At 36.1% G+C, this 72,089-nt stretch overlaps 1 protein-coding gene across 1 annotated transcript; it reads left to right on the top strand.

The window, feature by feature from the left end:
* Nucleotides 1-40,201: 40,201 nt before the first annotated feature.
* Nucleotides 40,202-44,679, top strand: LOC126979336 (uncharacterized). The gene is made up of 3 exons (XM_050828578.1): nt 40,202-40,737; nt 43,155-43,262; nt 43,711-44,679. The coding sequence occupies exons 1-3, from the start codon at nt 40,693-40,695 to the stop codon at nt 44,677-44,679; spliced, it is 1,122 nt and encodes a 373-aa protein (XP_050684535.1). The 5' UTR covers nt 40,202-40,692.
* Nucleotides 44,680-72,089: the final 27,410 nt, after the last annotated feature.

Here is a 72,089-nt window from a genome sequence, read left to right as displayed (position 1 = left end):
TGGTATGTTACGATGGTATAATTTTACAGTTTCACATGCTTCGCCATGTATAACGAGGCATGCTAATTAATTAAATACAGTAAATGGTATAAGTTAAATTGCTTAAGTAAAAAAATTGAGGTGAAATAGTTTTCGGTACTCATGCGCCAATTCCTCCTGAACTAGCAAGACACAATATTATGATAGGGAGGCGCAATTATTTAGAAATCCAAATTCCAAGAAAAAAAATATTTGAATTTAGAATGTTGAGATTGATATTATGAAACCCTTAGCATACAGTCCTCATAAACAGATTTTATTCAAAAGTCGATCATTTTTCATCGCATGGCGTCAAATTTCAAACTGGCCACACAGAGCACAGAGAAAGAATAGAGGCGACATTTCAAATAATTTGGTTAATTAAACACTTTCAAACGTCGTTAATTTTATGCGAAAGTGTCGTCAAGCGTTTGTAATATCACTCCAAAGATTTTTAATTAGACGCTTAAGGAGTTATTTAGTAGATTACTACTACAGTAAGATCAAAAGATATGTAAGGCTTAAAGTTTATGACGATTTTGATCAATGGAAACAACAAAAAAGGTGGAAAACCTTTTCAGAGTCTCGTTTTTTTTGTTTTTTTGAATACTTAGTATAAATTCGATAGCCAAATAACCTATGAAGCATTTAATCAATAAGTATCAAACACAAAATCCAAGAAAATATATTTTTTTTATGGAAAAGTGGTGAAAACAACGAAAATTTGTTAGTTAAACTGTTGTTAGATAGTATAGTAGTAATCCGAGTGCATGCACAGTTACAGTATACGAGTAGCGTCCGAAAAGTCATTATAGTGCACTCGGTTTGAGTGTACTCGGATAGTGAAAAGTCCACTTAACAATTTGTTATTTTTATGTGATATCCCTTACTTCCGTGATAAAATATTATAAATTTAATTTGAAATTTAAATGGACGATGGGGACTATCAGGCTATCGGATTACGCCCCAGTGCTCTTACCAAATAAGCTAAACGTCTGAGTGCCCCATGATCCGTAAATTTTGTTATGTTGGTTCAACTCTTAACCATATTATGCTACCACAGTAATGCATGACAGCAGAAAATATGAATGTTAGATTAAATCTTTTCATTTTGTTATTGAAATATTCAGGATATTGTATTAATTTGCACCTTCGTTTTCACGTTTTCGAAGAATTATTTTACAATAAAAATTCCGACTACAGCTAAAATATATTTTATATTAAATCGAATCTGAAAGATAATTGTAACTATAATTAAGTTTTACTGAAACCCAACCCACGCAAATAAAACCTCCGAGACAATAATTGGCGTAGCTTTACATAGAATAGATAGAAGTACCTTTGAAGGAGGTTGTGAAATAAATTTTTCACTAAAAAATTATTGATAAAAATTAATACACTACATAATAGAAAAAAAAAAACGTTCATTTATAAGTTTTATTTGAACATTTGACAGATCGTTGGTTGTTTGAATCTGAAAGTAAGTTAAAAAATATCTTTTTTTGTGTCTGGTATCCGGGTATAACTATTGAACTCAGAGTACGTCACTGGGAAAGTGAGTAGACCATGGATCAAAACAAAACGTCAGCTATAACTCGAGCACAGCTGGAAGTGGCAGCCATTACCGTGACGTAGGAACCGTGACAGTTGACAGATGACAAACGATCACGATGCGGCTTTAGTAATCTGTGGTACATATTATGCATAGTCTAGTGTTAAAATTTGTACCTTCACGGTAAATCAAATCAAATTTATTCCATTAAGTTATATAACTACATTGAAGCATCTAAATAGAAAGTTTCACATTTTACTACTTACCAGCGCTTTGGTAAAGTTGAGCTTGAAAGAGGAGTAGTGGAAAGAAACATATTGGCACTCTTTTAACCCTTAAACGGAATGGTGGGTCTATTTGGATCCAGCGACAACATTCCCATGTAGTCTCATTACGTCCTAAGTTGCGGCGTAGGCCGGACTCTTGGCGCTTGGAATTTACTCGAAGAAGTGGTGTGTGCCTTCGCTGGGTCCAATAGCACACAAGATGGCTGTTACGTAACTTTCTTTCTGATCACAGAATTTTGTGTTGTTTTAAACATTTTGATTGACATGAAATTTTTAAAAGAAAATTTTATCAATGAATTATAATTAGATGAAATTGATGCCGTATCAGAATAAATGTACAAATAAAAATGCGTATATTTACATTTTTAGTGCATTTCCAATATTGCGTCTAATTAATAAGTACACTATTTCGCGACTTATCGCAAGTTAGTATTGATTTGATGATGGATTTTTCATGTTGAGAGAATGGTTGGAAATAATCAACTATATAAAATTTATGATGGATGGATGGATGTGTGTTGAGAAAGGCTGGCCTGGGTGTACATACCGCGGTCTGGTCAGAAAGCTTGCGTGACAGAGTTGTCTCTTTGGCTGGACACAGTTGGCTAAGGCTTACGTCTATAAACTTATGTCCTTATTTCAAAGTTGACGTTCTATATTCTGACATTAATTTGAAATATCACTCAAAACAAGCCGAGTTAGTGGAGTAGGCATAATCAAAGAGGATGTAAATACTACGTAATAAGAGGTGGAACCGCCTGTGTAAAAATTTAAATTTAGTTTACTATTAAACGTGCAGTGAGATTTGCCATAAGTTTGAAATAGTACCTACAATTGGGCGACGAAGTATAAATCCGGCTAAGTGTGAAAGCCAATAGTTGCTTAAAACGTAGTGGATTTCGGCTTTCTCCGTTTTGTACAAGATTATTGCCGTCATCTGTCAATCTGTCAATGACTGCACGTTTCATACAATCGAGTGAATCGCTTTTTTCTTAGAGGGTTTCGCTAGGCTGGGTCTAATTAATGCCGCTCAGCAATAGCGTGTCTAGACTTATTCCACCAACGGTTCATTTTTATAAAAATACGGGACGAGACGAGCAGGACATTCAGCTGATGGTTATTTAAAGGCCCTTCCCATTATAATGCAGTGCCGCTCAGAATTCTAGATGAACCCCAAAAATTCAGAGCGGCACTACAACTGCGCTCGTCACCTTGAGACATAAGATGTTAAGTCTCATTTGCCCAGTAATTTCACTATCTACGGCGCCCTTCAGACCGAAACACAGTAATTACTAACACATTACTGCTTCACGGCAGAAAAAGGCGCCGTTGTGGTACCCATAATCTAGCCGGCATCCTGTGCAAAGGAGCTTCCCACCAACATTATATTATATAAAATTATATCCATCGACTCAATTTCAAATCATTAATCATACTGAAGTGATCGAATTCACTGAATTTGAAAATCTATCGAGGAGATATAATACGATGCTTAAACCTTTCGACCGATCAATCCGTTTTATTATCAAAGTAGACGACAATTAACTTTCATGTTGAGTTAAAACTTCGCTCAATTATAATGAGCTTGTATGTATGTTTGTTAACCTTTAATAACTTTTGCACAGCTAAACCACCGATTTCATCGCGCCATTCAAAACGGCTTGATTTTAAGAAATCTCAAAAAACTACGAAATTTTTATCTTCATATTTGTTTTTTTTTAATAACTTTTAAACTACTTTACTGTTCGATTCCAAACTAATCAGCTCTTAACATCAAAAAACCACGTCGATTGCCACCAAGCCGGTCAAAATCGGTTGATTCATTCGTGAGTTATCGTTGACAAAGTGTTTTCTCGGACATACACGTACAGATATAACGCATTTATTTCTATTTAAACAAAACAAATCTCATAACTATATAAACAATACTATGACTACATAAAATTAAAACTATCATTACGTGGAAGCGTACCAAGAATACTGGCAGCATTACCGCGTTGGATAACTAGGCTGATCCGTTGACCAAAATAGCTGCCAGCGCTTGGGTTTCCAGTAGCCTTATTGAGGCGCGAAGAAAGAATTTTGAACATTCACCACACCTCTGGGCCCCACGGGCCAAGTGTCTCGACACCAAACGGCACAAAGATGTATGACTCACTGAGACCAACATATTTGCTTGCAACGCTTGCTGTCTTCGGCAGTCGAAGCAGCAGCCCCAGCACCAACTGACGTAACTTGGACATAAGAAGGAGCCAGAGTGTCGACGCAAGTGGCGTCCCACACCGAGTATAGATATTGTTTTATAAAAAAACGGAATATGTTATCGTTAAACGATTTAAATATTACACTCTCTATTACTACGATCATATATCTCGTTTATGATAATTAAAGAAATTCTCCGCGACATAAATTATTTTCTCTGCATGTTACGTTAAAATTATTATATAATTACGTCAGCTTTATGTGATAGTTCTCTTTCTGAAAAGGCATAAAAGGCATTTATTTTCTCAAAATTGATTCCTTTAGAATTATTTTTTAAGTCATTAAAAAATTTCCATTACAAAAGAGAAACCATGTGTATATGGCATGGCGTATATTAAATATAGTTTTTAAGAGATTACTGCTTACAGTAATAAAAGTAAAATCATAACATATAACGAGTATGTAATCCCGCAGTGCTTAGCATTTTTGTTCTACTCAAATAGTTTCATTTTAAGTATAGTTTCCTTAAGTTCTTAACTATCGAAGCGAAAATGTTAAATTTAAAGCAGACAGATTAGGGGGCGAAGGTTGTGGGAGTATCAGGGCAAAAGTCTCTCAAAGGTAATTAGATTTGCATTCAAGTTGTGAGTTCGTTTAGTTCTCAAATAATTTATTCAATTACTTTAGTGTATTTAAAGTGAAAAGGTCGAGTTTGACTGTTTAACGAGTTCGCTGAATATAGAATGTAAATACCCAGATACACGATACTGGAATTAGGACTTTAAAATATATTTTAGAGGACTTGTGGTTTAACGTTATATTCTTTTAAAGTTAGGTTATAAAATAGATAAGCTTAAAAAAATACATTAAATCGTAAATTTTGTATGTAACGTTTTTGTAGTGTGTCATATATTTCTATTCATCAACGTTATTGATTAAAGACGTGGAATACATTATCTCTATTGCTTACCTTATTTTTCGTGCGTGAAAGTGTATCTATGCGTATTATTTTATGTGTAGCAAAAGAATGCATAATTAGGGTAATTTCAGTGAGTATATCTGAAAGCCATCGAAACAAGCTATAAGACAATGCATAAATCAATCATATTGTGTTTTATATTATTTTACGTACACGTCACAAAGTTGAAAAACAGTTATATTTTAGAATGAATGAGTATTTTCAACGTGAACAATTGGTTTTATTTAATAGTGTTTATAGTTTTACTATGAACTTTATCGACCTTACAAATAAATGTTTCATAAAGTTATAACTAAGCATAAACCAAGAATATGTAAAATGTTTACAAATAGAGATTATTGCTTACGAATGGTTTGTTCGGACTTATAACTTTTCCCGCGTTTATTTACAAGGCAGCTTGTCATTCGGAAAACTACAAAATTATCATTGTATTGACAGTGTTGTCAACGATATTGTAAACATTTTGCATTTTTTTTGTTTATCACCAGTTATAACTTTATACCAAGTTTATTTGTAAGGCCGTATATGTTCTTTCTAAAACATAACTAAAACATACATACTTTCATAGTAATAATTTGAGATATTCACTCAGAATGACTAAGAAGAATCCCTTGACCTTGATAGACCTTGAAGTGCGAGATCGCTTGTGTATGATATAAAATTAATATGTAAAAATGGTATATTTGGACAAAATAACTACAGAAATATATTTGACAATACTTTTTCAAGTGAAGTAAACACATTACGACATATTCCAAAATAAATAAATAGTAAAAAACAGACACAGGAAAGGACGCTTCAAAGTCCTTATTAAATTTGAATGGACGCAATTTCAAGTCGAATTTATATCAATTAAAACTATATATCATACTATTATAATTATCCTCATGTCTTGGAAATATAGTCTAGATGTATTATAATAGCAATTTACCAAATATTGGGTAAAACTTCGAAAAAAAAAACAAAAATGATGCCCGCTTCACGATTATGTCGGCGGCCATCCCCGTTTTCAGTTAACCTTTGTTTGCCCACATCCCATTTCTTCCGTCTTTATTCTTATTTGTACAGAATATAACGGACTATTATTCTATTATGATTTCAAAGGAAAATATAACTTTCTAGCAACAAAATAAAGCGAAAACAAAAAAAAATACGAATGACATTGTGTAGATTTCATCGTTGGACCATATGTACCGTTGGTGCCATGTTACGTTCCTCGAATTGGTACATATGGACCTGTGGAACGAATTTTGGAATAGTTGGTAAATTAATACACAAATAAAATTTGAAAAACAAAATTTTATGATCGATGCGGGATTCGAACCCACGACCTCCAGCGTTCCGTGCCGGTGCTCTAATCAACTGAGCTAACCGTTCGAGTACCGCCTCGTTATAAAATTCTGTTTGCTTTGTTCAACTCTCAGGTTGTGGTTTCATCTATAGGGTCTACTTTGCAGTTGATAACCTGCTCAACCCCAATATTTGCATATTAGTATATTAATACATTCAATTAATGATTTAAAATCTTATTTTTAATAAAAATATATGAATTTGAATATGAATATCAACAGAATATGTATATGTCTTAAATATTATGAATATAGAAATTCCAATTTATTTATTTATATATAACTTTATAATAAAATACGTATAACATCATCCAAAAATTACAGCGTATTGTAATAAATACCTATTTCATTTGTTTCAGATCTTTAAAATGCTTCGCCTAGTATATTGAAGACAAGAAATACTACTTTCAATGATATCAAATGCCTGTCACTAAAACAAAATGACGAATGTGAAATTAAAACTACTCTACTTCCTCTTAAATGTAATCCTATCAGCCGATATAGCACATTCTAGACCTTTCTCTGGTACGAACGAATCTGATATTATACTGAATTTTAACAACAACGACACCTTTACAATACCTGTTAATCCAAATTCCGACACATTAACAGTAGCTAGTGATGACGAAAAGGGTGATGGTAAAGAAGAGACAGCAGAAGAAACCAATAAAAGTTCCAACATTGATATGGAAGACATAGTGAACGCTGAACAGGACAGGGACGAAGCGCTATCTGAAAAAATAATAAAAGATCAAGTTAGTATTCTGGAAATGTCTAAAAATGAAGCCGAGGCTTTTGAAAAACAGCTAAATACATCCAGCGCATTGCTCGATGAAATGATAGACTCGGAATCAGATCGTGAAGAAACTTTAACGGATATTCAATTTAGGCCTGAAGCAGAGTTTGTAGATGGTCCAAGGTTTGAATTTTTAATTGCTCATGCCAACAGTAGTGATACGAATAGAACTTTAAGTGAAAATTTAGATAAAATTGATAGAAATGGAAGTGATTTGCTCAAGAAAGTCGACTATGTGGAATTGGTGGAAGTTGCCAAACCAATGAGTGAGAATAAGAGTGCTTATGTTGGCAACATAACTGGGCACGAACTAGACAATGACGTTGCACCAGACACAAGTGAGTATAAATATAAACCTAGGTGAGTAAAACTAATGTGCAAATACCACTGATGTTGCTTTAATTCGGATTTGCATCTCCCAAAATTCTCGACCAGTGAGACCCTATTTTTGACACCTGCGGATGCGATGGCACTGCCATTCAACATCTATCCTACACGTAATCTCACTATTATCTGTCAGTGATGAGCTGTTAACATCTGACTTATAATGAGTCACGAGTCCATACAACTTAATACAATTATTGTATTTCTAATTCAAAGATAATGAAAAAAAGAAGAATAAAATTTTGGATAAGACTCAATAATTTGGTAGTTGAACATAATATCATTTGCTGGCATAAATATGATATGCTTGCTATAGTAAAATCTTGTTTCTTAAAACAAAGATTTCAAATAAAACATTTGTCGTATCACCGCTCTTCGAGAACACTTCTCTAAAAGCCGCGCCTAGTATCGGAATACTGGGTCTCGAAATCTCGAGCGATTGCCAATTCCGTGGCCATCTGGAGGGCAAAGCCAAATTGGCTTCGAAGAAGCTGGGCGTCATCAATAGAGCACGGCAATACTTCAAGCCGGCCCACATTCTAGCGCTCTACAAAGCGCAGGTCCGGCCACACATGGAGTATTGCTGTCATCTCTGGTCTGGTGCACCCCAGTATCTGCTCGATCCATTTGACCGCGTGCAACGTAGAGCAGCTCGAATTGTCGGGGACTCAGTGCTCTGTGAACGGCTGGATCACTTGGCGTTGCGTAGAGACGTCGCTTCATTGTGTGTCTTCTACCGCATTTATCACGGGGAGTGTTCCGAAGAGCTGTTTAACCTGATTCCTGCCGCCGAATTTCACCATCGCACGACACGCCACAAGTTAGGATATCATCCCCACCATCTGGATGTGTGGCGGTCCTCCACAGTGCGGTTTTCAAGAAGCTTTCTCCCTCGTACTACAAAGCTGTGGAATGAGCTTCCTTGTGCGGTGTTTCGGGGACGATACGACATGGGTACCTTCAAAAAAAGCGCGTACACCTTCCTTAAAGGCCGGCAACGCTCTTGTGATTCCTCTGGTGTTGCAAGAGAATGTGGGCGGCGGTGATCACTTAACACCAGGTGACCCGTACGCTCGTTTGTCCTCCTATTCCATAAAAAAAAAAAAAAAAAAAAAAAAAAACAGACTTTAACAAATATTCATTTTGATAACATAATACTAAATAATATCATTCTCGTAATTGGAATATCTTGATTAAAATAACATCAATGTCCCGTTTCCATTTAATTGGAATGTCAGTGAACGGAATAAAAACATTCCACCCTTAATACTCTGCTCACTCCGGTTCAGAAATACGCGACCCACAAACGTGCTGCACTTAATTGTCCAATTATCTGGAAATATTTTGTCAATCGTGTAATATCGGTTTGATGGCTTTCATCTATATTTCTTTTTCATTTTGATGTGCTATAACATCAACACAAAAAAGATTTGTTAAATATATAGTAATCTCCTAGTAATATAGTCCTCTCCTATGCCTAGCTTCTTCCAATCGCATCACAGCATTTTCATTACATCTGCGCCCCGAATTTGACCATTAAAAAGAGTTTATTAACTTCATCTTATTTTTGTGGTACTTCCCTTATTGCTATTTGATGTTAATATTATACTATTTAATTTGGAGTGGTAAATTATCGATTTTATTATTCAAATTCAAAATTAAATTCACTCAAAATTTTATGCCTCACTTATGTTATTGTAAGTAGTAATAGTAACCTTTACCACACTTTGGTAACGTTTTTTAACAATTCCTTTTAATTTCGTAATCCATTTTGCTTTGAACATTTTCTGGGGTCATGTTGTAAAACATTAATGATAGTGAAGTTATTAGTGGTACAGAGATGTTGTTAATTAATCAATTTTTAACCTAATCATAAATGTCACTGGAGAATTCTTAGAAAACGAGTCTCATCTCCGGTGAAGGTCCAAATGGATAGTCTGAGTTTCTGGATCATACACTAGATTTACTATTTAGTTAGTCTACTCTCCCAGTAACATTGGCCATATGACCTGTCGCAGTTCTGTCAATGTTCTCAGGCTATAGCTATTTGCACACTCTGGTCGCGGCCTGCTTCGCGACCCTGATGCCGCTGCTGGGACTGCTGTTTGCAACTCTGCTTGTCAGGTCAGTACACTAAATTATAATATTCATACTAGCAATGCTTCGCGGTATCTCTCGCTTAGATACCAATGTCGTGGTAGTGGAAAGTCTACTCACGGTCGTTCCCAATATACTATCTACAGATAGAGATAAAGAACTACCTTCTACTGTCAGTAATTAGCTGTCAATAATCTGAAGCTATCCCAATATTCCCGAATGTCCGAATTTAATAATTTAAAAAGTATTTTATAGTTATTGAAACTAACTTTAATAAAATTTTATACGGATTAATACTGAGGTGTGTCAAAATGTTATTATAATGGCATTACCACAGAACTTGGACATATGGTATCGCAGACTTTTTTGTCGATATTGATATGTTCTATAATAATGAAGACATTTTTGGTCTATCGTAAATAATTTCCGTAGCGCACGCGATGAGAGATTTTATAGATAGATTTTATGTCAATTTTTTTTTCACACCTTGGGTTATATTATTGAATATTTACTAGGGATCCTATTCTTTTTGAAAATGTAATATAGCTTATGTTACTCAGTGAAGATGCAACTTTCTAATGGTGAAAGAATTTTTGAAATTGTTCAAGTAGTTTTTGCGTGAAAACATTACAAATATACATACAAAAACACATGTTTCGTCTTTATTATATTAGTTTCGATTCTGGGCCTACAAATATTCTCTTGCATCATTTATTTCAATTCGATATAAGAAGTTTGGATTCATAATTCATACTTATTAATTATTGAGTGATTTCCTTAATATGACAAGTCAAATAAATATTTTCAAATACGTATTATTAATACTGCTATCCTCTTTCAAAACTGTTAACCGCTTTCCTGGAGGGATAAAATTTATAAAAACGCTTAAATACGTGTTCATTTAAATCCAACCAGAAGCGGATATTAAAATGATAGATAATTACATATATACGTACATATTTACATATATAGATATTTACAACCGTTGAATTAATATAATAAATAATAGTCATTATATTACTGCAAAGATTATGCACTAAGTGCCTTTTCACTTTCTCCTTTTTACAATAAAAATGTATGAGCTACAATGTCTGTTTTCACATGGCACGGTGACCGTGTGTTGAAAAATGTATAATTAAATAGCCTGAGGGCGGTCTCTCCATTATCAATCTGTGATATTATTTATTTATAGTAACTGTTACACAATTTTTTAAAACAATACGGGAAGTGACGATCAGGACGTTCAGCTGATAGTGATTGATACGCGCTGCCCATTACGATGCAGTGCGGCTCAGGTTTCTTGAAAAAACCAAAAATTCTGAGTGGCACTACAATTGCGCTCTTTATCTTGAGACATAAGATGTCTCATTTGCCCAATAATTTCACTAGCTTCGGCACCCTTCAGACTGAAACACATTATTGCTTCACGGCAGAAATAGGCGCCGTTGTGGTACCCATAATCTAGCCGGTATCCTCTGCAAAGGAGCCACCCACTGGTCTTAAAATTTCTTTTGAATTTTGTGTTACATTTGTTTTGTACACTTCTGGGATTATATTGTAAAAGCATCCACACACATCGCCCAACAACAGATTTATTGGTCGATGTATGTGGATGCTTATTTATGATCCCGCTGACTTAGCGTGTGGCTCTCCGTAGAGCTCATCATCAATCATTATGAGTTAAGACACCAATAAATTGTCCACTTAAAAACATCGGGGTTTTTCGTACAAGACTAAGTTAAAAATAGTAAGTGTAGCTCAGGGACGAGTAAAAAAAGAAGGACTCCTCGCCGCGATATTAGCAAGTGAAGCACCTTTATGCTAGTGTGTGTGCGGTTACGGGAGATACCAGTTACAAAATTTTTTCTCCCGTAAATAATTTCATATGGCAAATTCTTTTATAGTATGGTCTTTACACTTTTTCACAACGCACGACGGCATTTTTAAATATTTTATTACGACGCAAACTGATCTGTTACAGACGATGGCAAATCTCATAATGGCGGCCGATCGGCTTGTATTAGTGTAAGTGTGTGCGTGGGGCTATGTATTTACACGTTTACCCGACTTGTTTTGGTGCTACACTGTTATGTCAGGTGACACGGAGTCACAGGGAGTCCTTCTGTTTTTACTTGTCCGTGGTGTAGCTATGTTTTATCAACCTTTACAAACATTTTCTCTTCTCAGTCGTTTCCCTTACTGCTGAGGATCGTGACTCCTTCTGATCTTGTCCACTATCTGTCGCCACTGGTTGCGTTCCATTGCCTGATGTATTGCAAAATTCATTGGCACCTCCAGCTCTTTGGAAATTTGGTTAAACCACCGAGTCCGCTCCGGACTCTCAGTCTCTTTCCATCTACCTTGTCACCATAAGACGCTCCAAATTATTGGCATTTCTGCGAGCAATGCGGCCAAAGTATCGCACTATTTATTCTTTGCAGGCAGATTGTATACAAGCGCTGAATTTTCCCTATTTTCAGCTACAAGTATTATAAACAGACTAAAAGTATTAATAATGTTCAATAAATCCACATTTACCGGTCCAAGCGGGAAAAGGAAGATCTTAGTCGCGGATTGCGGGCGGAATAACTGGGGCGGAATAATTTAAATGTATAAACACGTTGAGTTACCGCAATAGTGGAGGGTTGATGTTTATTTTTGTGTATTTTCAAGTTTGAAGCACTTGTGCTCAGCTTACGAAGTGGATATAAATTTAAACGCTTTAACCCTACAGTTAGGTATTTACTTCTTGTGCTAAATATTGCCGTGAAAGTGGAATCGTTTTTGTTTACTCATTGATGTTCATTTTTCAAAAAAGCCAGATTCGTAATAATTCAAAATACTTATTATTTACTGAATTTATTACAAAGGTTACCTACCAAAAAGCTTACCAGTGGGAGGCTCGTTTGTACAGGATGCCGGCTAGATTATGGGTACCACAACGGCACCTATTTCTGCCGTGAAGCAGTAACGTGTAAACATTACTGTTTCAGTCTGAAGGGCGCCGTAGCTAGGGAAATTACTGAGCAAATGAGACTTAACATCATATGTCTCAAGGTGACGAGCGCAATTGTAGTGCCACTCAGAATTTTTTGAGTTTTTCAAGAATCCTGAGTGGCACTGCATTGTATGACTTACCATCAGCTGAACGTCCTGCTTGTCTCTTCCCTCATTTTCATAAAAAAAAGGAACGCTTTAACCATAGAGTTAGGTATTTACTTCTTGTTCTAAATGTTGCCGTGAAAGTGAAATCGTTTTTGTTTACTCATTGATGTTCATTTTTCATTTAAAAAGTGGCCAAGCGCGAGTCGGACTCGCCCATGACCCTTCATTCCGTAGCAGCAAGTAACATAATTTAAAAGTTGTTGTAGGTCGTTGTAATTTTGATTTATGTTTTAATAATAGTGTATTTTTTTTAAATTAAGTTATTGATAAGTAAACATTATGACGTATTAAAAAAAACTACTAACTAGATCTCGTTCGAACCAATTTTCGGAGGAAGTTTGCATGGTAATGTAGATATATTTTATATATATATTATTTATATATATTTTATCATTTTCTTATTTAGAGTTTATAGGGGGTTGGACACATTTTACCACTTTGGAAGTATCACTCACGCAAACCATTCAGTTTAGAAAAAAAAACGATATTAAAAACCTCGATATTATTTTGAAGATATTGATAGGGTATGGGTTTGATGAAAAACATTTTTAAGTTTCAGTTCTAAGTATAGGGAATCCCCAAAATTTATTGGCTTAATCTTAATGATTAAGACACAAAAATAGAATAAGCGGGTCACAGAATACTATATAATATGTAATAATAGTATATTTCTTATTGTTTCGGTAAAATGTGGCTGTGACATACGGACGGACAGACAGACAGACATGATGAACCCTAAACAATCAGAATCAGAATTCATAACCTTATTCACTGAATTTATTTTAAAACTTACCATAAACACAGTAGCCCTGTGCAGTATGTCTGTACAGAGAAAAGATCTTCTTCGGATGACCCCAAATAGGGTTCGCCTCGTAGTCAGATATCACAAAGACCCGGACCTGGACATCTTCGATTCTGAGAAGGTTTAAAACTAAGTCCAAATAGGTCAATTAACATAAATGAAAGCTAATGCACCAAAGAGAATGCGCACGTGTAGCGAGGCGAGAGAAATAGAAGGATGATATCAGAGGCGAGTGATAGTGAAAATCTTTTAGCACATTTAGTATTATATGACAATAGCGTAAAGTATCCATTCCATGTACCTATCCTTTTTTACGATAAAAGTTAGGTTACCATCTCTGATATATCTTGTTTTTTTTTTTTTTTTAATTAAGAATTTTATAGTTTTCAACCGTTTCATTATGAAATCTGACACGATGCAGGTTTGGTTTCTATTCAGAGTGGCCAGTACGTTACTACCACCAGCCTTGCGAAACTCGAAGAAAAAACCGATTCACTCGATTGTAAAAAACGTGCAGTCATGCACAGAGATTGCCAGATGACGGCTATAATCTTGTAAAAAGCGGAGATAGCCGAAATCCACTACGTTTAACGGCCGTTTTGAATAACATGTCTCTAGTTACGGATATATTGATATCACCATTTAATGACAAGATCTTATCTATCCATAGTTTTATCCAATATATTTATAGTCCAATGCTATCTGTCGATAGGTTATTGAAATGTTAGTAAGCGTAAAAGGATAGATTTGTGTACCTCTTGTAAGTTAAACTAAGGCCGTTAAGCGACTGTTCGCTTTTAAGCTTAGCCGGATTACCTTGTCACAAATCGCCCTACTGTAATTACTACTATTTCAAACTTATGTCAAATCACTGCACGTTTCATACTAAACTAAATTTCAATTTTTTTCTAAGGCAGTCCCTTATTACGTAGTATTAAGATCCTTGATAACCTGATTTCAGGAAACAAAAAGTAAAAACAGATCAAACTATTGCAAAATTATTTCAATCTAAAAATTTGATTCAATTGTTAAAAAAAACTTAATCTACTGTAATGAAACATTATTTATAAAAGGAGCTGAATATGCTTTTTATCTATATATTAATGAAAGATTGTTTGTCCAGCCAACAAATTGGGAAAATGTGATCAAATAACTTATAAATACTGAGTTGTGACATCAAACGAAATACTCATCATTCGGGTTAAGTTGCTCTCAATAACAGAGTTATTGCTTTTTTGTTTGGTTCTGGAGTATTTTTGGGGTTTTAAGTTCCAAATACTGTTATAATTTTTATTTGAAAAGATTTTTTTTAATATTGAATACCATACAATGCTTTGGAAATGTAGCCGTCGTCAATAGAGCCTTTCATGAAAACAATTTTTATTGTAATAATATATTGTTGCTTTAAGAATAGCTTGACGTCTTGCGTCTTTTTGAGAAGAGGATAAAGACCCGAGGTTCTTAGGCACTTGAATCGCAATAAGTCATCCTGAATTTGTATTTCACTGCAATTAAAAAAAAGTTTTAAACAACTTGTTATTATCTCAATTGATAACCCACACTTCTGGGATTAATTAGACAAATTAAATTTAAAAACAATATTTAAGAACAATGCTGGACTCGAACCCGTGACCTCTCGCGTTCCGTGCCAACGCTCTTCCACTGAGCCAACCGTTCGAGTTACATAAAGTTCATAAATCTTGATAAGTCCTGTACTTTTCCCGTGCCGTAAAAAGAATAGGGGAGTCCCAGGCCCATGGGTGTCGTAAGAGGCGACTAAGGGCTTTTTAGAAGTGGGAGAGTCACGCTGCCGTCTTTTGACGTCAGCACAATCGGGCCAGACTCGTCCGGGTTAATTACCACACTCGCACAGAATACCAGCGTGAAGTAGCGGCCTAGTGCCGCTATGTTTCGCATAGGTTAGTGTCGAGGACCGGTGGCCATTCCCCCCCCCCCCCTCCACCCGAATATGACAGCGGTACTAAAAAAGATTTTACCCCAGGAGGGTACCGGCTCTACCAGAGTTGGAGAATCCCTCCCCGAGCACTCTAGCTCGGGCTGCCCTTCGTATTCTGGTGAGGGCACAGAACCGCGCATGACCAAGGACAAACGAGGCAGTATCACCACGGCACCCCGCTCCACACTCAACGTGGACTTTTGCAATATCAGGGGAATTCACTCCAATTTAAACGCCGTCCACCACCACCTTGAGACGGCGCAGCCGGCCTTGTGTTTCTTACTGAGACGCAGATATCTCGACCTAGCGATACGTCATATTTAACGTACCCCGGGTACAAAATTGAGCACAATTTTTTGCCTCATGCCGGGGTATGTGTTTACGTTAGGGAGGATATCTGCTGTCGCCGTCTCGGCAATTTTGAGGGTAGGGACCTGTCCACTCTCTGGCTCCGCGTAGATTTAGAGGACCGCGTCCGCATCTATGCGTGTGTCTACAGGTCCCATAGTGGTAACGCAGAAACTGATCATCTCATGGGCTGCGTTCAAGCGGCAATTGACGACGTACGTGCACAGATCCTCCGCTGAAATCTTAGTCTTGGGTGATTTCAACGGGCACAATGCCGAATGGCTTGGATCACGTACCACAGACTACGCAGGGCGATCTGTGCATAATTTTGCATTGGCGTATGGTCTGTCCCAATTGGTTGAGTCACCAACGCGGCTCCTGGATGTGGGTAGCCACATGCCGTCCTTATTGGATCTTCTGCTGACTACACATCCCGATGGTTACCAGGTCTTTGTCGACGCCCCTCTCGGAACGTCCGACCATTGCCTGGTCAGGAGTGTAGTGCCTATCCGACGCCAACGTCGCAGACCACCAGCGACTGCAAAAAACATGCGTATCGAGCATGGGTTGCGGCACTGGGCTCAAAGGATCCGAACTGCACAGTTCTTAAGAGGAAATACAACCGTGCCTCCAGATTTTTTAAGCGGCAAATCGCCCGTGCAAAGTCAAAACACGTCGTCAAAATCGGCGAGCAGCTTTCCAGCTACCCGACCGGAACACGCAAGTTCTGGTCGTTGTCGAAAGCTGCTCTTGGTAACTTCAGCCAGCCGTCCATGCCGCCGTTGCACATGAGGAATGAGACCCTGGCCCATACGGCAAAAGAGAAAGCCGATCTCTTGTGCACTCTTTTCGCCTCCAACTCGACTCTTGACGACAACGGAAAAACACCGCCGACCATCCCGCGGTGTCAGAGCTCTATGCCTGAAGTACAGTTCAGACCAAAAACTGTTAGGCGAGCTCTGTTTTCGTTGGACGTCAGGAAATCGAGTGGGCCGGATGGCATTTCTCCAATCGTGCTTAGAACGTGTGCCCCTGAGTTGACGCCGGTGCTAACGCGTTTATTCTGGCACTCTTATTCTAAAGGCATAGTCCCTGACTCATGGAAGTCTGCCCTTGTCCATCCGATCAAAAAAAAAGGAGACAGTTCGGATCCGGCAAACTACACGCCTGTTGCTATTACCTCCCTGCTCTCCAAAATCATGGAGAGCATAATTAGCCGTTAGCTCTTGGTATACCTAGAGGGTCACCAGTTGATCAACGACCGACAATACGGGTTTCGCCATGGTCGGTCGGCAGGTGATCTTCTGGTATACCTGACACATAGATGGGCTGCGGCTATTGAAAGCAAGGGGGAAGGCCTGGCAGTTAGCCTGGATATAGCGAAGGCCTTTGATCGTGTATGGCACAAGGCGCTCCTCTCCAAACTTCCATCATTTGGGCTTCCCGAGAGCTTGTGCAAGAGGACCTCCAGCTTCCTCACTGGGCGCAGCATACAAGTCGTTGTCGACGGTTTTTGCTCGAATCCCAAGCCCGTGAACGCTGGAGTGCCCCAAGGCTGTGTGCTATCTCCCACGCTGTTTCTTCTGCATATCAAAGATATGTTGGACACCTCCAACATACATTGCTATGCAGACGACAGCACTGGTGATGCCATATACACGGGCCATGCAGGTCTCTCTCGGGAAATCGTCGACCAGTGCCGGGAGAAACTTGTGTCTTCTATCGAGTCCTCTCTTGAGAAGGTCGCGGAATGGGGAAAATTGAACCTTGTCCAATTCAACCCCCAGAAGACTCAAGTTTGCGCGTTTACCACTCAAAAAACCCCATTTGTCGGATCACCGCTCTTCGACAACACTTCCCTCAAAGCCTCGCCTAGTATCGGAATACTGGGTCTGGAAATCTCGAGCGATTGCCAATTTCGTGGTCATCTGGAAGGCAAAGCCAAATTGGCTTCAAAGAAACTGGGCGTCATTAATAGAGCACGGCAATACTTCAAGCCGGCCCACATACTAGCGCTCTACAAAGCGCAGGTGCGGCCACACATGGAGTATGGCTGTCATCTCTGGTCTGGCGCACCCCAGTATCAGCTCGATCCATTGGACCACGTGCAACGCAGAGCAGCTCGAATTGTCGGGGACCCAGTGCTCTGTGAACGGCTGGATCACTTGGCGTTGCGTAGAGACGTCGCTTCATTGTGTGTCTTCTACCGCATTTATCACGGGGAGTGTTCCGAAGAGCTGTTTAACCTAACTCCTGCTGCCGAATTCCACCTTCGCACGACACGCCACAAGTTAGGATATCATCCTCACCATCTGGATGTGTGGCGGTCCTCCACAGTGCGGTTTTCAAGGACCTTTCTACCACGTACTACAAAGCTGTGGAACGAGCTTGCTTGAGCGGTGTTTCAGAGACGATACGACATGGGTACCTTCAAAAAAAGCGCGTACACGTTCCTTAAAGGCCGGCAACGCTCCTGTGATTCCTCTGGTGTTGCAAGAGATTGTGGGCGGCGGTGATCACTTAACAACAGGTGACCCGTACGCTCGTTTGTCCTCCTATTCCATAAAAAAAAAAAAGTCTTTGTTCAACTTTTGAAGCATCGTTGTGACTTGAACTTCGATGAAATAAAAAGCGACAAAACATTGAAATGTTGACGATAAATAAAATACTTTCAAATAATGATAATCTCTTCATCTACTGAAACGATTTTAAAACTTTTCTTACCAATACAAATCCACATTTTTTGTGAGTGTCTTATGCTACATTACATCAACCCGAAAAATGAAAAGACTTTTTCGTGGTCGTGAATGTCGGCTTTAAAAAGTGAGTCTGAGAAAAAACGGTCGAACACTAAAAATAATGTATAAAGCAAAACAACGATTGCCGGGTCAGCTCGTAAATAATATGTTTGTGAATTCAACATAATATACAAGTTTAGGCATGAAAAACCAAATACCATTTTAACTATACCTTAGAATAAAATAACGTATTCATATATTTCCAAGCTTGTAATATTTGAACCATGTACTACCCTAACCTTTAGATGTGCCCACATCACTTCATGATGAAATCGACATGAAAGGTTGAAGCCAATCGAATCAGGAACCACATACATAATTCAATATTCTGAGCCTCAGGGGTTCTATTGACGAAATTTAACGGTTATAAATTCAATTTATGTGACATCTGAGGGTGTGGTTATCACAGAAATGACGGGGCTATTCTTGTTATTTAGAGCAATTCTGTGTAACATAGATACGAATGCATGTAACAATGAGGCTTTAAATTAATCGAAGGCCCACTCATAGTTCAGTGGCTTTATTCATTATTTATTACTAGCTGACCTTGCAAACGTTGTTTTGTCATATAAATTATATATATGTAAACCTTCCTTGAGCGTCAACAAATCTACTACAAAAGATATCATTGAGATCGGTTGAATAGTTTAGGAGTAATTAGGGAACATACAAACATATATTCTCTTTTATATATATAGATTGACTAGCTGGCCCGGCAAACGTAGTTTTGCCATTTAAATTGTATTTAGAGTTAGACTGTTTCTTGGACATTGCAACATTACTTTCTTTTTCTAAAACAAAAGATTTTTTCTGAAATAAACGTAGACTAAGCTACTCCTTATTATATAACCTGCCAATAAAAGTACAACAAAAATTAAAAAAAATGTTATTTTGGTGATAATATATAAATATATATATATGTACATATATAAATATACATGTAGTAAAAAACGGTTATTTCAATATTATTATTCAGACACTTCAATTCTATTTATATGTATAGATATGTAATGTTAAGTAATTTTATTAATTAGTTACCACCAACAATCCAGCCGTTATATTAAAAGGCATAAAGGGCATAAAAGGCATTTTTTTTCTCAAAATCCCTTTAGAATTATTTTTGATGTCATTTCTAATATACTAGATACTACTACCGCTTCGGAAACAAATGGCGCTCAGAGAGAGAAGAAGCGACGCAAGAAACTCTCCTATTATTGGAAAAATAATGAGTGAAATTCGCATGCATATATTATACTGATGCGAAGAAAGCGAGTATAAGAGATTTCCGCCTATGTATTAAACAAACAAACAAAAATATTTTATTTGGTAGGTAAATTGCCTTACACTTATATTAAATATGTCATTTTTTCATACAGCTCGTTCGAAAGACAGATTTCCTAAGAGAAGACCGTGTAAAAAACTCTGAGGTTGCTCTTTTCAAAAAAGAATGGTATTACAGGTTCTTATTGGAGTTTACTACTTAAGAATCGATTTTTATATAAGCCGCCCGGTATGAGAAAAATATGGAGAGTAAAACCTACTCATCAAATGGGATAGTAACGTTTTTGGTGCGCATTATTTCTTTTTGTTGTGTGTGTGTGTGTGTGTGTGTACGTTCATGTTCATACATCGTGTCGTCTATCGTTTATAATATTTTTTTAATCGACTTCAAAAAAGGAGGAGGTTCTCAATTCGTCGGTATATTTTTTTTGCGTTTTGGTGTAAAACAACACAGATAAAACTCATTCAAAGCCAGTCTTAATCATATTGAGGGTACGTCCTACAATAATAGTATAATGTCAACAATTTCAGATGTATCTGCCGGCGTTGGTGCGGGAGGAAGACAGCAGAGTCTTCTGTCTCCATCAGTAGTGACAAACACGATTATAACCAACAGGTAAGCTAGATATAAGCACATTCATTAATTATACAGTGACAATGGAGACATGAAATGAATACACGGGTAATTACTGCTATCTAACCTTAATCGTAAAAAAATATTTCTATTATCCAATGGCGTTCTATACATATAGACAATGCACCTCATACAAAATTAAAGCTAAAATATGGCCCACGCCACAAATAACACCATAATAACCTTCGACTGCTATGTCTATACATTTCTGTGTTTACTCAGTTGTTTAAAATATTATCGGTCAATAGGCAGCAATGTAAACACTATTTCAGTTTCAGCTGCGTAATTTGAATTTCGAACCCGATTGTCCCATTCTGACAAGCGGGTCTTGTCTGGGGACTTGTCAATAATATTGTACCATATTTATTGAAAAAAATATTCGTTTTATTCCGCATCTTGCACATCAATCTTATATAAATAAAATAACCTTACCGATGATAAATCACAAAATCTTTTTTTTGAGTCGTTAATGTATTATTTAATCACTTTTTATAGCACACTTAGGCATGTTGATTGACACACAGCTGACACACAATTAAGGAGAAAATTGTGCTTACATTGTCTTTAAGCACACTTTTGCCGTTCCGTTATCAGAATGCGAATGATATGTCCATATTTATAGAACGTCATTGCTATTATCAGATGAAATAATTATAGCAGTTAACTCTTCCTCTCTTCCCTTCCTTCTTCTCTTCTTATTACCTGTCATGGTCACCCTACGATGGATAGAAGAAAACAGCTGAGAAAACATACTGTGGGAACAGTCTACTCCGGGGGTAGACTGTTCCCACATGCTTAATCAAAGACTATTGTAGTTTCATCCCTTTAGACATTTATTTGGTCTTAATCATACTAAATTAATGAAATCAATTGCAAAATACAACTTATCTTGTAATTATTTGGTACAAGCAACAAGTTCTGCAAGTGTAAATAAACAGCATTTTCTGAAATATAAAAATCGTGATATGTCATCAACTTTTTCTCGTACTTAGTTTTAAAAGACCTACTTTAAATTATTATTAGTCATGCTGTGCATTTCATTTATAGGTGTGCATATTAGAATTGTAAAAAATTAATTAAATTGTTTATATTTGCAAATGTATGAATATGTATTCTGTTGAAGTGCCTAATAAAAATAAATAAATAACTCCGCTAGCTAGCAAAGTCAGATCAAAACTGTAAGTATACTAAAACAGGATTGTAACGGCATATACAGTACCAAAGCGCCATACAAAATGGTTGTTCTCCTTTAAAGTAAATAATTGAGATCTTCAAACCAACAAATTATATATTTACGAAACAAAATTTTAATCACCCTTACATGGTCGCATAAGGCGACACGAACTAGGTGACACTGCAAGCGGCTACTAGATTTCTTACAGGATGTTCCGACATGATATTTTAGAAAATTTATTTATATAGTTGAATTATTTATTTTATTTTTGAATATTTTTTTATAATTACGATTAAGTAGTTCTACTCGTGTTTTTTTAAGGTTGCTATCCATTAAAGCGTCACGTTGTATTAGTATACAGCCTGTATAGAGTCTACTAGTGAATGGATATATATAAAGTCTTGAGATTTTAAAAATGAAATTATAGTTCACTTTTTCTTATACTAGATCTTATAAAGATTACAAAGAACCTAGAAAGGCAAGTTAGCATTCTGCACGGCATATGGAAAATATTATTATGTTCTGTAAGAAATCAAACATTTCTTTTTTATAATAATAATAATAATATTGACACACTTTTTACACAAATTATCTTGCCCCAAGTTAAGCATGTATAGCCTGTGTTATGGGTTACAAGACAATGATATATTTAATACAATATACTTACTTAAACATACATAAATTCATATAAACATACATAAATACATTTAAACATCCATGACTCGGAAACAAACATCCATATTCATCATATAAATACTTGCACCTACCGGGATTCGAACCCGGGACCTCTAGCTTAGTAGGTAGGATCGCTAACCACTCTAATATATTGTGCTTCAATTGTACTCCAAATATTACTAATAATAGATAATAAGGTTCCAGTCAAGAATAATCACAATAAATTTCTTTAAAATCCCATACGTGAAAATTTAACGCCTGCAAGATTTAAGGTAGTAATTTCTAACGCTATCATTTGTATTGAAATAATTTTGACAGGCGTTATAACATTTTGCGGTTGGACTTAACTTGTTGTGCATGAATATTATGATCATTAATGATGTTCAATTAATGAAATACATAATAAACCGACGGTATATGGCATTTTAATAATATTTAAGGCTTGAATAAGTAACGCAAGTAAGGAATCCACACATACATAATTAACGTTAGTTATTAAACCATTTAAATGTATATCGATATATATTTCATGGTATCAATATTACCACTATTTGATTCCACCCGTATTTGAACTTAATAATTTAAAGTAAAACTATTATTGTGGCTTAACTATTGTTAGGCAAAAAGGTACCATCAGGGACTTTTTTTGTAAGCAATCATGAGTACTTTAAATATATAGTACTCTATTTTATAATTATGCAATCCGGGAATTTTATCTTACTTTCACTCTGTTACGGGCAAAATGAACGCTACTTTGCAAATGTCAGTATAAGTAGTTACGATATAGCTGAAGTACTGGGAGTTGATCACAAGACGCTGTGTATGGTGTGATCGAAAGAGTAATGTTCATTATGTGCTTTTACAGCCGGGCAGAATAATCAGTTCGGATCCCTACTGCCAACAACTTATGGTCTTTAATTTTTTTTATATAAGAGGGGGCAAACGGGCAAGAGGCTCACGGGATGGGGAGAGGTGAGGCAACCGCCCATGGACATCTGCAACATCAGGTGTCAAGAGATGCGTTGCCTGCCTTTAATTTATTTATTTATATGACAACCAGTAGTTGTTACATTCTAAGACGCTTAAAATATATCAAATATTAACAAATAATGAGTTGAATGTACAACAAATTAAGGTGTCACAACATGCACAGTCTGTGCTTCCGTGACACCAAGAAAACAATTAAATTAAATAAAGCGAAAATTATAAAATCAATATATGAATTTGAAAAGAAGAAAAAAAAGAAGAAGATGAATATTAATTATATTTTGGCGCTTAACAATCTCTTAATATTTTTTTTAAAAGCAGGTAAAGAATCTTTAAAAATATCTACTTCACCACAGATGGAGTTATAAGTTCTTGATAGACGTGGTATGGGAGAAAATTGCTTAAGGTTAGTTTTGGCAAATGGCTGATGGAACAGGCCAGCTCCGACCTGCGCACGCCTTGGTACTCGGCGGGGAACTCGTAAGCTGATGGAGTGCACGACTGATGGACTGTCGAGCATATTTAAGGTGGGAGTATGCTCTTTTCTTGAAGGTATCTAAGTCGTATCCGTTCGGGAAAACCGCAGCCGGTAATTGATTCCACAAAGTGGCTGTGCGAGACAAGAAATTTCTTGCAAAACGCGCAGTTGTGGAATGCCAGACGTCAACGTGATGCGAAAAGATCTCTTGCCACTCAGCAAAAGTTAAGATAGTTTAGGTTTAGTTTAGTCAAATTTGATGTATCCGCCACAATTTAAAAAATCATATTAAACCGATTATTCATGGAGTGTGTATAATAAAAGATTATTATGTCATATAGAGTTCAAAGATCTTTTAACGAACGACATGTCAAACATACTTTGACATAAATTTATGTTTCGAAGGGTATACGACTTAGTCGGGGCAACCCGTAATTAATTACTTAAAACAAAATTTGTAATTATAATGCTAAAGGTACATGTAGATATTATTCATGTTCGATTTATTTTGAATTTGTGGTAAGTGCAGCTTGAATAGCGGCGGATCATCGGATCTAGTACTCTATTTAACGGCTCGCGTTGCTTAGAATTATTTTTATGAAATTAAGGGACGAGACGAGCATGACGTTCAGTTGATGGTATTTGATACGAACTGCCCTTTACATTGCAGTGCCGCTCAGGATTTTTGAAAAACACAAAAATTCTGAGCAGCACAACAACTGCGCTCGTCACCTTGAGACATAAGATGCTAAGACTCATTTGCCCAGTAATTTCACTAGATACCTTCAGACCGGAACACAATAATGCTTACACATTACTGCTTCACGGCAGAAATAGGCGCCGTTGTGGTACCCATTATCTAGACGGCATCCTGTGCATAGGAGCCTCCCACTAGTAAAATGTCGCTTGATTGTTCGTTCTTAACCCCATCCTATTTTGGACAGCATTCCGAAGCGCTATCTCATTTGATTCCTTCCACTGAATTCCTAAATCACACCAAAAGCCATAAATTAATGTATCATCAGTATCTGAAGGTCACCCACATTGCGGTTATCAAAGAACTTTCTCCAACGTAATAATAATTCTTTATTTGCATAATGTATGTATAAAAGCTAACAAAAATGACAATACGAATCAACACATTAGCCAAATAGGGGATGCAAATTAATAATATAATTTTTACATTACTAGTACATATTTAATAAATTAATGTACCCCATGTTTATAATAAGATATAAAATTTATGTTTTATTTTATTTTTATATATTCTATTTATTACACTTTTTTGACACCACATTAACAAAATATAACTTAATTACAACATACATAATTACATCATTTGGTGCAAACGGCGGCCTTATCACTGTATAGTGATCTCTTTCTCTCTCTTTTTTCTTTCTCTTTTTTTAGATGATTTTTAAAGGAGGCTAATGATTGTGGTTGACGGGTAGTAAGTAGGACTATATTAAGTATTTAAGGGGCGACAAACAAAAAACTCCTTATTAGCAAGGATGAGGCACAGATGTCGTTGTTAAAAATTGCAAAAGATGTCGGTGTCAACAACCGTCAAGTGAATCTTGCCTTGAATTATCTAACACATACAAACCACAGTGACAGATAGCTTACTATAAGTACGAACGTCAATTAAACTTGCTTACGCAAACTAAAAAGTCATCACATACTTTGCTCAAACTGCATTTTTGCAACTTCTAGGGAGAATCTCCCCGTCTCGCTTACTCGTACGCGTGCGAGCGAGACGCACCAAGTGTGCTTGACCTATGCGCCTGCGCCGACCGATTTTGGCAGTTTTTTTGGGTGTTGGAGTGCATGGAACCTACGTACACTCAGCTACAAAAGTTTAAATAATCATCCTTAAAATTTATCTAATTTATTTTTTTGAATGTTATATAATTTATTTTATTTCAATTTAAAGTCTACCAGTGAGAGGCTCCTTTGTACAGGATGCCGGCTAGATTATGGGTACCCCAACGGCGCCTATATCTGCCGTGAAGCAGTAATGTGTAAATATTACTGTGTGTTGGTCTAAAGGGCGTAGCTAGTGTAATTACTGGGCAAGACAACATCTTACGTCTCAAGGTGACGAACGCAATTGTTGTGCCGCTCAGAAGTATTGGGTTTTTCAAGAATCCTGAGTGGCACTGCATTGTATTGGGCAGGGCGTATCAATTACCATCAGCTGAACGTCCTGCTCGTCTCGTCCCTTATTTTCATAAAAAAAGAAACCTCCACATAAAAATGTTCACCGTAAACCACAATATATGAATTTGGTTCATATAGGTATGCGTTTCTTGCGCCGCTTCTTCTCTCTCAGAGCGCCATTTGTTTCCGAAGCGGTGGTAGTTAGAAATGACATTAAATAGAATTCTAAAGGAATCAATTTTGAGAAAATAAATGCCTTTAATGCGAAAGAAGTGTCACGAACTAATTAATAGGTTATGTCTACTAAATGATCTATAATTCTTAATTAAAATCTTAGCTCTTGTTGAGGCGTAGAGATATCGATTTAATAATATCGCCGTCTCTAACCGGTGTGGATGAGAGGCTGCCCACTCACATTACGTGTAGACTTCTGTTTAACTGGCAGTACTATACTCATTGTTAATCAAGCATTGCTATAATTACTACCGTTGTAATTAAAATGCTTTTGGAATACATTTTACAGCTAATAACTATATTATCAAGATGGCTACTCAGTACATTATTTTCCTTAAATTTCAAACGGATAGTAGTAGTAACCTTTCTTAGAAATAAAAAACGAATGTTTAGAAAACCTTTGCCTATATTAACCTAAAGTATAGGCCTTTGTAACTTTTCTAGAGAAATATCAATTTTCACACTCAGATGATAATATTTTTTATAAGGATATTAGCTTAGATAATTTATACGACTTATTTGATTGACAGCTGTGACACATTTTTTTAAGACTTTATAGTCTTTATGGTCCCTTATGGGACGAGACGAGCAGGACGTTCAGTGGATGGTAATTGATGCACCCTGCCTATTACAATGCAGTGCAGGATTCCGGAAAAACCGAAAATCTCTGAGCGGCACTACAATTGCGCTCATCACCTTGAGACATAAGATGTTAAGTCTCATTTGCCCAGTAATTTCCCTAGCTACGGCGCCCTTCACACAAAACACGACAGAAATAGGCGCATAAAGTAAACTAGCGGCGAATTGTTTTTCAATGGTGAATCATAAAAAAAAATCAAAATTGGGGTGGGCTTTTACCATTTAGGGGTACGAAAAATAGATGTTGGCTGATTCTCAGACCTACCGGATATACACACAAATTTACAAACAAATTGGTGTAGCGGTTTCGGAGAAGTTTGGTAAGAAACACCGGGACACGAGTATTGTATATATAAGATGATAGTGACTTCAGTATAACACATATTTATAACAATTTTTTATTTAATGATATGTTAAATACTTAGTAAAAATATTCGGAATTTTCTCGCTGCCTGTACACCCAAAAATCTATACGTACTGTGTTCCTATCCTCTAGTACTTACGAATGATCGCCTTCACACATTGATACAAAGACACACACACTCTTGTATATTAAATAATCAGCACAACACATACAAGTCACATTAGTGCATTAAACATGCTTCGGTTGAATTGAGTGCAGATAATATATTTTCGACAAACAATCTGGTTTACTCGTAACTAGTACTTACATTTGTATCTTTCATATTTAATAATGAAAATAATTAATTTAAATTAAAGCTTATTTGCATGAAAGCTTTATTTGTCTGATATGCTAGTAATAAAATATTTTTTTGGCTAACTGAAATAAAAATAGCTATTATTAATTTTTTTTATTGCTACAAAAGGCTAATTCATTACACATAGGTACTTACTTTGTATCCATAATGAAATTCTGTGACCGTACACAACAACTTTTAAAATTTTTTTCCTAGTATATTTGCTTGGCGTATTTTTCACATAATTCTCAATCTTTTTTTTTAATGTTTGTAAAATAATGCTTCGTCATCACTAATTCAAAATTAATATGCACCTTCAAGAAGACTTATAATAGACGCTCATTAAATAAAACAATGCTTGGAGAGTTTTTATACAAAAATAAGTTATTAATTAAGATGTTCAACGCACTGTATTTAGGCGAATGGTGAGTAATACAAGTTATTGCCAAAATTTCCCTTTGCCCTTCTCAAAGCAACGTGTGCGTGTGTATTTGTGCGAGTTTGTGTGTGTGTAATCCGGTTTGGAAAGTGCACTTAGGTAGAGCAGTACATTGGGGTAGTGTAGGTGCCTACGTAGAAATATGTTTATGGATAGGACGACTTTTACGAGAAAAACTTGCAACATCGGTTACTCTTGTGAAACTACTTGTATCGAAAACATATGTAATTTAAATATCGTTGATTTAAGCGGAAACTGTATGATGAAGTGCTTCAATATATTTCAGTCAATAATTAAAAATCATTTCAACTTATCAACAATAGTATTTTTTACCAGTGGGAGGCTCCTTTGCAGAGGATGCCAGCTAGAATTTGGGTACCACAACGGTGCCTATTTTTGCCGTAAAGCAGTAATGTGTAAACATTATTGTGGTTCGGTCTGAAGGGCGCCGTAGCTTAGTGAAATTACTAGACAAATGAGACGAAAAATCTTATGTCTCAAGGTGACGAGCGCATTTGTAGTGCCGCTCAGAATATTTGGGTATTTCAAGAATCCTGAGTGGCACTGCATTGTAATGGGCTAGGTGTATTAGTTACCATCAACTGAAGGTCCCGCTCGTCTCGTCCCTTATTTTCATAAAAAAAAGTATAAAAATGAGATTAGAGAGAGATTTAGTTTGCTGGGAAAGCGTCACTGCTAGTTAGACCATAAAACTTAATATTGTTATTATCTAGTTTAAGCAAGGGTTCTGTTACAAATATGAAAATTCATTTACCTTGTTATGACTTGAAGGGATGAATGAATGAAACCTTATTGCAAACAAACTATGGAAAAGTACATTCTTAACTTATGCTACAACTTACACTAAAAGAACCATTTTAGGTTTGGTTAATAAGCAATGCACGCAGCCGCCTCGATCTTTTTGGTCTTCTGCAGAGGTTTATCTACTGTAGTCCGGTCAATTTAGACCAAAAAATGAGTGTGAAGTTACATAAAGTCCCAACAAGCTGAAAATCAGTGAAATTGTTCAAAACATAATTATAAACAATGTTTAAAAGTTCCCCATCATTCCCGTGCATGGATTTTTTTTTATTCCTGAATAAAATTTGACCTTGGTCAAAGGTCAAAAAAATGAGTTTTTCGCGATTTTCAGCAAAACGGTAAGTTTTATCATAAAAGTATCTGCGACAAAAATTGTAGATCATAAAATTATCTATAAAAATTTATCAATACTTTTTTTCTTACGAGCCACCGTTTCTGAGATATAACGATTCAAAAAGTTGGTTTGATTTGATTTGATTTATAAAAAACGCGCTAAGTAGGCTACCTCATAGGTGGCGTGGAAACGTGTGCATATTATGACGATAACAACTTTTATAACTTTTTGAATCGTAATATATCAGAAACGGTGGCTCGTAAGAAAAAAAGTATTGATACATTTTTTATAGATAATTTTATGATCTACAATTTTTGTCCGAGGTACTTTTATGATAAAACTTACCGTTTTGCTGAAAATCGCGAAAAACTCTTTTTTTTTGACCTTTGATCTTGAATAAAAAAAAATCCATACACGGGAATGATGGGGAAGTTTTAAACATTGTTTATAATTATGTTTTGAACAATTTCACTGATTTTCAGCTTGTTGGGACTTTATGTAACTTAGAATGTCTAAACTGACCGGACTACTGATATTAGAAGTGTCTTGAAAATGACCCACGGCTCATACCCACTTTGTGCAAGGCAATCACTGCAATAATATTTTCTCACACTCCATTCCTAATTTATTAATACAGCTTTACTTACAATAATTTATCGGTGTGAATACCGACTAGACGGAATGGTCCGAAACTAGTCGGTACCCATAATTTAATTCCATTCTTCATTGTGATTTAATATTAGCTTCGTTTAAAATATGCGAAATGGCGGGAAATTATCGAAATATCTAACACATAAACGCGTTCCAAATTTGAGTAACAATAAAAAAATAATTGAAGTTTTTAAAGTGTTATTCATTATCAGCCAAGAAAAACTCTCTAAGAAACAAGCGATTCAATCGATTGTATGATACATGCAGTCATTGATAGATTGACAGATGACGGCTATAATCTTGTAAAAAAACGGAGATAGCCGAAATCGACTACGTTTTATGCAACTGTTTGCTTTCAAACTTAGCCGGATTATACTTCGTCACCAATCGCCTAATTGTAATTACTACTATTTCAAACTTACGTCACATCAATGCACCTTTCATACAAAACGAAATTTCAATTTTGTACTTAGGCAATCCCGCCTCTAATTACGTAGTATTAAATACTCTTTTTTACTTATTTCGAGACTAGTTCGAGGACGTTAGAGTAATGTTTCTACTTATAAATTACGAATTTCGGGATGACTTTTATTAACTAAGTGAGGTTGTTTAGCAACCAACATAACCAATGTGTTGATAGCCGACATAAAGATATCTGTATTGTAAGAATTTTTTAAGCAAACACATTACTCATGTTAGCTGCTGTCAAATAGTTGGTTTTGGAACAGGAACTACCGTTAACACACATGAGGACTTACTTCGCAACCGACTGCTAACCAAAACATATCTAAATACAGAATAAGTGATTCATTTCTACGTAACAACATTTAAGGTACGAATGGATTTCTTTTTTGTATATTTCTCTAATAAAATCATTTAAGAATGATACAAAAACGCATTTGTGAGTATTAAAATCTCGTGAGTTCTAAAAACATTGGGTAAAATTAAACCATCTTAATCATTGAAACCATAAAATCCATGGTTTTGTGAGTATCCCACTTATCCTATCATCAGGTTTTGTGGGTTCTAATACCATCATCATTTTCATTATCTTATGAATTAATATTGGTATTCATAGATATTATTATACCACGCCATATTTTTATTATGCAGATAAAACAAATATTAAATCAAATAACTGCGAATAATTCCAGAATTTTTTCCTTAGTTTTATTGAGTGTGCTGTACGTTTTATATGTTTAAACAAATCCTTTTTCAATTGTCAGGATCTTTTGTGATTCTAAAAACTTATTTTCTTAACACATATTAAAAAAACTATGCTGCCTGCCAGCTCATATTATCTCATTCATAGATTTAGTATCATATTAGTTAAGACAATATTATATTATGTACTTTAAAGTATCACTTAGATATCCATATTGTTATAACGTTTTACAAACAGTTTGGTCGCACCAAGTTTGATGTGGAGTAGTGGAAGTGATACTTTATTTGTGTCTATTACGGTTTGATAATATTATAACTTCAAATACTGATTTTCTTCAAAAGGCATGAAAGGCATGTATTTTCTCAAAATTGACTCCTCTAGAATTATTTTTGGTGTCATTTCTAATATTACACACTACTACCGCTTCGGAAATAAATTGGCGCTCTGTTTTTTGCGCTCTTTTTAATTAAATATATAGTATTGGATTGTCATTGCTATTGCTATAAAATAATCATAATCTAGTCCGAGGCTGTCGGATCACTTAGATATTCAGCTATGGAGTAGTAGGACTTACGATAGAGTCATTTTTTATTAAATCAAATCTAAATGATTTACAGATAATGCCTGAACAGTGGCTGTGACATTATTATAAAAGTGTATACCCTTAAAGCTATTAATGTATCTTTTGAAGCCTACTAGAATTAGTTACAAGCAATCCCTTATTTCTAGTGTTATAATAATGAAAATCACGACAGTTCCTCTTAATAAAGAGCAAAAATCTCCAATAAACTCTCCAATCGTTTTTCTTGCTGTACTCTCACATTTACAGATGTAATATGGCAATTAGGTGAACCCTTGCAATTGTTCCCTTTTTTTGTCAGCGCTAATTTACTTTGAATAGAGTTGTTACTGTCTTTAAGATGAAGTGATTGACCTATAGATATTGATGCAAAATATTTACTTATATTTGAAGAATCTATAATAGATCATTATTGGTTCATCGAAAACTGTTTTAGCAGGTCTCCACGTCACAGCACACAAAACAAAGATTTCGACTGGCAGTGTGCATATCGTTTTACACGAACGCTTGGGGATGAAAAAAGTTACCGCTTGATTCCCAGAATACTATGGATGGACAAAAACAAATGTGACTGAACATTTCTCGAGCTTCTTTTGAACTATCTTGTGGCTTCACCATTATGAACTAGAATTAAAAAGAACAGTCCATGACCTGGAAGACACCATCATTTCCAACCCCATAGCAATTTAAGGCAAGTCGTGCGACGGTAAGATTATAGCCTCTCTATTCAGAGATAGACCATCCCTATAGGCCATTGGGTATTTTAATTATGAGGCTATTGTGACCGGCTCTTTGTATGTAGAATAAATTAAAATTATCGTGCGTAATCCGTGAGAAACGGCGATTGTTTAACGAAAATTGTTTTGTATCATCAAGATAATGTCCCGACTCACAGATCAGCCGTGGCAGTAATTCCAGATACTGGCTCCGAAATACTTGAGCATTCACCTGACCTAGCTTCAAGTGTTCTCTATCTACATCCAAGGTTGAAGGATTATCTGAAAACCAGAGATATGACGATGACAAGCAGTAGTTGCTGCAATACAGGAATATTTAGAATGTAGGACAAAGAGTTATATTTTTGTTGTGAAAAAAAGGAATTACTAATTTAAAAAAAATATTCCAAATATACTCTCACTCTTTATTGAACACCCTACGTTGGGATTATTGAAGTTATACTTCCTTAGGCGCGTTATGAAAAAATGATGAGAGTGAAATTTTCAGAATCACGCGCATCACTGTAACACAAAAAAAAATCTGACGTCTGCGACATTCGTTATTTATTTTGGTTTCTTCGTCTGATATTAGGACAGGCAAAGGATTAAAGTACATACAGCCGCATTCGTTATTTAATAATTAATTGTCAAAGCCATCTGTGTAAGATTTTTACAATATTGTTCTTTCTACAATCGTAGAATATCACGAGGAACAAATAATTTAAATGATTTTTGCTTTGTTACGCGAAAGAAGTATAACTTTACACTTTTTATAGCACTAGGTTTGCGTGAGAGGAGAATATCACTAATAAGGACCCGTGCACCCTGTGTAAAGAAAGGCCTTCTAGAATAAAATTACGTATGTATGTAAGTGCAGTCAATAACGATTTATAGTAAAATTTTGCACAGATTATCTACATATAAACAAAATTTAGTCAACAATTATAGTCTCATTTATGACTCATTTGTGATATATATTAGAAAACTGTTTTTAATCTTTAGTTGTCTGTTAATCTAAATATTGATTTGATGGGATTTATAAGCTGCTGACTCATGTTACAAAGAGTAACTAAGGTTTCTTTAATTTAGAAATTAAATTGAGTAAGTTAAGCATTACATTAACATCATAAAATATTTGGTGTTCTGTGTCATCTTAAATAGTAATTTAAGATGAGTTGTAAGAGTTCTATGTACGAGTAATGTAATATTATTAAACAGTCTGGTTAAACATATTGGTTAGAGGCGTGAACGAGGAGCTGATACAGAGAGAAAGTGACCTCCCCGCCTCAATGACACACCCCATTCCGAGAACCAGAGAGAGTCAAGATAGATTTGTTTGTGTTGAAAGCTCAATAACGCACCGCGAACGAATCTTTATGTGATATCCGTTCAATCTCTTAATCAGTTATTGTAAGGAGGTGAATTAAAAAAATAGCATAAGTAGGACAATATACATAAACAGTCTTTTGCTTTAAGGATATTGATATTAGATGATATTGCAAAAATTCTATAACCATTTTGATTTCAGACCATTCAGCTTCAAACAACTGGACCTTAATTAAAACAATATGTGTATTACAAAAGCGGGCAATGGTGAGACTTTTGAGGAGATCTCTGACGTCTTCCGGCTGAGATGATGATGATGACTGTCCCTTAAACATGCATCTATTTACCATAGGTGTGACAGACAGTCCTTTATGCACGTGCCTGTAGAACGCAGGAGTGTGGCCGAACAACGCGCTCAACTCCTCATCTCCACCATCACACCCTGATGCCTGTAGCAATATGAAAAGGCTGACAGACTTCTGCCCCGGTCTGGGCTGGTTAGAGTAAGATGACGCATGGATATGCACAATGGCCAAATCAAGAAGCTTAAGTGCGTCAACAGCCACATAAAAAAACACGCTTTATAACAAGTGATCAACAATTTAAATCAATAATATGAATATATCGCTGTGGAACGAACTCTCCATATTTAAACAATATTTAAAAAAAATTGAAGTAAGCGTTACTTTGCGGAAATCCATAAGTATTCAAATGTTTTGAGTTTTCGCTAGTGTTAATTCCTCCAATATTTGTCTTCAAACAATTCGACAAACTCTGGCACGAGACAGTCTCTAGTCTTTAGTCTCGTGCCAGAGTATGGCGAGTCATTATCTCCAGGATGCCTCGTGTAGAGGCGCAACACGTGTCGACATTGACACTAAAGAAAACTCAAAACATTTGGACTATATTTTTAAATAAACGCTTAGAATCTATCAAAACATTATATTATGCATCAATAGTTCAATATTGTATTTTACTAAGCTTCCATCACTACGCTCGGTATTGAACCACAAGGCTTCGATATCTAGCACCAGGACATATTCTAATTACATTCAATTGAATGCATTTAAGGAATGGCCACCTCATTACAAACGGCTTTCACCGGACTTTCGAGTGATTTGCAACAATTCAAACTGATTACATGCCATTATGAACAATTTGCGAATAACTCGCATACAGTACGAATATGTCTGCTGATTCTTGGAAGCAAACTCAACATTTCCGCTGAGTTACCAGATCAGATACACTCAGCTGAGAGAGCATGAGATATAATTATTAACATTTTAGCTCTTATTTCGATATCATCGTATTTACAATACTTTGGATCTCAGACTCAGGTGGATTGTGTACATCGAAAACTTGGTCAGTTTGCAAAACTTATCTATTAAGACAACTTTACTCACGTTTTTGTCGGTGTCGGTACCGACTAGTTTCGGACCATTCGGAGGTCCTTCATCAGGGTGAGTGTGGTGGGTTCGCGGTAGTGACGATCAGCGGCACTATGGGTCTTATTGCGAGACGCGTTTTGTAACACAGGTTTCCAAGTTGGTTTCGTATTAATAGATAATTTAATAACGACTCACGAAAGTTTTAATAATTTACTGAAGCAAAAGCTTCATCCATTTCTATTCACATTGTTATATTCAGCAATTCTGTCTCTATTTCTTCTGCTTTACTGTTTATATTGCCTTCCACGTTCTAAACTTCTGTGAAAATTGTTTTATTTTTGTCATATAGGTATACAGTCCGTTTCCAATCATTTTTATAGTTACGTCATCTATTTCTGTTCATTTACTGACCTTATTTGTTACTTATTCTATACCATTTTTTTTGTTTATCGTTATTCTCTAAATTTAGAAAAACATCATGAAATGAGAAACTCGAACCCAACCATTTTATAATTAAATATTCTTATAAGAGTTTTCCAATCGTTTTTTTTAATTATCTCCGGCCCAATCCATTCAAGCCATTGCATTTACTAACAAAGCTAACATTTCTCGTTTTTTTTTCTCATGGCAGTATATTTGTCACTCGTTAGAGTTACCATAAGTGACGATGATCACCCAATATCTGTACCACTGCACCTGTTCTCTATCCGCATCAAAAAGTTATTAAACTATTCTTGAAATTGGAACTCAAAAAGTTTCTCAATATTAATTTAAGTGTTCCCGATTCAGCATGAAGCCCTTATAACAGTTCTAAGTACCGTTAGCGGCTGCATTCATATTGTTAAATCCAATTGTATTAAGCAAGCGATTCACAAAAAGAAAAAATGGCGAAATAAGAAAGCACAGTGTTCCGGGACTTGCTCCGTACCGACGTGATAATCCCAGAGCACAGGAATTCTTGTACCGTCGCCAAAATAACTGCGATACGAAGATAATGTATGTGTATACATCCAGGTGGAAGGACTATGAGTGTATTGTAATGAATTAGTTCCGTGGTTCTCATGCAGGAGCCCTTTTATTTGATCTGTTGTTATTTTGGTCGTAAAATCCAAAACGAATTTCATATTTTCCTGCAAAAGTGGATACATAATAGTTTATTTCTTTCGGCAAAGGTTAACTTAGCTAACGGTGTAGTGTAGCAACGATAAACCTCCCGAGAAATAAAACCTCCAAAAACTCAAAAAAATACAGAAATATTTTTATTTTATACATAAATATATTTTATTAATAAGATCTATTTATAACCGACTAATGCTTATGATAATAAATGAACCAAAAAAGAAAAGAAGAAATGCTTAAATGCGTAAAATTTTTTTAGTAATATAATATTTTATCCTCTGACGCTACCAACACTCTCAGGGTTGGCATATCGAAACAAGTTCTGTAAATTATTCAACGTGAAATATATCTTAATCAAATAGATATATACTTGCTTAATGTAACAAATTGTTATCATTACACGAAGACTGACTGTGCGGTAAAGTTAAAAATCGTTTCATCTTTCTGTCCTAGTTCTTTTAATTACTTCCATTAACTGATAAGCATGGGGTTTGGTTGAATGGTTGGTAACAACAACCGGCCATTGTATTAATAATATTTATAAAATACTAGCTTCTACACGCGACTTCTTCCGCATTCATTAATATCGTGCTTTCTCAGGAGCTCGTAAAAATTCGGGAGAAAATGTACCCCGTGTCCTTTCCTATATGAGAAAATGTATTGAAAATTTCATGATGGTATTCATAAATAGGTATTCGAAGACCAATCATAATTACAACCAATTATAATTGCTAAAATTTCACTAATCGATGTTTCATATCCCCAAGTTTTCACCTCTAAATCTAAGTCAATTTAATCTTTTTTGGAAATTAGAAGTTTTACATCTATTCATCTATGATCCTATCAAATATGAAATTTAAAAAAAATGTCTGGTTATTAGATACCCAATTAAAACAATATTACATAACAGTAACATAACAATTGTGGGCGGCGGTGATCACTTAACAACAGGTGACCAGTACGCTCGTTTGTCCTCATATTCCATAAATAAAAAAAAACAGTTATGTTTGAAGATTTTCCACTTTTATCCATTTTATTTTTCTCAATTAATTATTATTTTTATTTCCCCTTTTATCGCTTGTACGCAACCCATCTTAGGCTAAGTAATAAAAAAACTAGCTAGTTTTTTGCTGACACAGCGCAGTTGTGCGCGCTATGGTAATCATAAGAAATAAATTCCAACATTACAAAGGGACTTTCATTTGCGAACATAAGTACAGTACATAAACGAAATACCAATTTCCACTATCTAGGTCTAGATCAATCACACCATTCTTGAGTTATAGAAGAACATACGAGTTTTTCAAAATAATAACATTCCCTTACTGTCATTTTTATTAATCAACCAATGCTTAAAATCAACATGGCTGTAGTAGAGAAAGAAGAATCATAATTTTGCGATTATCTCAGAGGTGGCAACAATTTGCGAAAAGTCTTTTGTGCAAATATATAATTAATTTACCTCAGAGAACATTTATAAAGTAAGTTAATTAAATAAGACACATGCATATTAAACTTAACAACAATTTGTACCTACTTTTAACAATAACTAAATCGGAATAACAATTTACCTTAATGTGTAAGTAGTTAACAAAATTGGTAGATTCTATTTTAGATAAGACTTGTGAATCTTACGAAATGTAGTGCTAATGAATTAATAATAATAATATTAATAAAAAAAATATATTTCAGATTCTCCATTCTTGTAATAAGTTTTAAAGTAATCAGTATTATTTACCATTTTAGAAATATTTGGCATCAGGTCAAAATAACTTACCACCAAAAATAAAAATAAAATAGTTTTTAAATATTCTAGATAGGAACGTGTAAACATAAAATAACAGCCTGGTTTTATTCATGTATTAAGTGGAGAGGCAGAAGTTGCCAGAGCAGCTGCCTCAATTGGAAAGCTGTCTGTAAATGGAAAAGCTTGCATTTAGCGAGTGATGTTTGCTTAGTTATTATTTTTGATAGTCCAAAGGGAAAAATGAAATTAAATTTGGAATAAACTTGATTTTAAAAAGTCATAATATTCATACTGTTTCCTAGGTGTATAAGTGTGACAACTTTATCAACAATATTTTCTGTAATAAACGTGTTTTATTCTTCTAATTCATTTCTAAAAATTATGATTAAAACTTCGGTTAAACGTTAATTCACATTGCTCAAGATGAATGTTCGCATAAAACCATGTACCACAAAAGGAACACGCGAAAATAAATAAGAAATAACACTCTATTCATATTATAAGCAGCTGAAACTGGCAAAAAGAGCCCTAAGTCATCAAAACCTCATAAAAGAATTTGGAGGTGCGCGGTCCGGGGTCGCGGGGTTTGACTCCTGCGCAGCCTGCCAAAAATCTAGTCAAACTGGCTTGTATAGTGCAACGCACTGCACGACCAATGCGTGAGAATTAGAGATGTGTGGAGAAGTATTTTATGTCAATGATTTAATATTATAACACCCTGGTAATCAAATCAAAATTAAAGCTTCTCGTAGCAGATTTTTACCATTTTCTCTCAGCATGTTAATAAAAAGTTATAATATTAAAAAATTGCTTTGTTTCACCTACATATTAAGTAATTATTACTTACTTTGAGAATTGCTTTAACTTTCATGTCATCATTAAAGTTATTTATTAATTTATTTAAGATTAAAAAAAACCTCCTATTGTAGTTTCTACTGTTACCAGAAAAGATATTAAATACCATAGGCTACTTAGCTCTTTTTATAATCAATCAACACATTATCAAAATAATTAGTATTAGCATAACAAAATATTCTATTACAATCCAGAAAGTGCGACTCCATTGCCCTCGCAAACCATTAGTTAGATAGTCTGTAAGGCAAGAGTAGGTGCATCTAAAAAGTGCAACTCAATGCAAGGGGCCGACTGGGCGTAAAAAATATAAAAAGTTGTCCGAAAATCCGCGGGCGATGACCGGCCAGTGAACTTGCTTTAGATGTATTCATAACCTAGGCTTTGGAGGTGACTTTCATCATATTATTATTAACGCTTTGTATGCAAAATACAGTTATTACTTTTGAATAAGATTATCTTTTACGAAACATTTTTAGATTCGTGTTGTCGACATACTACTTATGTTTTAAATATCATTGTTATTATTAAATATATTATATTGTTTGGTTACGATTTTCTCTAAAATGTATTTCGAATGCAGTGAATGAATGTTTTATATTCTTGGTGATATCTTTTGCAATGTCGGTAAAGGCAGCTTGTTGATCAAGTAGAATGGGGCGATCTAGTTTCTCACGAATTCTATGACCCCTGGGGTACTGTTTATGGATATGTTAATTTGAAAGTGCCCGAATGGGGCAAGACATAAAAAACGATTTTTAGCTCCAAAAGCCAACAGTAAGCCAAGGTCAGATTATAAAAGTTAGTTTATTAATAACATTTTTTTAATGAAAATAGGGCACGAGACGAGCAGGACATTCAACTGATGGTAATTGATACGCCCTGCCCATAAAAATGCAGTGCCGCTCACGATTCTTTAAAAACCCCAAAAATTCTGAGCGGCACTACAATTGCGCTCGTCCGCTTGAGGGATAAGATTTTAAGTCTCATTTGCCCAGTAATTTCACTAGCTCCGGCGACCTTCTGACCGAAACACAATAATGCTTAGATATTACTGCTTCACGGCAGAAATAGGCGCCGTTGTGTTAACCATAATCTAGCCGGCAACCTGTGCAAAGGAGCCTCCCACTGGTAACTGGTCTACAACCGTACTTTATAATGTGAAATAAATAAAATAAAAATTTAATCGCATACTTAGTGCTAAAAACTTTGATATATTATTTAAATAACGAGGCACACAACTCTAAGGTCACAATGAGTAAGGCTTAGCGAAGGGACAAAGAAACAGGCTCTATTTGCGTCGCGTTTCGGAGATCACTAATTATTTGTATTGACAGATCGTTCACCCCCTCCCACGTACATTTCTGTTTGTGATACTAATATTTGCATGACAACTTGTGTCTTTGGCATGTTTACCATTAAACACAATGACTTTCTGATACGCTTTTGGTGAAATTTTCTAAATGGGTATTTTTAAGGCTAATATACCAATCTCACACAATTTTCATGTCGAGGAACACGCGTTTTATTGAATTTTCACGTCCCTTGTGTTACAAGTATCTCTCCGTCTGTGCATGAAGCTTCATAGCCGCCTCTATCTGCATCATGATTGTGAGTGGATTGATGCATCTACTGTACCATGGCCTAGTATTATTGTTGATACAGTAGTAGTCGGCAGTGACTGTACTCAATAGCTCTTGTTTTTACGTATTAATTTACATTTTTTTTGAGTATTTGTAGTTTGAGTATTATTGCTGCATTACTTTACATAAATTGTAACTGAAATGATTTGTGAGTGAGTGATTGTCACAAGGAGTTTCTTGCCACTTCTTGTTATTAAAGCTCAACCCTCAAAGGAGATGGATATAAAAAGAAAAGTCATTTCCTTGACCTGCCAGAATAAGGTAATTTTGATTTGAGTACTCTTAAGGATTGAGCTTTTGATTACTGTTAGTAAAAATATAATATTAATTACAAGTTTAGGCAGAATTGTCAAATTGTAAGTAGAGGTATTTGGTAAGTGTTCCATGATATGTAGATTAGGATTATTTTAATGTTGTTTGCTGAGTTCTCGTAACTGGTTTCGTCATGCTCGCTTAAATGTCACTGCTTGTGGCGGCGACATGGGACGGGTCGTCCCCTTCCCTAAAATATGGTTAAGGGAGGCGATGGCTGGCTCATGCGTCATGCTCGTGAACGGGCGCTGCTTGTGGTGGATGATCCTGTTGCCGGAGACTCGGTTTCAGATTCTTAAAATTTATTATGTGTATATATTATACATATTTATTTATTTAAAAACGCTTATAAAATGCTCACAGAATACCTTAATTTATTTATGGTGTATGTGGATGATGCAGCTACTGTACTCAATAACTTTTGTATTAATTTACTTACTTGACTTACTCGTGTAAGACATTGACTATTTGACGTTTGAGTGTGTTTGTTGCATCATTTTACATATTATATTGTAATTGAAATGATTTGTAAATCGATGTAAATGTAAATCTTGATACAAAAGAGTGGCAATGAGGCTCTTGCTACTTCTTCTCATTAGCTCAACCCTTTACGAAGTAGCGGTAGATTCAATAACAAAAATATATTTTATTTGACATTCTTAAGTGTCATTTCCGTGACCTACGTGAATAAACTGATTTTGATTTGATTTGATTTGATCAGCCGGAAGACGTCCACTGCCGGACAAGGCCTCCCCCGTAGATCTCCCATTTTCCCGCAAACTTGACCAGATCGTTAGTCCATCTTGTAGGGGGCCTACCAACACTGCGTCTTCCGGTACATGGTCGTCATTAGAGGACTTTTCTGCCCTACCAGCCATCTGACCTTCAAATTAACTGTCACTTCAGTTTCGCAATCATTTGGGCTTTCGGTTACTTGGGTTCTCCAATGGATCTCCTCATTTCTAATTCGATATGAGAATAGACCTCTCCATTGCCCTCTAAGTGACTATAAGCTTTTTTATCAGGTCCATATTTAGCGACCACGTCTGCGTACCGTATGTAAGGCAACACACACTGGTTGAAAACCTTCGTCTTCAGACACTGTAGTATTTGCCACTATTTTAGATTAAGTAATTTAATTCAAAACAAAACAATACTTATAAGATTATTTATAATGCCAAATATTACATGAAGTTAACGCTTGGGTTTCCAGTAGCTTTAGTGAGGCGCGTAGATAGTACTTTGTTGTTTGTACATTTTACGCACCTCTGGGCCCGGGCCAAGTGTTCCGAAAGCAAACAGCACAAAGATGTACAAGATGTAAGATCCAATACTTGTAATGCTTACTGTCTTCGGCAGTCACAATCTTATACTTCTTCTTCGGCGTTACACTCTTATCAGAGAGGTCGTGGTCGTCACGTCGAGGTTAGTGACCTGCCTCGTGGGCTAGTGCCCTCGATTTTACCCTGCGCTATTAAGCGTTCTATGGAGTCGCTTCCACGTCGCGATACATGCCCGAAGAATGCGAGCTTGTACGGTAGCAGACAGTCTCTTTTTATTGCCGAGCTCCCGAAGAATGGACTCCTTGGTTCGGAATTCCGTCCACGATATACCGATCAATCTTCTCCAGCACCACATCTCAAGAGCGTTGATCTTTTTCGTCTCACTTTCTCGTAGGGTCCATGTCTTAGCAGGATAGAGGATTATGGGGAATATGAGAGCCCTTACAAGTCGTATTTTTGTGGTTTTGGTGATATCATCAAAATCTTATACTAGACATTCTTATTTATACTGTAGCGTAGACCTAATAGGCCGGCAACTGTCCTGTGATTTGTCTTAGCTTCAGGTGAACCATACGCTTGATTTTCTTCCTCTTCCATAAAAAATTGTACGTTAAGCAGTGTTCTCGACATAAAATATGTACAAATGTGACGAAATATCCATACTGCCTGTGATTCATAAGACTGAGCCACAGTGAAGCATGGTCAGTCTTATCTTTATATTATATAGTTAAAGTTATTAATCCTCACCAACCTAATAAATCGTAACTTATATTGCCTACATGTATAAAAGCGAGAGTTTCTTGCGATATTTCTTCTCTCTTTTCCTCTCTGGCAAATAAAATATCTTAGTAATAAAAGTAAGAATTTAAATCTTAGTTACAATGAGATTTGAACAATATTCACATCAGAAAATCTTTGAGATTGTAAAATAAGCCAGCTTTCTGTTAGGCACTTAGTCTATAGTAAAGAATACATACAAAGTCATTTTTCTCTGCAGCTTCTTGGTTTTATATCAATAAATAAATATGGTTATATATTTTTATTTATATTTTTAAATAAATTTAACTTTTAATTTTTTTGCAGTCAAAGTCTTCGGAAGAAGCCGATGAGGAATCGCAGCCCGCAAACGGATCGATCATCACCATGACGCTCAAAAACAATCATCTTATTGTGGAAACTGAGCACAGACATGTTTGTATACCCTTTGATGTAACAACCCAGCAGAACACTAAAATAATATTTTTTTATAAATTAACTAAGAAGAGAGACCTAAGTTTCTTAACATTTATGTTCTATAGAAGTTACATCTCAATGACGTATCTTGTTCAATATGCATTAGGGTATTAAATAAGCTTTTTATGATACGGAGTAACAAGACAAGACGTTTGTCTGATGGTAATTGATGGAGTTATACTCAGGAGTTCTGATTGCTACGCGCAAACTTACTTTGAAAAATAATATTATGTTAAATCTATGTAGCCCTGTTATTCCATCAGCTATTCGAAGATTACGTGTCTACTGGTAAAAAGTAATCACCGCTGCATTTGGATATTTTAAAAAAAAAGAAATAGTTTCGTTTTGTTTTCAATTGTGTGTGGTAATAATTTATATTAAATTTTGTGTGGCAATCTGTTTTCAGGATATAACAAGGAACGGACGAGAAACCAAGATGAAATATTCACCAGGCAATGAAGGCATCTTCGTTGTTGAAGTTCAACAGTCGGCTGCTTACAGACCAAACAAATCTGGTCACAGCTCGCCACCACACGACCCTCAAATATCCACAAACCAGGCTCTCATACATCGACCACCTGAGCCGCTAGAGAAAAGAACCTCTGAAGACAGCGAGAGAAGTAGCGAAAAATTTGAAAAACGAGCCTTGGCTCTATCTAGCACTGGTTTATCAATATCGGACCTTAGCATGTCTTCTATTGGATCCCATAATGTCAGCTATTCTTACAGCAGTCAAGTAGGCTACGAACAAGGTCCATTTGGGTATCCCTTGTACACAGGTTACGATGTATCAAGAGATGAAGTCTCGGAAGGAATCACTCACGACAGTTCTCAAGAACCACTTATTGGTAGGACGCCGACTGATCCAGACAAGCCAGTAGTAACTGCAGCGATCTTCAAACAAGACTCTATTATAGCAAACAATGTTTTGCAAGGACCTGGATATTGTATTGAAGGTTCATCAGACGGTCCGTTACTCTCAGATGTTCAAGCTAGAGAAGTGAGTCTACAAAAGTTACATGGTAAAAATGAAATGAAATTGGAGAATGGAGCAGCTATTCAGACAATTGAAAAGTTTGAAAGTCCAATCAATTTATCAAATCCAACTGAAAATGAGTCACCGATTATAAAAAATGGATTTAATTTATCAAAAGGTGAAGATAATTCGTTAAATAATATTAAAGGTAAAATTATAATACCAAAAACGAGAGCTGATGTTTACGAATCTATTACAGAAGTAATTTCAAGTGGATCTCCTAAATTTGAGAAGCTAAGAAATGAAGTTTCTCCCGGAGATAACAGTTATGATAGTCCGCCTATGATTACAATCACTGAAGAAAGTGAACCTAGATCGGACAGTAATAGTGAGTTTTAATGCTTTTATTGTATAGACGTAAGAGATTTTGCCATTGGCTGAATATCTTAGCTCAATTACTTTTTCATTTGTGTTATTAACACATAAAATGGCTCAAATATTATGTTATTTTGTGATCCATGTTGGATTGGCAGTTCTTAATAATGTAATCATTGTTATATGTATGAACAGCATTCTATTTATTTTTAATGATGCCAAATCTATTATGTTGGATATTGATAATTAAAACCATCTCTTTATGACAATGATGATTATAATATCAATTTAGTGAAAAAAAATGGGAGAACTTTCAGGTATACACACATCCGTACACGCCATAGACAGACACCATAATATTAATGACAAATAATATAAACAAGTATTATAATACTATGCCAATATTATGTTTGATAGAATAATTGACCAAATGGCGATCGATAATTTCTGCTGGTTTTGATTAAAAAGATAAATTCTTAAGAACTGCTGCTAATAAGGAAGCTGTGATTCATATAATTAATAATTATTTTAAAATAAGACGTGCTTGGCGCCTCATTATAAGTAACATTGTACATTTCTAATCTCTATGACGTAAGTTACGAGTTCGTAGATCTTAAGGTAGTTGTGCGCATTCGTCATCTTTGGTTTTATCGCTGTCGTAGTATTTCGGAACCTTCTAATCGATGATACTAGAGGGAATTTTCTCGTGGATTTAAGATTTATCCTTGGTCGTACAAATATGTTTATCAACTCTATATTTTTATTTAACTCTGTTTTAGTAATGTTGCAATAGCATTTATCTGTAGGTTTTGAGATTAAATTAAGAAAAACAAATTTAGCTCTATTCACATAATAAATAAGTAAGAGGTAATGATTTATTATTGAAGTGAAAACTTCTTCGCACTTTTGTTGGAATGAGTATATAATAAAATGTTAGTCGCGTCAGGACACGTGAACTGATCGAATATTCGTAAGACCGTCGTTGAAATTATGGATAAAAGTTGATTTTTCTGAGAATTTTTAATGTAAAATAATTGTAATAGTTCTGATGTGTTAATTTTTTTATGTAATATAAATTGTCATTTAGTGTACGATAGCGCAATAAATGAATAATGTATACCCACATAAATGTCAGTACTTTTATACTGATAAGTAAAGCAATTCGTGCGAAATTATTGCCTTACCATTTCAAAATATTCAAAATATGCATAACGTTAATGTTCAAGTTTTCAATTCTGCCAGCACTCTCGGAGTGCAAACAGAATATATTTATATTATAAACGATACTCAGTGCTTATTAGCTGAAAAACTAACTCTCCATTTTCAAAAATTATTTTTTGGATCTTCATTCATTTCCGCTTGACATGTTCGAACTATAATTCATTTGGTATATGTTTAATGACTAGCTTTCAAAATTATGTTAGTCTGATGTGTAGAAGCAGTAGTTTTAAAGCGTTGATGACGCAGTGACCCTCACCACTGAGTCTTGGTTCGAGCCTCGCACGTCGCTGTTAAGATTCAACATTTTGTAAGGTTTGCAACACTCTTGTGATTTCTCTGCTGTTACAAGAGAATGTGGCTTGCGGTAATCACTTATTGAGGCGTATGTATGATCGTTTGTCCTTCTAAAAATACTAATGTAGAAAATCCATGAGAAAATACCCATGTTAGATAGGAATTAGATGTGTGACAGACTTCTGCGATCTGATGAAAGATCGTGCGCGGATGTATGTATAGACAGAGTCATTGTTGTTAGAATAGTTAGCAATGGAGTGTGAGGAAGAAGAAGATTATCGACGCCATTTTAAATTATTTTATTAATTTACTCTGATTAAGTAATAAATTTTCTTACCTATTTTAAATAACTTAGCTATTTCTAATAGAATGTTACACTGTGACTTGGGACGTTTATAATAACTTCAAATGCTTACCTTATGTATTTTTTTCGCAATTAGATAAATTTTTCGCAGACTTGTAAGTTAACATTACAGATTATGGACTTGCACAAATATTTCTGTTATTTTTGAGAGCAATTATATCATATGTAGAGATTAAGGATTTCTATCCTGAAGTGAAAATCTCTTAAAAGGAATTTTTCGTAAAGTTATTTAGAAACAGAACAGTTATATTATGGTGGTTTTAATTTCTTTTGACGCTGACATAATAAAATTTTAAAATAATTTGTTAAAATGTCATCTAAAACAAATAATGTAACATAGGTATTGTACTCGTGTTCATTTCGGAAATAATGATGTCCACAAAATTATTACTAGGTTTTAAATTTAGAAAAATGAGTCAAGAGCAGTAAACATAAGAGTCTAAAATCCAATATCGAGCTACAAGTACAAATAAAAGTGAAGAAAAATTTTAAACTAAAAACTGTTTCTTTAGCAACGTGACTAGACATACATACCTTGGTTGTTTATTGATGAAATAAATCTTTGATTTAAAGTAATAAGGTTGTATCTGGAATGCGTATAAGTATATGTCATATCGTATTTGTCGCTACGCTAGATATACCGGTATTATGATAGCTGACTCTGCTAAGAGTTTCACGTCAAATTGTGTCCTATCGTAAGACGACCGGTAACTTTGAGTCCAACACTTATATTTACATAACTTTTACTAATATTATAATTTTTCGAATACGTTTGTGACAATCTAAAGGTCCATGGATGACGAGGGAAGCGGCTCTACTTCTTTGCCAGGAGTAGTGACAGGAAACTCAACCGTTCGGTTTTTTTTTATTTTAATTGGCAAATCTTCGACACTATTTAAGATAAAGATTATCCCTTGATATTCATTTCCGTTTGTTAATAATATAGTATATAGTTTATTGATATTGTAGCTGATATTTCTAAATTTAGGCTGCAAGTAATCGCTTGTGACTTATGTATATCTGTAAATACATTAAAAATGTTATCCGTTTGCCTTCATCGATTTATTTGCATCATTCGAGCGCCACGTACGAATCTACAATATATAATAGGAGTATGTCCTTCTGTCACATTCTTTATATATATATATTATTTAAATATAAAAACATTGTTTTAATTATTTACCGTCCTTACTATCGAAACATGAAACATGTGCCAAGTAAGATTATTTAATTGATTACTTAGTAACACGTTATAATTCATATTATATTGTAAATGAAAAGATTTTCTAAAAGAGTTAATAGTTAAGATTTTAATTCAGTTGTATTTATTTGCTTTCTGTTAGAATAATTTTATAAATATATATTTGCGGATTTATTTGTTTATTTATTTCTTTCCTCTCACCGAAAGTAATATAAGTTGCTCATAACGAGTACAGAACAATATCTTCTAATTCTAAGGCCCTTCTGGAAATAATTGATTATCAAAGCCAAAAATTTTGTCAACCCTAGTAAGCTATCATGTCAGGGAACCAGATTATTAAACAGAAAGGCCTACGTACCTATTTTACCTAATAATTGTCTACTGTAATAGTATTTCCATTTTTCATTCTTTACTCATTACTCATGTACTGACTTCAAAAAATGTCAAGTTGGAAAAAATGGTTATATGAAGACAGATGTATTTCACCGATTTCCCAACGGTTGCCGAGATGGCACAGCGTGTTGGATTAGTTTTCGCGTCAATAACACAATTTAAACAAAAATTGGGCTCGGGGAAGGGCGCTGGTGTGGGACGCAATTTGCATCGACACTCTGGCTCCTTCTCATGTCTAAGTTACTCCAGTTGGTGCTGGGGCTCCTGCTCCGACATATGTTGATCTCAGTGAGTAATACATCTGTGCGCAGTTTGATTTCGAGACACTTGGCCCGGAGACTGCACAAAGTATCTTCGCGCCTCAATAAGGCTTCTTCTAAGAATTCTTGGAACGCTTCCACATAGCGATAGTTTTAACATAATATAATCATAGTATTGTAAATATAGTTACAAGATTTGTTTTGTTTAAATAAATTCAATCATCAAATATAATATATTAAATGGTAAAAAGTTTAAAAAAATGAGCCCAACCCGCAAATGGTAATCTATCATCACGTAATGGTGAGTAATAAAAAGTTTATTATTCTTAAAGTTTAAGTACTGAATACTTAACATAATTCGTGAGCGTATAAAAAGTGTCATAATTTGAAAATAATATGAGAAAGTTTGGAAGAGCGAGTGTGTAAGAGTGATAGTATGATAATGATAATATCCGACATTTAAAATGATTATAATAAGTTAACAATTAACTGTTAACGGTTAAAAGCTGCGACAAAGTAGAAGACTCAGATAGATGATTTAAATATGTGATAGACAGAGGTCCTAATATAGTATTATATGTATGGATATATTATTTTCTATGTGAGAATTTATTGACGCACAGTTTGACAGTTCTACTGTGAAACAATTGCATTAAGGGTATGTTCCGATATGCACTGCGAGCACGGCACAGTGCTATCACTGTAGAAAAATTCGTTCCGTTATGGACGTATAACGTTTTATAAACAATACCTACAGTTTAATTCCAAATATTTTTAATTTGACAGTACTCCAACAACAATTTTTTTTGATGAACTAGAAAACTTTAATACACTCATTTGAGTGCTAAGTCAAAAAATGCGGCTGATAGTATACGGGATTGCGTTCCGTTTTAAATAGTATCCAGTATAACTGGCTATAAAGGAACGACTTCACAGTATACTAAATTGACGTCACACTGTACAGTGGTCGCAGTGCATATCGGAACATACCCTTAAGAGATAAGAGATCATAGACTAACAAAATACTAGTGCATAGAAATACAAAGAGAATAAAGAGTATATAGAATAAGAGAGAAAGAGAAAAGGTAAGAGAGATTTCGCACTACGTTCGATCAGAGTCTGATCCGAACTCGTGAAAATACAGATCTAGAATTCTAGGACCTAATTTAGATATTACTTACGCACTAGTCCGATCTGTGATCCAACTGCAAGCAATTCAAGTGACCATTTTTTTTGGTATACGGCATTTTACGTGGATGCACAGCAGTGCATTCACGTCGTTGATCATAAGTCCTTTGAATCGCCGTCAATTTCTGGATGCTTATTTGGGACAATATTTAATTATATGATTTTTATTAAAAAAACATGTACGTTTGTTCGTACGGATTGTTTGTACGGATTATATTTCGTGCAGCAAATAATTATATCATTTACGGCCGGTCCCAATATGCTATCTGATAAATTACTACCTTCTACTGTCAGCTGTCAATAATCTGAAGCTGTCCCAATATACCCGATAAATCATTCTTATCGCCTTACATTGGGACGCGTAAATTGCAAATTCCATACAAACTTCTATCGCTGGTAATCTATATATGTCATCCCATTGACAGACAGCGTATACAGACATGGTGAGTTACCATCGATAAGTTTATTGGGACAAAAAGTCAACGATAGTTACGAATTTCATCTCAAGTAGGTCTCTCCAACAAGTAGGTATCTCCGATAGACTGAATTTTGGGAACGGCCGTTAGCCGATTTAATTTATTAAAAAAGCCGTTATTTAGCTGATTGGTTAAGTTGGCAGAGTTTTTCTGCCAACTTTAACAAGATAGCTTTATACAAGCAGTATGTAATATACTGGATGCGCTCTATGTAAATTTATTGTTTACTGGGACTGATTTTCATTGACAAGTTCAATCAATTTGAAGATTAAACCACTAGCTAACACACACACTGACTATCAAAGTTGATTGTGCACATAGACATAGCGTATAGATGAACTACTCGGCTAAATTGAGTTAGTAAGTCTTTTGTGGGACGATGTATATTTTTTTATGAAAATAAGGGACGAGACTATCAGGATGTTTAGCTTCCCTTCAGACCGAAACACAATGATGTTTACACATTAGTGCTTTACGCAAGAAACAGGAGTTGTAAAAATTGCTTTTACAACAAGATCCCAGAAAATGTTCAAACAAATGTATTACCTACTCTGTGTCATGGGTAAAAAATGAACTGACCGAAAAACCACGATCACTAGATGTCACCTCAAAAATATAATATCGTTCATAATATGAACCCTCTCAAAGTTAAGATTACGTATCTAAGTATTTATCTGTGCTCTGTGATAATAGATAAAGGTTTTGAACAAGGTTGCTTTACTTATAAACTGCGAGAGAGGACTTGGAAGCTAAAGAGTTCCAGAAAATACCAGTAGATGGCGCTAAACACATAAATGGTGGAATAGCTACTTGCTTTCTGTATACATAATTTTGAAGAAATTAGTTAAGCTGTTAAGGCGAGGTTTTCCCAACACTTTAGGTAAAAATTGCGCGAACGTTAGATTCGATAGGTACGCATGGACACGGGCGTCGGGCATGGCTGAGATCGAACCGAGCGATGCGGATCAACGACCGCCGACCCAGAATGAACCGCGTAATATTTTTAAAACTTACAGTTGTGCTAGAGTACGGAATTACTGTGATAATATTTTTTATAAATTTTTGAAGTAAATCTTTTTTGTCGACGTATGAGAGAAATGTTATATTACGCGCAAAATTATTATTTCAACATTATGGATATCGTATCCGAGATTCTCGAAGGTGCAGAGAACTAATTTGGGATCATTTTTGAAATCCAAGATGGCCGCCGCGCAAAATTTTGATTTCAGCAATATGGATATCGTGTCCGAGGTTCTCGAGGGTGCAGAGAACGATTGTGTGATCATATTTGAAATCCAAGATGGGCGCCGCACAAAATTATGATTTCAGCAATATGGATATCGTGTCCGAGGTTCTCGAGGGTGCAGATAACGATTTTGTGATCATATTTGAAATCCAAGATGGCCGCCGCACAAAATTATGATTTCAGCAATATGGATATCGTGTCCGAGGTTCTCGAGGGTGCAGAGTACGTAATGTAATGTAATGCTATGTAATGTGTATTAAGAACGTATAAGTATAAATTAAATATGATATTCCAATATTGACAATCAAATATTTGCCGATGCCGATATATTGGCGAATTGTGCTGTACACCAATTAATTGTTAACAACTATGTTACCACGATTCATACAAATAAATCATTTCATTTCATTTCATTTCAAAGTAATCATAATGTCTATATGTTTTAATAATTTTGCTAATTTTAATTTGACTAACATAGTTTTAAGTATTAGTTACTCTACTAACAATATATGGACTTATAATGGTCTGAATTAAATGATTTTTATATTTTTATGTGTAACTCAAGTTTATCAAAAAAATATATTTATTATTTATTTATATGGGGCTCACCAACTAGGAATTTATAATTTACAATTCCGAAATTCAAGTCGAATATGTGTCCGAATATATATTTCAAATTTTTAAATATATATTTATCATTATGTAAGCGGTAATGTACATGCCGCCCGTCTCTCACCTCCTCCCCTCTCGGAGGTGTCACCTGCTGTCATCACGTCAACACCTCAACGTGACTATGCTGCTGCTATCCGCCAGCAACCCAGAAAGCGGACAGCACTGAGGACAGAAAGTGGAAGCGGGCACGCCCGCAACGAACCCTCTTGTAGAACTGTGTCGAAGGGTCTGACCGACTAGGATGGCTTCATTAAGGTGGAGCGGAAGAAGAGGAGGCCTCCTAGTCATAATCAATGTGGCACAGCACTGATAGGACAGAACCAGCACCTGCGTCTCGTAGTTCCAGCGACGTATATCTACGTGTCTCGCTTTCACCACAACACCAAGGCCTTGCATTGTTCAGTACTTGGTGGAGAAGACAAGGTTCCGGTTGGGGGTCGAAAAGTTGGTGACGCGTCACGCAGTAGACTTTAACTCTTTTGTTGTTCGCGTCCCGACAGAACATATACCAACCTTCCTAGATGTGCAGCTGTGGCCGAAGGGGGTCGTGTTCCGCAAGTATTGCGGACGTCGCCAACCGCCAGAAGCTACCGAACCCGCGCCTCACATCGCCGCGAAAATGTGACGTAAATTTAAGTTATATAAATATGTATGTTAGATTATAAGGTATTTATTTTATGGGCCTTGTATCCTGAAATAAAATGATTTAATATTTATTATTATTATTATTTCTATTATAAAATATAAAATATTATATACACAAAGCTTATTATGTTTACTTGTCTCTGCGAGAATGCATTTCTCTACAATTACTGTGTATCTCCCCGTAACTTTTTTTTAAATATCCTTCTTACAGGAATTTCTTAAATATTTAAAAGTAGTAAAATTATCAAATAAATAATTATAAATTGTAGTATTCTAATTATTTACAATCCAACCATGAAAATCCTATGAAAGGCTTATTATGCCTGACTGGTCTATTTTTCCTACTACTAAATAACAGGTATGAATTCTCGATAAAATGTCTTTTAATGGGTTTTAATTTTCCCAAAATTAATCATGGTAATGTAAATTTTTTTTAAGAGATTTCAACAAATAGAAAGCACACCCCAACTTTTTGAAAAAAGCTGATATTTTGAGGGGTGAAATTTTTCAATATTTTAATCAAAATACGGTTAAAAAAATAAATATTTCAATCCAAATAAAAATGTATTTGGGACATAAAAAGGTAACTTTGCACAAAATTTCGTGTTAATTTTTTGTAGAAGTTAAAAATAAAAAATCAAAAAATTTAATTATTCACATAAATTTTGAGGTTATGTGAAAATGTGAAAACAAAAGTCTTAGGTAGATCTTTTACATAGGACTTGCAGTTTTGCCAGAAATCAAGATAAATCGTTTTTTACCCTTAATCACCCCCCCTTTTCCACTTCACGACCTCAGGTCACCCAAATTTTTTCCTAATTTTAATTCTTAAATGGTTTTACTGGGTTGAGTTTGCTCTAAGAAAACAAAGTCAATTATTTTTTTAATGATAAGCATTAGATAATTTATACGTCTAGGCAGAGTCTCTTGTTGTTAGACAACCGATAAAAACAGGCCAGGAATATTAGTTTAGTGTGTGTGAAAAGCTATGTCTTACACTTGCGATTTGCTTTGCGACACTTTGTGTAAGTGCGTGTGAATTGCTCAAAATAGAGGTTAGTTCTAAAGTCTATTTTTTCGTTGATTTCACATCTCCAGTAGTTACCAGTGGGAGGCTCCTTTGCACAGGAAGCCGGCTAGATTATGGGTCCCACAATGGCGCCCCTTTCTAGCGCAATTGTAGTGCTTAGATTTTTGAGTTTTTCAAGAATCCTGAGTGGCACTGCATTGTATTGGGTAGGGCGTATCAATTACCATCTGAACGTCCTTCTCGTCTCGTCCCTTATTTTCATAAAAAAAGCTCTCATAGTCTTATAAATTATCTAAGATATTTTGTATGATATAATGTTTAATTATACGCATTGTTTTTATACAACTATAATATTTATAAGATTTAGTTTTATCAAAGTATGTGTTTTATTGTTAGAGAAAAATACATGTTATTGAGCGTCACCTGCATTAATTTATCAATACTTTTTTTAATTATAAAGGAAATGGCAGTTCACTATAATAACAGTTAATATTACTAATATAATATTAATTTAACTCTAGCTACACACATCAGGACCCAACACAAGTAAAATAATAGCGAATACCCAACGAACGACAAACGGGAAAAAGGGTTTAATGATTTGTATTTCGTAAACCATTTTAATGCGTGCCTTCGGACATATTTAAAACGCAAACTTTTCCTCCCCCCATACCCCCCTGGACCCACTTTTCGGTAGTTAGCGGGGGGAGAAACGAGAAAAAACCACCCCTAAGTGGGGTAAAAAATGCGTAGTTTTAGCTAATCTGCATGAGCTAGGGGGATGTTTAAACTGGCACGGGGGTGGTTTTAGGCTTTTTAGCGGAGCACAAAAATGTGGGGTGAGGTGGGGTAGATTCGGATATATTATGCGGAATCTATTTATGTGTGTGTGGGGTGACAATGCGTTGTGTAATGACTCATATGTGGGCTAATTTAATAATTATAGTAAAAAAATAACAAACAAATGAATAGTAATATTTGCTTAGAAATTTAGAAATATGATGGTATTTGGCATATTGATTATTGTAAGTTTTGGAGTCGGTGTCATCCAAGAGGTTTGTTACTACATACATTAGTTATAGGTGAGATGTGCTTGAGTCGTGAGGAGGCGAGAGGCGAGAGCGGGTTGCGGCGGAAGGACACCGATTCCAAAAATAACAATAATCGTAACTAGAATAAGATTAATTAATTAGATTGTATAAAAATACGCAATTATTTTTATACTATTTAGTGCACATTATATATTATATTGTTTTAGAATAGTGTTTTTGAATGCGGCTGTTTTTTTGGTAATTTTTTTTTTAATAAAAAAATTTATTTGCATCCAAAGAAACTTTTAAGAAAATAATAAAATTTAGTGAACAAATTTGAATCAGAAAGCAACTTCATTATTAATAAGTAAATAACAGCTAATTCCTGTGTACAAAAATCCGTAATGAATCGGAAATCATGGCCACCGAATCTCCCGTTAATATCGGTTGCTATAGCGACGGAGCGATTACTGCATCTACTCGATTTTTCGCCGCTTTTTCCGTTGTAATCAAATGAGGTGCGACGTGTGAGGGCCGCGGGGTGTGGGGTTCCATCCGGCGGGTGACACGCGTGTACTCAATTATCTGCAGTGAATCAATAGCCGAGATGAGGGTAGTTCAGCGTCACGCCTTTTTATAATTCCAAATTATCTGGGGATGCTTAATGGATTATATTTGTGTGATCTATACCAGATGTGTCTATTCGGAACCAGAGGTAGAATCTCATTCTGAATTATTAAATGGAACACATTCATGGATGGAAAAACGACTACGAAAGTCTAATTTGGATCCCCTGGGAGTAAAAAGGATAGATTCAAATTCAAATATTTTTATTCAAAATAGGATGTGACATCACTTATTGAAAGTCAAAAACTACCACCCATTCCAAAAAGAATGGCTCAGACCTGAGAAGAACGGACGCAACAAAATTAGCGGGCTTTTTTTTCATTAAATAATATGGTGACAAAGTAATATCGTACAATTAAACTTATTATTATATAGCCTGAGGGTGGTCGCTCTATTCCCAATCTGTGGTATCGTAAAGTCATTTATGTTAAAGAAAGCTTTTTAGCAATTCTTTTGAATGTCGTAATACTTTTGTTTTGAACATTAGCTGGAATCTTGTTGTAAAAGCATATACATCGCCCCACAAAAAACTTACTAACTGGACTTAGCCTAGTAGTTTATGTCTGATCCTGGTGTTAATAGTTATGACAGTTTTTAGCTTAATCACTTAACTGCCTATATACATACATTACATTATCAAGAAGATTCACCCTTTGTACATTGGCTGTGGTAGGGAGTGACATGTGGATGTGGGAAATCATCACTTACACAGAATAGTTTCGCTATTTTCTAAATCCTCCAACGAAATATAACAGCAGACTTAAAGGAGTGATATACTATTATAGATTATAGCACTTGAGGGTTAAACTCTATTGGAGTCAGAGTCAATCTTCTGTCGGATTCTGCGGAGGACATATTTTGGCATATAACTATACCTACTTTAAGCTGTTATAGCCTCGGTAATATTATAGACTGTAAATTAAGAAGACCCCGTCTACAACTTCTTCTCTCCTACACCAAAGAGGAAATGAAACCGTGTCTCCAGAAACCTTAAGCAGTAAATTGCCATAGTCACATCAATGCATCATAAACATCTGTTTATTAAAATCAGCGAGTCCCTTTAATGGAAGGGAAAACCTTTCGATTTTAGTGGCCGCTTGAATGACGTTCTTAATAATTTTACAGAAATTCATAATTAATCTATACCCAAATAAAGCACTGTGACATTACTTTATAAGGTGTTTTTACACGCTTTTTATTAGCTTCACCTTTATGTATGTTTGTTTGTAACCGACACATTGGGCGCGGTTTTACCCATAGGTCTACGAATTTGACGTTAAAACTTCGAAGTTTTATCGATGACCGATAAAATACATTAATTTGATAAAATCATTCCATTTTTCAATTTTCAAAATAAGATTTTTGTTAATTTATATAATTTTTTTAATCTATTTTCGATAAGGCAGGCATTGATGTTCATTTTAAATTTCAACTATTATCAATTCGTCCAAAGCGTGTCATTTAGTTTTTTTTCAACTATTTTTATTGTTTGATAAACATTTACTAAAAATCTGTTTGATGAACGCTGTAAACTATTTATAGTTTTATTTAAAACTAGCTAATTCCCCCTGACTTCGTCCGCGTCACATGACTGTCAGTGTTACTTAAAACTTTAATAACTTAAGTGAAGATACCACAATAATTTAGGTAAGGGCCAAGTGTAGAAATAATATTCATCCATGTCCGTAATGCGCTCACAATTTTTTTTAAATATATTTATTTATAACGTTACAAATTTACATTAATATAACAGCAAACGAAGAATTGTCCGGATTGCTAACATAAGTTGAGTTCGTATTGATAAATAAAATGAAGAATAGATAGCTAGTAATATGTAAGTATTTAGTTTCTTAGTCTAAAAACCAAGCATATTTAAATCACGATCGCATTCAACCGGTCATCGGTGATTCATATCAATAAAAACCTCTACCATTTTATTTATATAGATTGTGAACTAGGATACAAAAATAATTATTGTTAATAATATAATATTTAATATCAAAGGAAATACAAACAATGGGACACCGTTAATGATTATGGTTTGGACGCAAAGCCTTAGGCTCGGCCATCGCTAGAAACATCTCTGACCCGCGGGTACCCGAATGTGATTGTTTTCCGATTTGTTAGTTGCCCTAAACCCTCTATAATTCATACACGAGGTTTCTCTGTACATTTTATTTATAAAGCGGTATTAGGGGTGAACTTTTGTATGGTTCATGATATAAACTGAATGCGTATATGTAATAATTAATATTCTTCCATATCCAGCACTATAAAAGACTAGTGTTGATAATTTCTGAAACCAAAAAAAATAAAATTAGGATGAAACCCTTTGGAAATGAAAGAGAATATAACAAAAATGAAAGGACAAGTAAGTTACGGGCGATCTGAGGCCGGGAAGTGGAAAAGGGGAGGTGTTTAAGGGTAAAAAACGGCTTATCTCGATTTCCGGCAAATATCTATATTTTGTGTCTGCCTATTCAGTCGTGGTTTAACCTTGCTGAGATATTTCCCACATCTAATGTATTATGTATATATTCCGTTGGAGTAATATTCAAAAATCTAAATTAAAAAACACTTTAATTCAGGTTGGTCAAAGATGAGATTTACGAATGAGATAAGGTGGCACGAAACTCTTTGCCACTCTTTTAAATCAATATTTACAGTAAAATCATTTAACATTATAACAATACAATTAATTAACATTATATTACAAATTATTTATTATATTGACACGGTAGTGGGTCAGGGATTGGAAATAATACTCCGCTTATAGGAACGAGTCTTTATTTGCGTTCACTTTTTCTGAACTTGCACTTCGCCGGTCTGCCGCTGTTCCTCTTGTGGGCGGCGGTACCTTCAACGCGTCACACTGCACCGAACACTACTTCTCTTCTGTCTTCTTCTTCTTAGAACACTTCCACTTTTCACTAATTCTTCTTCTTCTTTACACTTTCGAGTCAGAACTAGAACTGCCGTAGGCCACGCTTAGTACGGCTTATATACCCCGGGATCCGTTCTATTTTCAAAATGATTCTCCCATTCCATCTTTAAATTTAAATTGTACTAGAAAATTCTTTTAACTATTTTTAACCTGCTTACACATTTTCCATCCCTTTTTTTCTGTTCGATTTGATCCTGAACTTACTAGAAATTTCCATTAACTTTACAAAACCTAAAAAAACTCCATACACTGGTAGGTGTATATTGCTGACAGAGCTGTTAAAATTATCAATGTGTTGAAGTTTTACAACTCTCGTCATGTACGTTGCTGCACGATATGACGTTTGACAACTCTCGTCATATACGTCGTAGCGTTGCTACGCGACACTGCCCCCTCCTAAGACATGATCGTCCCCATCATCGTTGCTTCCGTGGTACTTAGCCACCCGATCGACATGTACGATTTTCGGGGGACTTCGAGGGGTACGCTGGATTCTGAGAGTCACATCATTTATCCTTGTGATTACTTTGTATGGTCCCTCCCAACTTGGTTGAAGCTTCGGAGACTTCCCCTTTCGCCTTATTGTGTAACCAAATCAGGGTGCCTTCTTCAAAACTAGGAACATTAGCTCTTCAATCGTAGCGCGTCTTCATCCGTTCACTTGCCTTAAGCCCAGTTCTTCTAATTTCCTCGTAGATGTCAATCATCTTATTCCGTAACTCATCTACATATTCTGTTATACTTTTCGGAGTATCCGGTGGACAACCTGAGAGTAAATCAGCTGGCAATCTCAATTCTCTTCCAAAATTGGCGTACGCAGGAGTCACCGTAGTCGTCTCGTGTATTGCGGCTCTATACGACATGAGAAACAGTGGAATGTGCTCATCCCAGTTATCCTGATGACTGTCCACTACTTTTGCCAGATGCCGCTCCAATGTTTGGTTAAACCTCTACACCATCCCGTCCGACTGTGGATGATATGGCGTAGTTCTGGTCTTATGGATTCCCAAAATCTTGCAAACTTCTTGAAATACTTGTGACTCGAAGTTCCGCACTTGATCACTGTGCATCTCCAAAGGCACACCGAATCTGCAGAAAACTTCATTCACCAGCTTCGTCGCAACGGTGACTGCTTCTTGATTCGGTAGAGCAAATGCTTCCGGCCACTTCGTGAAATAATCCATCACCACCATTATGTAACGGTTTCCAGATTTGGTGACTGGGAATGGTCCGGCCATATCCAGAGCTACTCTTTCCCACGGAGCCCCAACATTGTACAACTTCATAGCTCCTCTGCTCCGGGTCTGAGGTCCTTTGACAGCTGCACAACTCTTGCATGTTCGGCACCTGTCTTCCACATCATCACGCAACCAGTAAAATCGTTCTTTAATTTTTGTGAGAGTTCTTCTTATTCCCAAATGTCCACCTGAAGAACCATCGTGATAAGCTCTCAGGATCGCGTTCACCTTCTCCCTGGGAACGACCAGTTGCAGATGGCAATCCTTTCCTTGCGGGGTTTCCCATTACCGGCAGAGCAACCCGTCATGCATCACCAAACTGTTCCATTGTGCCCAGAGACTCTTGGTAGCCGTACTGTGTCTAGCCACTTCAGACCATTTTGGTTTAAGTGTTCCACTTGCTAGCCAATGTAAAAGTGGTTGAAGATCCTTATCATTTTCCTGAGCTCTCCTCATTGCATCGTTGCTCCAGTTCTCGTCGATCGAATCTGTTCTGATCAGCCGGATCATAATATTCTCTTTCTCCTCCTGACGAATGCAATTTTTGCATTCCATCGGACAAGGTCTTCTAGATAACGCATCTGCATTTCCATGGCTTTTTCCTCCTCGATGCTCGATTTCAAAGTCATACTCTTGAAGTTGCTCAATCCATCTGGCCACTTGTCCTTCCGGATTCTTGAATTCTAGTAACCACTTCAGGGCGGCATGATCATTCCTTACGAGGAATTTGCGACCCAACAAATACTTTTTGAAATTTTGTAACGTCTTAACCACGGCCAGTAACTCCCTACGAGTTACACAGTAGTTTCCCTCCGGCTTTGATAAAGATTTGCTAAAGTATGCAATTACAACTTCTTGATATCCTCTCTTCTGAGATAGTACTCCAATTCCGGTGTTGCTAGCATCAGCATCCACTATGAATCTTCCCTCTGTGTCAGGATATCCGAGAATAGGTGATTCACATAGTCTTTTCTTCAACTCTAAGAAAGCGTGTTCGCATTCTTCTTTTCCAGGAAAAGGCTCTTTTCTCCTCCGTCAGTCGATGTAAGGGCTTAGCAACATCGGAAAACCCTTTCACAAAGCGTCGATAATAAGAGCACAGTCCTAGAAATGCTCTCACATGTGTCTTTTCTGTCGGCGTCGGCCAGTGCTTGACAGCACTTATCTTGGCAGGATCCGTCGCAACGCCTTGCTCCGCGATAACGTGCCCCAAGTAATTCACCTGACGTTGAAAGAAGGAACATTTCTTTGGACTCAACTTCAAGTTGGCACCCTGCAGTTTTGCGAAGACTTTTTCGAGCTTCTTAAGATGATCTTCGTCCCATAATGATTATGTCATCCAAGTAGACAAGGCAGGTTTCTCCCAACATACCTGCCAGCACATGCTCCATCAACCTTTCGAAAGTAGCTGGGTCGTTTCATAATCCGAAGGGCATTGTTTTGAACTGCCATAACCCTTTTCCGGTTGAAAAAGCCGTCTTCTCCTTGTCTTAGGGTCCAGATCGACTTGCCAGTAGCCACGTTTCAAATCCAGATTAGAGAACCACGTCATGCCACAAAGTGAATCTAAGGTGTCATCGATTCTTGGCAATGGATAACTGTCTTTCTTAGTTACATCGTTCAAACGCCGATAGTCCACACAAAATCTAGTTGATCCATCCTTCTTCTTCACCAGAACCACTGGAGAACACCATGGGCTCGATGACGGTTCTATCACACCATTTTCTTTCATATCCCGAATCATGTCTTCCACTTCTTGTTTGTGAGCAAACAGAATACGCCTTGGTCTTTGCCGTATCGGAACAGTGTCTCCTGTGTCGATCTTGTGTTTCACCAAACCAGTTCTTCCGATGTCCCCGTCGTTCTTCGAGAACATCCCGGCGTAGCGTAGCAGGAAATTTCTCGCTTTTATTAACTGTAGGTTGGTAAGATTGTCTTTACAGCCATCCAGAAGTTTCTGTATGTTCACATCCTAGCTTGCAGCTACGGTCTTCCTTCCTTCTTCACACTTTCTTAACCAAGCTATCTCCTCACAAGCTCCGATCACTGTTCCCTTCCTAATGATTTGCTTGTCCTCATGAGGATTAAACACGGGAACCATTGCTATTTAAGAGTTTCCCACAACAGTCCTGGCTGGGATCCATGTCGTGTCCGATGTCTCTCTTTCTATTATAACGCATTTACAAGGTCTTCCTCTGTCATACCTTGGCAGGACTACCGGAATAAGGGTCTGCAATCTCGGATTTAAAGTAGTGTCTCTTAAGCACAACACTTTCCCAAAAGTTCCGCCTTTTATTGGAATTTCTTCACCTCCATGCTTCAATACACCATGTTTCATGTCAATAGTACACTGATGATTTCGAAGAAAATCCAACCCAATGATGCAGTCATCTGTGATATCTGCGATTACCACTTTTTGCCAGTACAACGTATCCCTGATTTTCATGGCCACGATCTTCTCTCCCTGGACTGGTATGCACTGGCCGGTAGCTGTTGTGAGTGTTAAGTTTACATTTTCTCGCATATGTCGTCTTTCGATGCTCTCAAGTCTTCTTTGGCTAACAACTGTACGTGAGGCTCCCGTATCCAAATTGAAACGGCAAGATTTTCCATTTATCATTCCTTCTATAACTAAAGATCCTGGATTCCAAAATGAATATGTCAAACCACATAGATTGCATAATAAATCGCGCTTATCGTAATTTGGGCTTCGTAATGCGTACTTGTCATCATTTTGAAAATCCACTTTCCCTAAAAATAGTTTATTACGCATACGTTAGATCAATTTTAGAGTATGCCTCCGTGATATGGAACCCATTTTACGCCATATATATTAATAGGTTGGAAGGAATTCAGAAAAAGTTTATAACACACTTAAACTATAAATTCCGGAAAGTTGCATCCAACTACAAAGACAATTGTCGCATATACAATCTGCTGACATTGCAGGAAAGGCGTACTGTCTCGGACATAATGTTCTTACATGGTGTGCTGAGCGGTCGTCTCAACTGTCCCTCTCTTCTGGCAGGAATATGCCTACGCGCTCCGTCGTTGCGCACCCGTGACATTTCTACTTTTCAAGTTCCTACTCGTCGTACTAATTATGGCCAGAACAGTGTTCTCACTCGTTGCACAAATGTATATAATAAATCCTTCAAAGATATAGATCCATTCTACGGTTCTAGGTTGACCTTTAAAAACCACACCATAAAAAGTATTGTAGAGAAATCTCATTTGTAGCAAATATCTTTATTTATTTATTAATAGATTAAACTATTAAATGTATGTATTGTACTATTTAATCTGTAAATCTGTGTATGTATCATGTTTTTCTCTTATTTATATTCATTTTTCAGACTTATACATATAATCCATTATGCAACCAACGCAGGCACTTTTTTGAATACTTTTTTTTTAATTTCTCTGATCGTGTGTTATTCATTGTTCATTTTTTTCTTTATTATTGTAAACACTGCTGTTCCTTCAATTTGCTATGTTTTTGTATTTAACTATAAGTGATTATTTTGTATTCAGCTGTTGTCAACCCTAATAAAATAAAATAAAAATAAAATAAACAATAAAGTGTTTCCGTCACATGTCTGCTTAACGAAGATCCTTGGGGCTTTGCTTCTACCGGCCAGCTCCTACCCCACTGCCCTGGCCTTTTATAGTTTTCCTGCTGCTCCAGCGGTGACGTTGAGACCGCCGCATCCTTCCTACCTTGTGTTATGCTCTCACGCCCACACCCATAGCATACTGGGTTATATGCTTGCCTTCGGCTGGAAACTGCTGGTACAATTTTGCGGAGCCTCAACACCCGAGAATCGTGGCGAACCGCTTCCACTTCCAACGCATGTGCCACCGCTTCCTTCAAACTAGTATGATGACTCAATCGTACGGCTGCTCTTACTTCGGCGTCCCGTATTCCATCGATGAACACTTGGAGCAACATTTCTTCTATTGCAGCTGGCGACGACTGATATGCTTTACGCACTAGCTTCTCAGCCTCTACGGACCACTGCTGCAGAGTTTCGTTGGCCCTTTGACTGCGGTCCTTAAGTTGCGCCCGATACACATGCTCAAGGTGTTTATCGCCATAACGTGCCTCCAACGCATCAAGAAGGTCCGTGTAGGTTACTTCCTCCTTCCCAGCGCCGAGTGCTTCCAATACGGAAGTGCTTCGTCACGGAGAGTTAGTGTGAGGACAGAGTGTGCTTCTTGGTCACTCCAAATACTTGCTCTTCTGACCGTCTCTAATTGTAGCTTGAAGGCGGCCCAGGAAGACTTGTCGTCGTACGTACTTTCAAACTTCTGGTCGATGTGATTCCGCAGGCGACTCCTGAGTTTTGACACACGACCTTCCTATTTAGCTGATGAATGGTTGCTTCCATTTCCCCCATCTTCCTTTCCACAGTGTCAATCCGGGCGATCTCATTTTCTACAGCGTCAATCCGGGCGGAATTTTTCTGCACCACGGATAAAATTTCCTTGGAGAGGCCTTCATGCAGACCTCGCAGCAGCTCCTCCTGTCGGAGTGCCTGCTCTTCTTGTCGGCGCGCTTGTTCCTCTTGCAAGCCCCGCAGCTTCTCCTCCTGTCGGCGCACTTGCTCCTCCTGTCGGCGCGCTTGTTCCTCTCGCAACCCCCGCAGCTGCTCCTCCTGTCGGCGCGCTTGTTCCTCTTGCAAGCCCCGCAGCTGCTCCTCCTGTCAGTGCGCTTGTTCTTGCATCATGGCCGCCATCTGCTGCATGAGCGCGCTGATATCTACGGCAGGAGCCTGCGGTGCTGACACGGTCGCACTGAGTCCAGAGCCGGATGCTTCTTCTCGTCTCTCTCGACTCGTCCTCTGCCGCTGCAGCTGCTCCCGCTCGCGTGGTCACTCCCTTCTCGTTCCTCGGCACTAATGGCATCTTTCCAATCCCACTTCTGATACCAATTGACACGGTAGTGGGTCAGGGATTGGAAATATTACTCCGCTTATAGGAACAAGTCTTTATTTGCGTTCACTTTTTCTGAACTTGCACTTCGCCGGTCTGCCGCTGTTCCTCTTGTGGGCGGCGGTACCTTCAACGCATCACACTGCACCGAACACTACTTCTCTTTTGTCTTCTTCTTCTTAGAATACTTCCACTTTTCACTACTTCTTCTTTTCTTCTTCTTCTTCCTTACACTTTCGAGTCAGAACTAGAACTGCCGTAGGCCACGCTTAGTACGGCTTATATACCCCGGGATCCGTTCTATTTTCAAAATGATTCTCCCATTCCATCTTTAAATTTAAATTGTACTAGAAAATTCTTTTAACTATTTTTAACCTACTTACACATTTTCCATCCCTTTTTTTCTGTTCGATTTGATCCTGAACATACTAGAAATTTCCATTAACTTTACAAAACCCAAAAAAACTCCATACACTGGTAGGTGTATCGAACTCGGGTCTACACCGTCTAAAGTAAACACTTTTCCGCTAAAGCTATGAGTATTGCTGACGGAGCTGTTAAAATTATCAATGTCTTGAAGTTTGACAACTCTCGTCATATACGTCGTAGCGTTGCTACGCGACAATATATATATGTATAATATATAATATAATGTAATATTATTTATTATATATTATATTAAACAACAAATGAACATTATGTTTTTACTAAGTATTAAAACTGATGAAACATAAATACGACTTACTTGAGTAAGTTAAAACGAAAGAAAAGAAAACCAAGAAAAAGACTTTTATTTGCAAATGCAAGATGCATCAGTCCGTATGCACTGTAAATAAGATAGGGAATAATGTTAGTATTTTATCAGCTTGATAATTAAAATCTTAGTTATTATAACTATAACAGTTTTAACCGTTACGTTACTAAAAGTATAAATTAGAAATAAATCATTTAAAAAACAAATAACTTTCAGTGTAAATGCTAGAAGTAAAAAAAAAGTAAATTGTTATCTATTGTCAAAAATATTCAACAATATAGACTGGCTTTGAGAGGAGAAGAAGGTCGGTGAAGGAGCTCTAAAAAATAAATTAAAGGAAATTTTTATTAAGGACTATTTCACTGATTGACTATTGATTATTGTTAGTTTAGTTCTTTTTCCGTTTTTATTTCTTTTTCCAAAATTGTAAATAGATGCATTAGGTTTAAATTTTGTGTATTGTGTAATGGCACCAGCGCGCCATCAAAATGGCTGTCCTGTTTGGTGAGATAATAAATTTAAACTTATTTGTTCATCTAAATGTAACAATAAAAAAAATCCCCGATAACAAGATTGACCAGCCACCACCGTTCGTGAGGTAAGAATATTTTACCAGCTAAATAATTCACCAACACCTAGCCACTCTTCTTAAATATTTAAAGCTCTGTGAAGAACTGTTTGCGCATTAAGTGAATCTCTGAGTGTTTATATTTAAATCGTTTGGAGGCACATTATTGTTAAGGGGCGGGTGTGACCAACCCCATATTAGATAGCTGTTACGAAATGTGATTTGTATTTAACACAGTTAGGTTTCACTTCTAAGATAAAAGATTCAGTCACTTACTAGTGCAGTATGTCTTACTATCTCTTTTCTTTCTTCAAGGGAGCTCTGAACCGTAATCATCATCATCATCAGCCGGAAGACGTCCACTGCTGGACAAAGGCCTCCCCCACATATTTCCACGACGATAGGTCCTGCGTTGCTCTCATCCAACGAATTCCGGCGATCTTGACCAGATCGTCGGTCTATCTTATGGGGGTCTATCTTATCTACCAACACTGCGTCTTCCGGTACGTGGTCACCGTTCGAGGATTTTACTGCCCCAACGGCCATCTGTCCGTCGAACTATGTGCCCTGACCACTGCCACTTCAGTTTCGCAATCATTTAGACAATGTCGGTAACTTTGGTTCTCCTACGGATCCCCTCATTTCTGATTCGATCTCGTAGGGAAACTCCGAGCATAGCCCCCTCCATTGCCCTCTGAGCGACCATGAGCTTTCTCATAAGGCCCATAGTTAGCGATCACTTCCGCTTTCCACACACTGGTTGAAAACCTTCGTCTTAAGACGCTGAACTGTAAAACTATGTTACTTCGGTATTTTTATGGCAAGAAGTAAAGAGGTGACCAGTTCTTCACCTGGTATTAATTGATATGCAATAATGTTTACACATTACTACTTTACGGCAGAAATAGGCGCCTCTCTCAGTTCACCGCCCTTTAAACGGGAACACACTGTATTACCGTATGAGTTACACTTTTTTTTAATGAAAATAAGGGACTAGCTATTGCAGCAGGGCGTTCAGCTGGTGGTTATTGATACGCCCTGCCCATTACAATCCGGTGCCGCTCAGGTTTCTTGAAAAATCCAAAAATTCTGAGCGGCACTAAAATAATTGCGCTCCTCACCTTGAGACATAAGATGTTAAGTCTCATTTGCCCAGTAATTTCACTAGCTACGGTGCCGTTCAGACCGAAACACAATAATGCTTACACATTACGCTTCACGGCAGAAATAGCCGCCGTTGTGGTACCCATAATCTAGCCGGCATCCTGTGCAAAGGAGCCTCCCACAACGAGTCGACACCGCTCGATTACGATCCCTAGTAGAATCAGAGGAGAGAACACATTTTATCCATCTGGAAACGGTAATTAAAACACTCAGGTTTCTTCTGGAAGACAACTCATATAACTGCGACACTATGATCAAACCTGTTGACTCCTGAGGAGTATCATGATAAACTTGGCGCAACCGCTTAAGGCTTTCACTTACCGGTCCTTGTAGGCAACAGATACAATATGTTGTGAGCAATGTCACCCAGAGGCCTCGTAACGCCAATAAATAAATCATGTTTCTCCTGGAGTTTGACTGAATATTTTTTAACTATTTTCGCGAGAAAACGAGCCTTTGAATTATTTGGTATTCCCACAGCAATAGGCCTCTTAGTAATGTATAGTAAAAAAAAAGATTGGACTAAAATGGAAATGTCTGCTAGAATTATGAAAATAACATAGGTACGTAAGTGAATTTGCTAGAAACTGTCATAACCATAATGTTAACACCAGGAACAGCCATAAACTTATAACGCCTACTACTCGGCTAAGTCGAGTTAGTAAGTCTTTTGTGGGGCGATGTATTGCTTTTACAACAAGATCCCAGGAAATGTTCAAAACAAAATCGTTAAAAAACGTTTGTGCGGTAAAGGTTACTATGACATAAATGACTTTCTTAATGATACCACAGATTGGGAGTGGAGCGAGTACCCTCAGGCCATTAAATAATAAGTTTAATTGTACAATATTACTTTGTAAACATATTTTTTCGATGAAAAATAAAGTCAACTGATTTTGCTGCGCCTGTTCTTCTCATGTCTGAGGCATTCATTTTGGAATGGGTGGTAGTTTTTGACTTTAATAAATGATGTCACATCCAATTTAAAAAAAATATTTGAATTTGAACAATTTTTCACTAACTTAATGTTCACACGGTATTTATACCAGACACTTAATTTAGACATTTCTTTTTACGTCATTCGCAATCGTTTATAACATTCATACATACTCGTCATTCTTAAAGTGAAAACATGACTATTAAGTATATTATGCCTCGCAGTTTTTCCTGGACAACAAAACTCTCAATAGACTAGGTCCCTTGCCTACATGTCCAAAAAAAGTTTATACGAGACTGTACCGGGTTCTTAGACTATGGAGACGTTTCTGTGAAAATCCGATCAAAATACCAAGCATTCATCTGCTACGTCACATTAATTCCTAAGCGTGTATATTTTTCTTTTCTGTTCTTCGCAATGTCCAGCTTTTGCGTAGGTATATAAAATACGTTAATTTATGTATAGGGCGGGCGGATACTGAATAGGAGCCAAGAAAAAAGCACTAAAAATAAAAGTAGCTTAAAAAAACACGCTTTGGTTGAAAGATAATAATTGAAATTTAAAATAAACAAAATCCTGCCTTATCGACGATAGATGAAAAAAAAATATAAATTAACAAAAAAAATATTTTTTAAATTGAAAAATAGAATCATTTTATCAAATTAATGTATTGTCATCGGTCCTTGATAAATCTACGAAGTTTGAACGAAATCTGGCTGTTTAAAGTGGGTCAAAATCGCTCCCAAATGAGTCGGTTAACAAACAAAAATACATACATACAGGTGAAGCTAATAAAAAGTGTGTAAAAAGAGAGCATCTTTGATAAAGTTTGATGCTAGTGCAAACAGCCAGGTGTGCCAAAACTGTGGCTAATATAAGTGCATAATTTCTACCTCCCCTACGCAAAATAGGCGTAGTTTTATGGAGCTTATTATAGTTTAAGGGTAACCCAAATATGGAAAATTTGTGTTTGAATATGAGTAGCTTTTCCTTTCTGCGTGATTTATATTTATTAAAGAAAGTTTGTAATAAACCATCAGGTAACATGTACATCTCAATCATAGAAACTGCTCAAGCAATAATTTTTAATAAGTAGGTAATATTATTTTTTGGACTTTGTGTCACTTTCAATTTCATGAGAAAATCATTGACTTCCTTATTTTTACTTGCAAATCCTTGAACAGAAACATTCGGAATAAGTGGATTGTCTATTGGTTTTTGCCTTCATACATTCCATACAGCTTTCATCATTATGGTAACATTAATAGAACTTTCGAGTCGCTTTATTTGCTAATCCATCAAAACATTTTATTCTGAAACGACGGATGTATATGGATTTTGTGTTCAATTGAAGGTATTTAAAAAATTTTGTATTAATTAAATTAGTTAGAGGTAGAAACACCTGATTGGGGTGGGTCCTTACTTTACAATTAGCAGGTATTCGCGAGGGTACGATCTGGGGTGTCACCCCGCGTAAAACGGGGGGCGGGGGGGAGTTACAAGTGACCGCAGTGGAACAAATACGTGGTCAGTTGATGCTAATTCGATTTTATATCGCATTATGTTTCAATTATAGTATATTTATATCTATGCGTTATTTTCAGAGTTGTAATGGTTACTAATTGACTATTGACATACTGTGATTTTGGAGTTATGTTAGTTCCCTAACTAGGCTCAGTTTAATTACCTGTGGGAGGCTCCTTTGCATAGGATTCTGGCTAGAATTTGGGTACCAAAACGGCGCCAATTTCTGCGGTAAAGCAGTAATGTGTAGACATTACTGTGTTTCGGTCTGAAGGGCGCCGTAGCTAGTGAAATTACTGGGAAAATTAGACTTAACATCTGATGTCTCAAGGTGACGAGCGCAATTGTAGTGCCGCTCAGAATCTTTGGGGTTTTTCCAGAATCCTGAGCGGCACTGCATTGTAATGGGCATGGCGTATCAATTATCATCAACTTAACGTCCTGCTCGTCTTGTTTCTGATTTTAATAAAAAAAATAACTTATCTTCTAAGCTGCAGTACGAAGCTAGTGACACATCATATTTTGTATTCAAACCTGATTCCTGCCGTCAAATTCCCATATCGCCCCAAACATCACAAACATGGTTATCATCATCAGCAGATAGGTGTGTGGCGTTTTTACACAGTGCAATGTGCACAGAACTGAAACCGAATAAACAACCAAACTGTGGATTAAGCTTCCTTGCACCGTGTCGCAAGTGTGATATGACATGGCTACCTTAAAAAAAACGTGTACTACTCTATACCTAATCATATACTTCAAGTGTTGCCAGAGAGTAATAAATGCGATAGATTGATGGCCGTTTTGAATAACCTATGTACCCTTAGTTTGACTTACGGATACATGGCTGTCACCGTTTAATGTATTGAAATGTAAGTAAGCGTAAAAGGATAGATTTGTCTACATCTAGTAAGTTAAACTAAGGATAGATAGGCTATTGAATTGGTTATTTAGTCGGTCATCATATATTTTTAATATTAATATAATTATATAAATCAGTTGTCAAAGACGATCATAATCTTGTCCCAGAATGCCTCATCGTTTAGATAATTCGCAGTTGAATAAAAAAAATTATAGAAGAGCTATTTCTTAATAAGACCGTTAAATTTCTTAAAAGATAACTTTTAAACATTCTTAACTATCTCTAGAAGCAATATTGCTTCTTGTGTGCCTGATAATATCACTACTATGAGCAAAAAGTTTAAGGTAAATCTTTGTAATTTTTCTTCTTTCCGGCTCAGAATTTTGGGTTTTTAAGAATCCTGAGCGACACTGGATTGTAATGGGAAGGGCGTATCACTTACCATCAAGTGAATGACTTGTCGAGCGAGACTTCTTCTCGTCACTTCTTCTCTTTAAAATAATGGGCAACTTTTAAAAGAAGCGTATTTCATTTCTAAAAGCTAAATGTACTACATTGATATGAACTTTGTATTTTTTTAAATGTTTGATTTTTATTTTTATTTAGAGTTGGCCATCTTTTATTGTTTGTTGTTATAATAAAATGTGAGCTGTCTTATTTTGTGATTTCTGAGACACAGGCCGTTTACAAACAGACCTACTGACGAAAAGTTAAATCGTAGTATTAGTTACCATATTTTTTTACGCAAGATGAGGGCAAAAGAGCGTATGTCACCTGGTTTTAAGTGATTACTGCCGCCCACTTTCTATTACAACACCAGAGGTATCACAGAAGCGTTGCCAGGCTGAAAGATGTAAGCGCTTTTTGGAAATCTTTGGAGAGGCCTTTGTCCAGCTGTGGACGTCTTCCGGCTGATGATCACGATGAAGCTATTTTTTAAATTGGATTTGGTTACTCTTCGAATCTGACAATATAAAAAAAATAGTACTTATGGTGGATATAAGCCATAATTAATTAATCGATAAATTCATTTCTCCAAATGTCAGTCAGGTTAATTCAAATGTACTTGTGAGCGGGGAGTACTTGGAACTTGTAGACACCACAGTTTTTTTGGGCATTACTTTAGATGCAAAACTCCAATGGCGTCCACATATAGCTGGTTTGGCGAATAGACTTAGTTCTGCAGCATTTGCTGTAAGGAAAATCGCCAGCTCACAAACGAAGACACGGCACGTGTCATATTTTTTAGTTATTTCCATACTGTTATGGTACGGTATATTACTGTGGGGACACGTTGCTGATATTCAAACGATTTTTGTGCTGCAGAAAAGAGCTGTTCGAGCAATCTACAATGTATCCAATAGACATTCGTTGAGAGATATGTATATATTTGAAAACCTAATATTTGTGCATAAAAATATAGATCGTTTAAAAAAAACAGTGACATTCATAACTGCAACACTAGAAATAAACATAATTTTGCTCTGATTCACACAAGACTAACAAAATAGTCAAATCATTCAGGAGACAATATGTCAGTTTTTATAATAAAATCCCTGAAGAAATTTGCAATCTACAATTAAAAAAGTTTAAAATATTTGTTAAACAGAGACTTTAAAAAAAAGCTTATTATACAATTAAAGATTATAAAACAGATAAAAGTGCATGGGATTAAAGCAATGTAAATAATTTTAAGGTCTGCATACTATTTTAATTTATAAGCAGTATTTATGTATTACTCAATTATTTGTATATTTTCTTGACTTCAAAAAGTGATGCAGTTAACCTATTTTGAGAAATAACCTATTTGAACTTGAATTTCAGGTAGGCTTCAGTTAAGTCGACTTAAACAGCATTCTT

The sequence above is a fragment of the Leptidea sinapis genome, chromosome 3 (genome assembly GCF_905404315.1).
Source record: "Leptidea sinapis chromosome 3, ilLepSina1.1, whole genome shotgun sequence".
Taxonomy (NCBI): Eukaryota; Metazoa; Arthropoda; class Insecta; order Lepidoptera; family Pieridae; genus Leptidea; species Leptidea sinapis.
The sequence above is the reverse complement of the archived record's forward strand: the minus strand, read 5'-3'. Positions and strand labels throughout refer to the sequence as shown.

Coding starts and splice junctions, on each gene's coding strand:
- LOC126979336 (XM_050828578.1), top strand. CDS start 40,693: ATGGATATAAAAAGAAAAGTCATTTCCTTGACCTGCCAGAATAAG. Junction 40,738..43,154: donor CCTTGACCTGCCAGAATAAG/GTAATTTTGATT, acceptor ATTTTTTTGCAG/TCAAAGTCTTCGGAAGAAGC. Junction 43,263..43,710: donor TGGAAACTGAGCACAGACAT/GTTTGTATACCC, acceptor ATCTGTTTTCAG/GATATAACAAGGAACGGACG.